This window comes from Lycium barbarum, chromosome 10 (genome assembly GCF_019175385.1).
Source record: "Lycium barbarum isolate Lr01 chromosome 10, ASM1917538v2, whole genome shotgun sequence".
Taxonomy (NCBI): domain Eukaryota; kingdom Viridiplantae; phylum Streptophyta; class Magnoliopsida; order Solanales; family Solanaceae; genus Lycium; species Lycium barbarum.
The window spans coordinates 121,288,113-121,350,255 of NC_083346.1; the positions used below are offsets into that span (position 1 = coordinate 121,288,113).

Below are 62,143 nucleotides of genomic sequence, written 5' to 3' on the forward strand. Positions count from 1 at the left end.
AGATCGCTGATTCAACACAAACAATACGTTTTATGAGCTTGAACTGTGACGGTGTAGGATTTCAACATTGTCAAACTTGACAATTCTCACTGTACAACTTGATAGTGCTAAAGTTATTTATTTATTTATTCATCACTTGATGGTCCTAAGTTGATCTATATATATATATAGTCAGGGATCTTGCACTATCTGCATGGTTGAATCTAAGAATTGTACAACTTGATAGTGCTAAAGTTTTTTATTTATTTATTCATCACTTGATGGTCCTAAGTTGATCCGTCTTCTTTAACCACACCCCGGTTACCATGGCCAACATCGTCCTTTTATCATTTGGACATTAAAACGGCCTTTCAAACACCTAGGAATTTACAGGTTAATCCATCGAGTTCATTAAGAAATTAAGAGAATAACCATATACTAAGAGTAATAGATTCATAACAACAGGTAAGTAATTACTCAAACATAATATTTTAATTCAACATAATATTGAACATAAAATAATTTACATAGTAGGGAGATTAGTACAGAAAACATAGATAAAAACTTACATAAGACAGTTTTCAAGTACAGCTCAATTATATAGACATTATAGAGAACAACAAATATCAGCCATAGGAAATAAAATTACTACCATAAATTTAATAGACCTAGTAGCTGTGAGACAAATAAAAAATACTAGAAGAAGTTTAATGCATATGGGATTAATAGTAGTAGGATTAAAAGGACTAACTAGAAAGAACTTAGGAACTAAAGTTTTAATAGTAATTTATGACGATAGATGGTCAGACATGAAAAAATCAATAATAGGACTAACGGAAGTAGACATGACAAATAATGGAGGAATATTTTATATTAGCCCAGATTTTATAATGAATTTAGCAGAATTTGGAAAGCACATAAAAATAGGAATGGAATCTAGAGGATTTTAATACAAAAAAGATTTTACAGCCAGAATCCCACCTAATGTACACTAATTCTAAGGGAGAGACATCTGTACGTTTTACTAATTATAATTATATGCCACAAAAAGACATAGAAGAAGAAAGTACTCTAGACGAAAATGAAATTACAGACACAACTTTTATGAATATAGAATTAATACAAGACGAGTTTGCGGTAGACGAAGCTATAGAAAAAGCAAAAAGACTTCAAAAAGAAAACAACAATATGCTTTTTAAATGTAAAGGATGTAAGTTAGGAGAATTAACAATAGAAGAAACCATAAGTCACTTTAAATTATGTGAAGCCCGAACTGATAATTGGGGATATAGAGTAGAACAGATAAACCAAAGAAAATCAGACAATTTTGATAAAATATTAGAAGACATGCAAAACAGTGATGACGAACTAGAAATAGACTCTATAATAAGTCAAAAAGAATTAATGGAATCTAGTGCATCTAGTTCTAGTCCATTTCAAAGAACAACAGGAGAACAATATACTATAGATACTAGCACAGGAAATGTACCTAGAAGAAGAGTTTTTAGAACAGGAGGAGAACCTTTAAATAATATTAAACCATCAGGAAAAAGAATGCCTATAGAAGAACCCATTATTCTTCAAGAAGGAGGTAATAAAGGTAAAATATTAAATATAGCAGCACATGACCCGCAAAGATGGAATTCAGTGATAGATCTTTGGAAAGGAATAGTAGTAGCAGACTATATAAAAACATATAGTGAAACAGACGCAGAAACAATGTATAAATATTTAGAAACATTTTTAGGAGAATCAGCCAAAGCTTTATGGGAAGCTTATAAAGAAAACTTTCCAATGGAATTTCAACACCTAGTATCCATGGGAGCAAACCCATATAATTTTACTAATAAAATACATACTTTAATTACAGGGGAAGATCCAAATAGTGGATTATTAGTACTACAAAGAAATGCAGTAATAAAATTAGAACAACTAAGCATAAGTAGTTGGTTTCATATTAAGAAATTTTTAAACGATTATTTTTACTACTGTACTATTAGTGGAAATGCATTTGATCAAGAATTAGGTAAAAAGTTATTTAATAAACTACCAGGAGCCTTAGGAAGAGAAATAGAAGATAGATGGAATAAGAGAGACGGAGTAATGCAGAATCCTAATTTAACGTGGTCCATAGGACATAGAATACAACATATAATGGATATACTACAAGAAAAATGTACTCATATACAAATACAAAAACAGTTAAAAGAAAATGAAATGAACTTTTGTAAAAGCGTAGTTTACACGACACAAAGTTATGATAAAGACAATTATAAAAAGAAAAAGCATAAAAAATACCGAACGCAGTATAATAGAAATTATCCTCAATATAATAGAAAGAAATATTACCTTAGAAAATCATCAGCTAGAAAACCTTATTTAGACAAAAATAGGCATGTAAGAAAATACCGAACAGAAAGAAATTATAGAAATAAATTAGAATGCTTCACTTGTGGAAGTGTAGAACACTTAGCAAATACATGTCCAAAAAGAATAAATAATAAGACAAGAAATTCCCAGCTAATTGAAGATTTTCAAGAAACATTAATAAATGTAGACGAGTATATGTCAGATACAGAAAGCATATATTCTATAGTAAGTGTAGACACTGAAGAAAAAATCAAAACAGACTCATCAGACTCAGAAGCAGACGAATTAATTAATGAAATAGGATTAGAAAATCTAGACTTAGAAGCCATGGATAATTTAGCAAATATAGCCGAAGACTGTAACCATGAGTTTGAACGAAATAAAGGATTGGATAGTAATGCATGTTTCTTTTGTAAATGGTATCCTAGTAGAGACAAAAGAGTTAAATGTAAAAATTGTTACATAGAAGGATGTACAATGTGTATAGAAAAAGAATTTAAAATAAAAATAAATAAAGAAACAACTCATAAGAAAATTGAAGACCCTACTATTAGTCTAAGAATAATAACATTAGAAACAAGAATAAATGAATTAGAAACCAGATTATGTAACCTAGAAAGAGGAAAACAAAGAGAAGTAGATAGTGAAGACGAAGAAATAAGATTATCAAATATACAACCAATAATGAAACCATTAACAATAATACCAGAAGAATCTCAAGCAGAATTAATGAGCATAGAAGACCATGAAGCATTAGTATGTAATGAAGATAAAAAATTAGGAACAATAAAAATACTTGCAAGAATTAAAATAGATGATTATGAGATAGAAACGTTAGCATTAGTAGATTCAGGGTGCACAAAGTGCATAATAAATAAAAGAATAGTTCCACCTAATTTAATAAAAATTCTAGAAAAACCAGTTGCGGCCATGCAAATGGATGGAACCCATAATATATATAGACATTATGTTCATAAAGCCTACATTAGCTTTATAAATACATGTTCAGAGTTTTACAAACCAAGTTATAAAATGGATAAGATATGGGTAAGAGACCTTAATATAAATGTAGACTTTGTCATAGGATTAGACTTCATGTTACATAATAATGGTAGCTGTATGATTACAAGAGATGGAGTAATTTTCTTAAAAAATATTACTCATACACCAGTACAAGTTCTTAAGACTGAAACAAGGATTCGTCATAAAAAGATCCCTACCACAGACCTGCAAAAGAAAAAAGATAGTTGTTGTAAAGAATGTGAAGAAAAGAATACATGTTGTAAAGAAAAACAAGAAATAAAAAATTTAACTTTAGAAGAAAAAGAAATTCTAGAAGAAGAGGAGTTGCTAGAAAAAGATTATACTTTAATAGATATAGAGACAGAGTTATATAATTTTAAAACAGGAATAGAAAAAATAGGAATAATAAAAAATCAAAAGGACCTAGATAATATAATAAAAATTCTAGATGAAATAGAAATTATTGGAGAAAAACCATTAAAACACTGGAAAAATAACAGGATTGTATGTAAATTAGATATAATAAATCCAGACTATATAATTAAAACAGCATCTATTGAAGCAACAAATCAAGATGTAGAAGATTTTAAAGTACAAATAAAAGAACTATTGGACTTAGGAGTAATACGGAGATCTACTTCTAAACATAGATCAGCAGCATTTATGGTAAGAAATCATAGTGAAATAGTAAGAGGAAAAGCAAGAATGGTAATAAATTATAAAAGACTTAATGATAACACTAGAACAGATGGATATAAGTTACCAGACAAAACAGAACTAATAAATAGAATACAAGGAAAGAAAATATTTAGCAAATTTGATTGTAAATCAGGATATTGGCAGGTACGAATGCATGAAGATAGTATAGAATGGACTGCATTCACCTGTCCTGAAGGACATTTCGAATGGTTAGTAATGCCATTTGGATTAAAGACAGCTCCACCAATTTTTCAAAGAAAAATGGATAGTATATTTGGAGAATATAAAAGGTTTGTATTAGTATATGTAGATGATATATTAGTATTTAGTAAAGATATTAAAGAACATTTAGGACACCTACAAACGGTATTTAGATTATTTGTAGAAAATGGGATAATAATTAGTAAAAAGAAAATGGAATTATGTAAAAATTATATAAACTTTTTAGGAGTAGTACTAGGAGAAGGTAAGATAAAATTACAACCTCATATAGCCAAAAAAGCTTTAGAAATGCCAGACAAGTTAGACAATGTTAAAGAATTACAAAATTTTTTAGGAATAGTCAATTATGCTAGAAATTTTATAAAAGATTTAGGAAAAATAGCAGGACCATTATATTCAAAGACTGGATCAAATGGTCAAAAACACTTTAATACTGAAGACATTAAATTAGTACAAAAAATAAAAGAAAAAATAAAAAACATTCCAGATTTAAATATGCCACTAGAAACAGACTATTTAATTATAGAAACAGACGGTAGTTTTGAAGGATGGGGAGCAGTATTAAAAGCAAAACCTAGTAAGTATAGTAATAAAAATGAAGAAAAGATATGTGCTTATCAAAGTGGTAAGTATAAAGAAAAAGGAAATATGAGTAGTATAGATGCAGAAATCTTAGCCGTAATATATGGATTAAATAGTTTCAGACTATATATTTTAAATAAACCAGAAATACTAGTTAGAACAGACTGTGAAGCTATAGTTAAATTCTATCAAAAGATAAATGATAAAAATAGTAGTAGAAGACGATGGCTAAATTTTTTAGATACCATTTCAATTTATAATTTAAAATTTGAACATATAAAAGGAAAAGATAATAATTTAGCAGATCAATTAAGTAGATTAAATATTACTGCTAACTAAATTTTTTATTTGGACAGCATGAGACCTTCCAGTTCTCAGACAGCAGACAAGGGGAAAGGCATAGCCTCAACCCAAGACACATACAGACAGACAGTATTAGGTAACCTTCATTTTAGACCTACATCTTTATTAGAAAGAAATGCTATGGAAGAAAGAATACAATTCGGAGCCAATAATTTAGTAGTCTATCAGCCATCAAATTGGACTTTTAAAGTATTACCAGAATATGTAATAGATAGACAACAAAGATGCTTAGTGGATAATTTATGGATTTCGCGTAATAAAAAAGACGGAGCTAAACATTTTGTAGCCACTATAAATGCACTTTGTCAATATTTTACAGACCGAAATTTAGACAAAAAATTTAAATTTTATGTTGTAGTTCACGGTAAAACTAATGGTATTTTTCAGACTTGGATAGAAGTTGTAGACTCTATTAAAGACATAAGAAAACCTCTTTTTAAGGGATTTAATAATTTTACTGAAGCATTAGATTATGCTAGAGGGACATTGGGTCCAAATTATTATATTTCTCCAGCTCTCAGACAAAACCCAGACAAAATCCCCCAGTACAATGTACAAAAAGACACAGACAAAATAATCTTTTGCGACCATTGTTCTACCATGACTGATGTAGTCAAAAGACTAAACCAGCAAAAAGAGACATTGGTTCAAGAAAAAATGCAACTCTTGGATCAGGTGAAGACATTAGAACAAAGACTACAAGCATTAAAATTCGAATTGATGCAGTCTCAGAGTTCTCCATCTCAGAAAAAAATGGATGAGACGGGTGTGCATTCCCCAATGAATGCAATTAGACCCACTGTATCGGGTAAAGATACAGCTAGTCCGGTTCAAACGGTAGCCGGTAAAGACTTATCAAATCCGTTAATGGCTGTCACTTTGCCAAAAAGTGAAGACGAGGGATGTTCATCTCTCCAAACCAGACGGAGACTACCAAAGACACTTACGCAAGGAGCGGCTTCTACAAGGAAAAGCACACTTGCAAAAAAGAAGAAAAATGAAAAAATAGAAAATATAGTAAAAGAGACACTAGAAAGATTTTTTCAGACAAAAGAAAAAGATAAATATATAGTCAAAGATCCTAGTCCAGAATTATCTCCAAGACAAGAGATGTCACCAGTCCATTCAGATTTTGAAGGAGAAGATATTAATTTTCAAGACTCGCAAGATCCAAATGATGTAGATTCAGGCATGAGTTTTGACTCAATTGCCCTACACAATTTAGACACTTAGATCAGTTAAAAAAAAAAAAAAAAGATTTGAAAAGACATGGTTAGACATGGTTCAGAAAAAGATGAAAGAAAAAGACAAAGGTGAAGTAGAGAAAAAGTCATGAAAGGAAAAGACAAAGTGAAGTAGAAAGAAAGTCATGACTTGGAAGATTTAGTTCGGTGGATCATGAGGACAAAGACATAGAAAAGAGAAATAGGGACATTAAAAAAATGACAAAAGCATCAATAATTAAAGACAAAGGTATGGAAAAGAGAGAGACAAGGACATTAGTCATCTTTTAGAAAAATGAGATGAGACAAGCTCAATAATAGAGGTAGAAGACTTTTGACTTTGGACTTTGTAATTTTTCAAGACACGTTGGAGCAATAATGTTGACAGTTCAGAAAAAAGAAGACCAGATTTTATTAAAGTAGCTGTAATAAAGTAGTAGTTTTATCTAGAAATGGGACAGCTCAGCAAACGGACAAAATTATAAAGTATCTTTTGAAAAGTTTCATGTGACGATGGGGCCCTAAGAGTACCCGGCTGAACTCAAAAGATTCTTCACAAATTTGAAGTCCGCATTTGAAGTCCGTCAGACCCCTATAAATAGCAGTGTTTTGCAGAGAAGGAGGGCATCAGAAAATTAACATCGATCAAGAAGCAAGACACAATCACCAAAAAAGCCTTCAACAAAAAATTCTCTCACCAACCACTCCATATTCCTCTTCCCTTCCAAAAATGCCCCAACTCCTTTTCCGAATAAAATCCTTTATAATATAACTTCCCTGTAAAATAGTTTTAATCTTTCCAGTAATTTTCTTTTAGTGTGAAGTAGTTTTTCGGGTTCCCCGAAAGGGAAACCTCTCTCCATCTTCAGACATGTAAGTTTTTATCTATGTTTTCTGTACTAATCTCCCTACTATGTAAATTATTTTATGTTCAATATTATGTTGAATTAAAATATTATGTTTGAGTAATTACTTACCTGTTGTTATGAATCTATTACTCTTAGTATATGGTTATTCTCTTAATTTCTTAATGAACTCGATGGATTAACCTGTAAATTCCTAGGTGTTTGAAAGGCCGTTTTAATGTCCAAATGATAAAAGGACGATGTTGGCCATGGTAACCGGGGTGTGGTTAAAGAAGACGGATATTAAGAACCAAGATTAAGAGAAAGAGATGAACAGTGTAATAAAGATTCATAACTAAACAGATTTATTTAAAAAAAAAAAAAAAAAAAAAAAAACGAAAAAATGAAAAAACGAAAAATATAAAAATATAAAAATTGGGAGAATAGGCAGAAAATAAGAAAAACACCTACATGATAAGTAGATTCAAGGAGTGAGGAAGTACCGAGTAGGATTGTTTAACATATAAGTAAAAACCACATAATATTGCTATTTTTCTTTCTACAAAAATTAAAACTTATATATTTAGAACTTATATATCTATTGAAACAAAAATATAACCCCCCTATCCCCTTTTGGTATCAAGAAGGAGGTAATAAAGGTAAAATATTAAATATAGCAGCACATGACCCGCAAAGATGAAATTCAGTGATAGATCTTTGGAAAGGAATAGTAGTAGCAGACTATATAAAAACATATAGTGAAACAGACGCAGAAACAATGTATAAATATTTAGAAACATTTTTAGGAGAATCAGCCAAAGCTTTATGGGAAGCTTATAAAGAAAACTTTCCAATGGAATTTCAACACCTAGTATCCATGGGAGCAAACCCATATAATTTTACTAATAAAATACATACTTTAATTACAGGGGAAGATCCAAATAGTGGATTATTAGTACTACAAAGAAATGCAGTAATAAAATTAGAACAACTAAGCATAAGTAGTTGGTTTCATATTAAGAAATTAAAAAGTTAAAGTACTTAGAAAACCACAAAAATGGACCTTCTTTCAACTAGACAAAGAAACGAAGGAAGATCAGAAAGGCAAGAAAGACAAAGAGTAAATTTTTCAGATAATAGAATAAGTAATAATTTCTTATCAAGAAATCTTTCCAGTAATTTTCTTTTAGTGTGAAGTAGTTTTTCGGGTTCCCCGAAAGGGAAACCTCTCTCCATCTTCAGACATGTAAGTTTTTATCTATGTTTTCTGTACTAATCTCCCTACTATGTAAATTATTTTATGTTCAATATTATGTTGAATTAAAATATTATGTTTGAGTAATTACTTACCTGTTGTTATGAATCTATTACTCTTAGTATATGGTTATTCTCTTAATTTCTTAATGAACTCGATGGATTAACCTGTAAATTCCTAGGTGTTTGAAAGGCCGTTTTAATAAATACCGTTTGTAGGTGTCCTAAATGTTCTTTAATACAAAATTTAAAATTAAGGTAGAAGATGTAGTAGAAATAATGGGAAATAAAGGAATAAGACTAATAAAGCCTATAAAAATAAATCCTGAAGAATATGCAGGGATGGAATGGAATCTAGAGGATTTTAATACAAAAAAGATTTTACAGCCAGAATCCCACCTAATGTACACTAATTCTAAGGGAGAGACATCTGTACGTTTTACTAATTATAATTATATGCCACAAAAAGACATAGAAGAAGAAAGTACTCTAGACGAAAATGAAATTACAGACACAACTTTTATGAATATAGAATTAATACAAGACGAGTTTGCGGTAGACGAAGCTATAGAAAAAGCAAAAAGACTTCAAAAAGAAAACAACAATATGCTTTTTAAATGTAAAGGATGTAAGTTAGGAGAATTAACAATAGAAGAAACCATAAGTCACTTTAAATTATGTGAAGCCCGAACTGATAATTGGGGATATAGAGTAGAACAGATAAACCAAAGAAAATCAGACAATTTTGATAAAATATTAGAAGACATGCAAAACAGTGATGACGAACTAGAAATAGACTCTATAATAAGTCAAAAAGAATTAATGGAATCTAGTGCATCTAGTTCTAGTCCATTTCAAAGAACAACAGGAGAACAATATACTATAGATACTAGCACAGGAAATTATTTCCTATGGCTGATATTTGTTGTTCTCTATAATGTCTATATAATTGAGCTGTACTTGAAAACTGTCTTATATTATATAGAGTTTTTGGATTTAACAGTTTCAATTGGTTTTGTTGAAAAATTTGTATATCTCTATCTACGTCTATTACCTCACTTAACTGCTGATTATTTTCTTCTGGGGTTCTTCTATTTAAAATTCTTGATAAGAAATTATTACTTATTCTATTATCTGAAAAATTTACTCTTTGTCTTTCTTGCCTTTCTGATCTTCCTTCGTTTCTTTGTCTAGTTGAAAGAAGGTCCATTTTTGTGAACATTGTCTAACTTGTCTGGCATTTCTAAAGCTTTTTTGGCTATATGAGGTTGTAATTTTATCTTACCTTCTCCTAGTACTACTCCTAAAAAGTTTATATAATTTTTACATAATTCCATTTTCTTTTTACTAATTATTATCCCATTTTCTACAAATAATCTAAATACCGTTTGTAGGTGTCCTAAATGTTCTTTAATATCTTTACTAAATACTAATATATCATCTACATATACTAATACAAACCTTTTATATTCTCCAAATATACTATCCATTTTTCTTTGAAAAATTGGTGGAGCTGTCTTTAATCCAAATGGCATTACTAACCATTCGAAATGTCCTTCAGGACAGGTGAATGCATTCCATTCTATACTATCTTCATGCATTCGTACCTGCCAATATCCTGATTTACAATCAAATTTGCTAAATATTTTCTTTCCTTGTATTCTATTTATTAGTTCTGTTTTGTCTGGTAACTTATATCCATCTGTTCTAGTGTTATCATTAAGTCTTTTATAATTTATTACCATTCTTGCTTTTCCTCTTACTATTTCACTATGATTTCTTACCATAAATGCTGCTGATCTATGTTTAGAAGTAGATCTCCGTATTACTCCTAAGTCCAATAGTTCTTTTATTTGTACTTTAAAATCTTCTACATCTTGATTTGTTGCTTCAATAGATGCTGTTTTAATTATATAGTCTGGATTTATTATATTTATATATATATATATATATATATATACAGTCAGGGATCTTGCACTATCTGCATGGTTGAATCCAAGTGAAATGGCACGAAACTAATTTCTTTATTGGCACTCAAAGACCACTGATCTAGTTTTCTTAATTACACTACTCAATAGTCAAATACATGATTACATTATCTTAATCACTTATACTATCCAGCTAACCTTGAGCCTGTTTGGATGGGCTTATGCCAACAGCTTATAAGCTAAAAAAAATAAGTTGGGGTAGTCTAACTTATTTTTTTTGGCTTATAAGCTGAAATTTTTTTGCTTATAAGCTGTTTTCAGCTTATAAGCTGCTTTAGATAAGCTAAGTCAAATGGACTCAATTATTTTTTTGAGCTTATTTTAAGCACAAAATGACTTTAATCTGGCCAGCCAAACATTCAAAAAAACTGAAACTTATAAGTCAATCCAAACGGGCTCAAGCTTGTTATTAAATGCTGTGACCGTTGATGGCACGTGACTTCGATTGCATTGCTAGTGATCAAACACTGCAATACTGCTGCAGGTTTTTTTGAGATGTTCCATCTTATTCACATTTCCCAATGGTGATGCTTACAGTAGAAATTGATTAATCTGGTTGTCAGTAACGGATTCAACAATGAGTTTACGGGTTCTGTAAAACCCAGTGCTTTAAAGTCAAACTCTGTGTACATATATATATATATAAAAGTTTCAAGACGCCCGACCCCAGATCCAAGATCAAGGTAATAAAGTAATTGCTAATTTTTAATTTTTGTGTCACTGTTTAAATTTCAAGAGTCAAACAGTTTAATTTTGACAGTGAATTCAGACGTAGAATCTTTAATTCTTTGAAAATACATATTTAAAAACTATGTAAAAATTAAAAAGTACTATAAATTTCAATACTTGGCTATTCAAAATATAAAAGATATATGAAAAATAATGATTTTTCTTAATTAAAAATTTTCTTTTCCTTTCAAGAAATGCGTGTGAGGAAATGATATTTCTTTTCTTTTTTCTTTATCTAATAATTTTTTTAAATTTTCGTTATAATAATATTATAAATATGATATAGCCCCAAATACATTAGCATTGGCTAAATTTAAATTATTAAATCATGTCTTGGTGCAACGACGTATATATCTAATAATTTTGTTCCTTCTCATTTTTATTTTCTTTAAGGACTGATTTTGAAATTTATTTTCTATCGACTTATTTTCTATTGTATAATTGTGTTATATCATTAAACCTTCACATGTTCAAAATAATTTTCTTTTTTAATAAAAATTAGATCAAGAGAAATTTAATGACAATTTTAGAATTACTAAGAAAATATGATCAACACTCTGCCAGTACCAAATGAATTCTCCAAAATTATTATTATTACCATTTAGATCCATGCACAACTTTTCAAGTACTTTTAAAGGGCTCAAATTATATGTGCCATATTGGATGTGGCAACCCAAGTAAAAAAAATAAAATAATAATAACATAGGGGCAAAAATAAGACATAGAAAATAATCATGGTACATACCTCACCTCCAAAAGTTAGTCTAAGGGGTCATGTATTACCAAAAAGTTGAATGCATACTTTGATAAATGAAATAATAAATAACAAATATAAGGGCAAATATTTGAAGGAGCAAATTCTTTTTAGTTGGCAAGCTAACTAAATGGTTACAATGTAACTAAGTACTACAAAACTATGTGGATTGTCTCTTATATATAGTAGTAATATGCATGAAAAATAAATATCTATATAGTTAGTGGTGGATGTAACAGTAGTGTTATGGTTGAACACAATGTCGGAGCTAGGAATTTATCCAACTATGAGTTACGAGTTAATTATGTAGAACCCAATGTTTTGAAGTCAAATTTATACTCCCTCCGGTAAAAAAAAGAGTCCACTTAAATTTTTTTTCTTGGATAAAAAAAAGAGTCCACTTAGCAAATCAAGAAAGAATTAACCTTATTTTTCCATATTTGTCCCTATTAAGTGTTAAATGATCAAATCTCAATGCCTATTTAATTAGGGTAGTTTAGTTAAATTACCTATTTTTGTCTAGAAGTTAGTATTTTCTTAAGGGGTGTGCAAATGGCTAAGTGGATTCTTTTTTTATCCGGAGAGAGTATCTGTGAAGAAATATGAATATAGTCAGTAACGAATATAGCTTTAGCATTACGGGTTCAACACAGAGCTAGAAATTTATCTAACAATGGGTTCATGGATTCCAACCAGTGCTTTGAAGTTAAACTCTATATATATGTGCAAACAATGCATACAAATATAGTCAATAGAGGATGTAGCCTTAGTGCGACGGGGTCAACCCATGACGAAGCTAGAAATTTATCCAACTATGGCTCATGGGTACTAATACTAGCAAACCTTAATTAATACTGTCTTTTTTCGTAATTTGACATCAAAAATTACTTTTTGGAACGATTGAGAAAACACAATTTTTTTTTTTCAAATATTAAAAAAATACTTATCAAATGAATGACCAAACATAAACTGCTTTTCTCTAAAATTACTTCTCTGAAAAACTATTTTGACAAACATACTTTTTAAAATAAGCTATTTTTACAAGCTTGGTCAAACATGCTCTTAGTTTGGGACTTTGGCTGACTTGTCTACTCACAATTTCACATACATTTGTCAAATTGAGATGTTATAGGTGTAATATGATAATTAGTTCGAAGTTTGTGGGCCAGTATGTATTTGGCCAAAAATTATACTCCGCCTGTCTCAATTTATGTAATATATATTTTTTTTAATCTGTCTTAAAAAAAATATATTTCTATATTTAGAAATAATTTAACTTAAAACTTACTCTTTTACCCTTAAGAAATGACTTACAGTCACACAAATATGTATGATTTGTTTTAGAACACTCCGTACCTCTAGTGCACTAAGTAGGCGTTACCAAAAATAAATTCACTTTTTTTTTGGAATTTTTGAAGTTGGAGTTGTGTTTGGCCATAATTTTTTAAATTGTAGTTTTTGGTGAAATGTAGTTATAAAAAAGTAAAAAAATTTTGAAAAATAATTTTTTTGAGTTTTTGGTATTTCGGAATACAACTTCAAGTTGTATTTGGAATATTTATGGCCAAAAAGTGAAAAAAAATTCCGGAGAAGATCTTCTTCACAACATTCTATCTCGTCTACCAGCATTATCACGTGCATCAGCAGCATGTGTTAGCCATTCGTGGAATCTTATCATTACTCTTCCTAACCTTTCTTCTGCTCTTTCTCGCAATCCCCAACTTCAGGTTTATAGCTTCTAATAACCGTGATTTTTTGTTTCTATTAAGTTTAATTTTTGTTAAAAGGGGTCTTTACGAAAATAAATAGAGTTATATGACCCTCATATAGTGATGGGCGATTCTGACATAACACATAAGCGATCGTTATATTTTATAGAGGACACATTTTTCCTTTTTAAGGGTGTGTTTGGTATGCCGGAAAATGTTATTTTAGGAAATATGTGTGATTTTTCTACTCATTTTCTTATGTTTGGTATGCAAGTTGGAAAATGTCATTTTAAGAGCATGTGCAAATATTTAAAGCAAAATACTATCAAAGTTTTGAATTCGTAGTGCAACTTCTTGTGGTAGGCTATGGGGGGGGGGGTGGGGGGGGTGGGGTAGGGTGGGTGGATAGAGCGCGGTGGTTTGAGAATGCATTTGTGTGTTTTTATTGATCGGAAAATGTTTTCTCTCAAATTTGTAAGGAAAACATTTTCCGTCATACCAAGCACACCCTTAGTTTGTCTCAAACTTCAGGTATCTCTGAATTTTAAGCATCTAATAATCTCTTCATTGTAATCTTTGTTTCCTTTGGCTTACCCTTTAGTCTACGTAAGTATAAACTCTAATTTATGTGACACATTTTCCTTTTTAGAGCCTGTATGGGTGAGCTTATAACTTAAAATATGCATAATCCATTATATTTCCTAACTTAGGACTTTTGACTTATTTTTGTTATTTTGGCGTAAATGCAAATGCTTAAAAGTACTTTTTTTAATTTTTTTTGGCCGAAACACTACACAAGTGCTTAAAGCTTATTTTGGCTTAAAAGCACCTAAAATAAGCCAAACTAAATAGACTTTTAGTTTGTCTAAAAAAGAATGACAATGGAATTCTTTCCCCAACACGTAATACAAGAAAAAAAGACAACTTTTGAAACTTGTTATCTAAAGCAGACCGTAGATATTTTTGTAGCTATAAATAACCAAATTGGTGCATATGGAGTATTAACTATTATAAAAAAGGTATTATCAAAATATGGAGCATTAGCTTAAGAATTACTCCCACCGCTCCAATGTATATGCCACTGTTTGTCCGTGCACAAAGTTTAAGAAAGAAAGAAAGAAAGACTGTGTAAATTAGTGGTCTAAAGCAAGCAATAGACATGTTCGTGACTATAAAACATCTCAGTAATGGTAAATTGGAAAGTTTAAAGTTAAATGGTTTATAGATATAGGAGGGTGTTTTGGGAAAAATTAAAAGGACAAGTGTGCCACATAAAATGGGAGATAGTATGATTTTGGAGTGCCTTTACAGAATATTTGGATATGTAAGTATTATTTCGGAAAATTGAAGAAATGGGCGTTTGAATACACACAAAATGACCTTTGTACTCCAAACCTGGCCATTCTTTTTGGGACTGAAAGAATGATTTTTGTCTAAGAATTTGAATTTAGATATTAAACACAAGATGAGAAGTGATGAAAAATACATTTAAATGTAACAGAAAAATACTGTAGTTTGTTGAACTTTATGGAACAAAACGGAAGAACTATTTTGGGACAAAGGGAGTATCTTGTTTAGTTTATTACAAGAGTTTATTGAGTTGAAATTGAATTTTTGGTGCAGGATGCCGTTGATGAGGTTGTTGACAAGGTTTGTCCTTTTTTTTTTGCTTGGAGGAAGCTCACTGTCTCGTATGTGATCCTTTTTCACTCTCTATTTGGCATATATGTGTACTAGATATTGGTTTTGTTGTAGTTACTGTTCGTTTTTCCTATTTGACCTGCTTTATTATTGCTTTATTGTGAGCCGAGGGTATAACGGAAACAACCTCTTTACCTCCCAAGGTAGGGGTAAGGTCTGTGTACACTTTACCCTCTTCAGACTCCACTTGTGGGATTACACCGGGTATGTTGTTGTTGTGTACTAGAAATTGTGGCATGGTCAATGAATCTATTTGTTAAATGGTCTAAATCGATATATTTAAAATGAAATTGAATTAACCATCTTACTTTTTATTTTAAGTTGTCTAAAATATGTCTCCTTCTCGAAAAGGAAACGTTTCTTATGATTCTGAATACTTTTTCACTCGGACTTTTAAGATATTAATTTGAGTTTTGTATTATATTGGTGACAATAAGAGAAAATATTACAAGTAATGGCTGAAATATTTGTTTGATAGAAACAAAACTTCACATTGAAGTCTAAATCTGAATATTTAAATGAACTTGAACTCTTAAAAGTTGTGAAAGTTTTATAGAACATCACCAAATTAAAAAGAGTTTGCATACTATTGGCATAAGATGAATTTAAATGGAGTAACGTGGTCACTGAGGATTCATATAGCCAAACATGAGCTTGTTTGGGATTGAGGGATAGTTGTTCTTGTGCCAAATTTAAAAGAGGTGTCATATAAATTGTAATAGAGAGTGTATTATTCTATTATATAAAAGAATAATTTCGGACCTCAGTTTGTTCTAAACAATATTTAAATTGTTCAAATATCAATTTGGATCCACTTTCAATTTAGTATAATAACTTGAAATCTTATCTTAATAGCTGCTTCTGAACCAAATTAGATACCTAATGGGTTGTGTATGAGCTGATGTGCAAGAGACTAGGAGAGTGAAGTGTAGTTAAAAATCAGTTTAGCCCTATAATTATTGAAGTTAGTTGTAGATTTTTTGTTAATTTTTTTGACTTAAGACCTTTAGGAGAGATCAAGTAGTTTCAAAAAAAAAAAAAAAAGTAGTTACATAGTGACTGACACAGTTATTTAAGTTTGTTAGAGTATTGTATTTATAGTAAATAATCTATGAACATTTTACCTAGTTTTTTTAGCATTAGTTATTGAGTGATTCATACACAACATCTTTTTAGGCACAAGCAAGCCTGCGATCGATCAATGTGAACTACTCGATATCTTGAGGCAATCACTATGAAGATTAGAAAGTTAAAATACGAGAAACAATGAGAATGAAAGGCGTCCTTTTTTGTTTTTTCAATTGAAATGTTATACTTTGTTAGAGTTAGATTAGTGATATTATTAAAACCATCCATTCAGAGTATGAGTTATCGCACATTGGAATAAGATATATGTGCTGCTTATGGTGGATATATTGTTCTGCAGATTACTGGTAGATTCGGTTGCCAAATTCCAGTAATCACTTCGACATCCCATGGAATTTTTGGGCAAGATGCTAACACTAATGAGTTTGAAGAGGTGAATCTAGTGGCTATAGACTAGAATCTGCTTGGTGATGGGAATAAAATAGACCCGCAAAAATAATATTCACGGTATTAGTGATAAACGCGGAACACTAACTTATGGTTAAATCAGCAAGAATAAAATGCAGCAATAATGACACCAAGATTTTATGTGGAAACCCTTCTGAATAAGGGAAAAACCACGGCCAAGAGGAGCAGCTGATATCACTATAGAGGAATTTTACACTGTGTAGTAACGAGTACAAATACTCCTAAGACCACTACACCCTCAAAAGAAATAACACTCTTTTGATTTTCTCACCTCACTACAATATCACTCACACTCTATTTTTCTTCACAGACTATTTTCTTACAGTCTATGGAATACCTCACTTTTGCTCTCACTCAGATGTATTGTCTGAGATTTTGGTGTGTATAGCAAATGATCTTGGTGATCTAACAAATGATAGAAAGCTTCCCTATTTATAGGGATGAAATGGAGCTATTGATGTCATCAGTGACATCACTTGAATGTAGAAAGTCAAGATGTTCACTATGAACACATTCAGTAGCCGATTTTCTCATTTCAACAATAGCTGCCAATTGTATATTTTGTCAAAAGGAAGAAAAAACTTTCTTCCTTAAAATAGGGGACTGGACCCCACAAATCTCCCCCTCCAGTCCCATTCACTTGAAGGAGGGTACACTGGCTTTTAGTTTGAGTGCATACCGACAAGTTCTTTGCACAGTTCGAACTTGTCTCTCGATACCACCTTGGTCAGCATATCTGCAGGATTTTCACTCGTGTGAATCTTCTTGACTTGGAACAATTCACTTTCCAATTGCTCACGAATCCAATGATATCTGACATCGATGTGTTTTGTTCTCGCATGGTACATGGAGTTCTTGCTCAAGTCTATTGCACTCTGACTGTCACAATAGACAACATACTCCATTTGCTGCAATCCAAGTTCTTGAAGGAATCTCTTGAGCCATATCATCTCTTTGCCAGCTTCAGTAGCCGCAATATACTCCGCTTCCGTTGTAGATAGTGCAACACACTTCTGCAACTTTGGCTGCCATGATATAGCTCCCCCTGAAAAAGTAAACAAATATCCAGTAGTGGATTTTCTGTTATCAAGGTCACCTGCCATATCAGAATCTGTATAGCCCTTCAAAATTGGATTTGATCCTCCAAAACACAAGCATTCATCTGATCTTCCTCTTAGATACCTGAGTATCCACTTCACAGCTTCCCAATGCTCTTTCCCTGGATTTTCGAGAAATCTGCTAACAACACCGACTGCATGAGCAATATCTGATCGAGTGCATACCATTGCATACATTAAACTTCCGACGGCAGAGGAATAAGGAATCTTGGCCATTCTCTGTTTTTCCTCTGTTGTTGTAGGACACATCTTTTTGCTCAATTTCAGATGACCAGGAAGAGGTGTGCTAACCCACTTAGCACTCTTCATATTGAAGCGCTCTAGTACACGTTCTATGTACTTTTTCTGCGACAAATAAAGCTTCTTTTCATCTCTCGAACGAGTAATTCTCATGCCCAAAATCTGCTTAGCATGACCCAAGTCTTTCATTGCAAAAGACTTACTCAACTGTTTCTTCAACTCGTCAATCCTGGAAGCATTTTTGCCTACAATCAACATATCATCCACATATAGCAGAAGGATGATAAAGTCACCATCAGAAAATCTTTGTACAAACACACAGTGATCTGAAGAAGTCTTCTTGTAGCCTTGCTCCCCCATAACAGACTCAAACTTCTTGTACCACTGTCTGGGAGCTTGCTTCAATCCATAGAGACTCTTCTTGAGTTTGCATACAAGATTTTCTTTACCTTTTTCCTTGAAGCCTTCAGGTTGTTCCATATAAATCTCCTCTTCTAAGTCACCGTGAAGAAAAGCAGTCTTCACATCCATCTGCTCAATCTCCAAATCAAGACTAGCAGTCAAACCAAGAACTGTCCGAATGGAGGACATTTTCACGACAGGAGAAAATATTTCGTCAAAGTCAATACCTTTCCTTTGACCAAATCCCTTAACAACCAATCTAGCTTTGTATTTGGGCTTCAAGCTGTGTTCTTCGGCTTTAACTTTGAACACCCACTTGTTCTTCAAAGCTCTCATGCCCTTAGGCAAGTTCACCAACTCATAAGTATGGTTCTCACGCAGAGATTTCATCTCATCTTGCATGGCTTCAATCCATTGATCCTTGTGCTCATCTTCCATGGCCTCCTCATAACATTCAGGTTCTCCCCCATCAGTGAGTAATACATACTCATTAGGTGAATAACGGGAAGAAGGAACATGCTGTCTAGTAGACCTTCTAAGTGGAATATCTGACTCATCCACGACTTCATGAGTAGGAGCATCTACTTCATCAATAGCAGCATCGTTATCATCATCAACATGCTGATCTGGAACATGATTCTGGGCATCACCATCGTCATCGAGCCCACCAACTTCATCAGCATTTGTATGAGGAACTTGATCAAGATTAACTAAACCTTCAGAACTTGAAGATTTTATCTTCTTCGCTTTGTTAATATCTTCAATGGTTTGATCCTCCATGAAGATAACATCACGGCTTCTCACAACCTTCTTCTCAATTGGATCATATAGCCTGTAACCAAACTCATCAAGGCCATAACCAATGAAGATGCACTGCCTTGTCTTGGCAGTTAATTTCGACCTTTCATCTTTAGGCACATGTACAAAAGCTTTACAACCAAACACTTTCAAGTGGTCATAGGAAACATCCTTGCCATACCAGACTCTGTTTGGAACATCACTTTGCAAAGCAACCGCAGGGGATAGATTAATAACATGTGCGGCGGTCAACAATGCCTCACCCCAAAAGGAATTCGACAACTTTGCTTCAGAAAGCAAACATCTGACTCTTTCCATCAAGGTCCTGTTCATCCTCTCTGCTAAACCATTAAGCTGAGGAGTCTTAGGAGGAGTCTTCTGGTGTCTGATACCCTGTTGCTTGCAGTATTCGTCAAACGGTCCACAATATTCACCACCGTTATCAGTACGAATACACTTCAGCTTCTTTCCAGTTTCTCTTTCAACTGAGGCCTGAAACTGCTTAAAGACACCCAACACTTGGTCTTTAGTCTTTAAGACGTAGACCCAAAGTTTCCTTGAGCAATCATCAATAAAGGTAGCAAAATAAAGTGCACCACCCAAAGTCCTTGTCTTCATTGGACCACATAAATCTGAATGCACCAACTCAAGCAACTCTGTCTTTCTTGAAGGAGGATGAGACTTGAAAGAAACTCTATTTTGTTTTCCAGCCAAGCAGTGCTCACACTTTTCTAATTTAGCACTTTCGAAATTTGACAATAATTTCTTTTTGGCCAGAACATTTAGTCCTTTCTCGCTAATGTGGCTAAGCCTCTTATGCCATAACGTTGAAGAGCTATTGCTCTCAACTGCATTCACCATATCAACACAGGTAGAGGCCGTAGTCCAGTATAGACCACGACGCTTTTCGCCACGAGCCACAATCATGGAACCTTTAGTAAGCTTCCACTTTCCAGCACCATTGGTACTGACATATCCCTCATCATCCAAAACACCAACAGAGATCAAGTGCAAACGAACATCAGGTGCATGCTTTACATTGTTTAAAACTAGTTTAGTTCCAATACTAGTTTTCAAACAAATCGTTCCAACACCAGCCACCCTGGATACAGTCTCATTACCCATACTCAAAGTTCCAAAGTCACCCGGAGTATAGGATGAGAAAAATTCCTTCCTTGATGTCACATGAGATGCGGCACCACTGTCCACAACCCAGCTTGACTCATCACAAGCAATATTTATCAGATCCGTATCAAGGACAGTAACAAGATCTTCTGTAGTGACAGCGGCAACACGATTGCCATCTTCTTTCTTTTCCTCCTTTTCTCTATTCTCTTTTTTCAAAATCCGGCAGAACTTCTTTGTGTGCCCTTTTTTCCCGCAATGATAGCAGTCAATATCTTTAAGTCTGCTTCTGGATTTGCTTCTATGATGTTCTCTATTTTGAGAACCACGATTCTTGCCTCTCCCCCTAGTGTCAGTCACCAAGACATCTGATGAGGAGGAACCTTGAGATTTTCTTCTCATCTCTTCATTTAAAAGACTGCTCTTGGCAAGATCCATAGAGATCACACCATCCGGAGCAGAATTTGATAATGAAGTTCTAATAATTTCCCAAGAATCTGGTAGGGAACCAAGTAGAAATAAGCCTTGAATTTCTTCATCAAAATTAATACCCATAGCAGATAACTGGTTCATGATCCCCTGAAAAATATTCAGATGATCTGTCATTGCGGAACCATCGTGGTATTTTAAACCCAGCATTTGCTTTATCAGAAACATCTTGTTATTACCAGTTTTTCGAGCATACAAACTTTCAAGATGCTCCCATAGGGTCCGAGCATGTGTCTCTCCAGAAATATGGTTCAACACATTATCGTCAACCCACTGTCTAATAAAGCCGCAAACCTGCCGATGCAACAAATTCCACTCTTCATCTGATTTATTATCAGGCTTTTTATTTCCAAAGACAGGTTGATGAAAATTCTTGACATAGAGCAAATCTTCCATTTTGCCCTTCCAAATGGCATAATTTACGCCACTCAAAGTAACCATTCTACTAGTGTTGGCTTCCATCGTTTATCACAAATACAAATCTTATTTTATTCGAAGACCAAAGTAATTCTTTTCTGATGTGGAAGTTCAGACTGTGCTGCAACCACAGAGCATACTCAGACAGAACCTTGGCTCTGATACCACTTGATGGGAATAAAATAGACCCGCAAAAATAATATTCACGGTATTAGTGATAAACGCGGAACACTAACTTATGGTTAAATCAGCAAGAATAAAATGCAGCAATAATGACACCAAGATTTTATGTGGAAACCCTTCTGAATAAGGGAAAAACCACGGCCAAGAGGAGCAGCTGATATCACTATAGAGGAATTTTACACTGTGTAGTAACGAGTACAAATACTCCTAAGACCACTACACCCTCAAAAGAAATAACACTCTTTTGATTTTCTCACCTCACTACAATATCACTCACACTCTATTTTTCTTCACAGACTATTTTCTTACAGTCTATGGAATACCTCACTTTTGCTCTCACTCAGATGTATTGTCTGAGATTTTGGTGTGTATAGCAAATGATCTTGGTGATCTAACAAATGATAGAAAGCTTCCCTATTTATAGGGATGAAATGGAGCTATTGATGTCATCAGTGACATCACTTGAATGTAGAAAGTCAAGATGTTCACTATGAACACATTCAGTAGCCGATTTTCTCATTTCAACAATAGCTGCCAATTGTATATTTTGTCAAAAGGAAGAAAAAACTTTCTTCCTTAAAATAGGGGACTGGACCCCACACTTGGGATTGTATTCTGACTTAACAAGAATCTAAGTGGAGAAAATGATGTTTTTCCAGGTTCAGTGGGACACCTTTGAAGATAACGACGCTCATGCCGATCTTGTTGATGAGGACCAGGGTGTTTTAATAACTGTTGGTTTCTTACCAGGATTAACAGTTGATTTAATCCCATTAAAAAAATCTCGGGTAATTCTGTACTCCAGTACAATCCTAACATGTTTACAAGTATGTCTGCCTTGTTGAGAGAAATTTGAACTTCCACCTTTTTAGCTCAGTTCTCATTTCGAATTCATGAAGTTCCTACTTGGAATTTTGAAGGGGTTGAATAGTTTATATCTAGTAGAAAATTTGTGCTAACCTGATTTAAATTGGGCTACACTAACTTGGGGAGAACAAACTTCAGGGACCCATGACTAAGGATTTCATGCGCAGTATCAGGGAACACTAGTTCTCTCGTTCTGGGTCACCACCAATGGGGATTTTGTTATTTTCGGTAAGTCTTAAGTCTCTTGAGGCCAATCATTTTGTTATTTCTAGCACCCTGTGGCAAAGCAGTTTATTCCCTGCTTTTCAAAGTGATGATGCCTTATATTCCTTAAATTGTGGATGAAGGGGATAAAATCAATCCTCATGCAATTCAGATTCTGTATGAGTGCAGGGACTAATCAATTTAGATTTCGAGTGAGACAGATTAAAAAGCTGTGTTGAAGTGTGTGGCCAACTCATCACTAAAAGCTTAAGTTGTTAGAGAAAATACACTTTTATTTATTTATTTTGTCTTCAACACGGCCCTTCCCATGCAGGCCAGATTCTTTTTGATAGGCCAAACGCGTGGATATTCTTTTTGATAATGGGTGGCAGTGAGACTCGAACCTAGGACCTATGCCCGGGGCGGAGTTAGGTAGCGAAAAATTACACCGTATATACAAGGTTAAAATTATTTTTTATGTAATATATAGTAGATGTTGAACCCCCTTGGCTTCTTCGTGTATTTACTTCTTCATATATTTGAACCCCCTAGATGAAAATCCTGGCTCTCCCACTGCCTATGCCTGCTCTAATACCATATTGAAGTGTGCGACCAATTCATCTAAAAGCTTAAGCTGTTAGAGAGAACACACTTTTATTTATTTAATTCTGTCTTCGAAAAGCTGAATGAACTTTGAAGTACACTTGAAGTTTTTTTTGTTCCAGGAATAACCTTCTTTTTTCTTACTTTAAATATAATAAAAATCATTTGAATGTTGTTCTAGGATGAGGACATTGACATCAAACCGGTCCTTGCAAAGTTGGGTGAGTGAGCTTCATAGTTCTCATTTGTGGAAAACTTCATTTGTTCCCATTTACTTTTGTGGTTGCAGATTTCTCTTCTTACTTGATTCTGTGAGAAAGAACTTATATTTTCAGTGGCACATTTCGTGTTTGTAGATTATGCTTTTTCCAGTGAGACTGCCATTGTGGGTAACGGAGGTTCTAAGTTTTTCTACCGAGGTGTAACAGCAATTAACCGATCTAATAACAAAGAGTCCAGTTCAGCTGCTGTTGCTCTTTCATTTTCAAGGGATATAGGCAAGCCTCCTGGTACGCATTGCTTCTTGACGGAAACTTTTTGATTTCAAATTGTGATCCTGTTTGTTCAATAAAAAGCACTGTTTTATAAGGCATTCGGGTCGGAGAGAACCTTGCCACCAATGCTGGTCTGATTTAGTAGGGTTTGATTCCACAATATTTGGCGCACATCTTTAATATCAACTAAGTTGTGAAGTTGTCAAAACTCTCCCAAATTTTGGCTCATTTTCACGGCTACAAAAGGTTAACCGTTAAAAGGCCTCGATAATTCTGCCCGAAAGCATTTTTTCCTTCTGACCACACATTCTAAGTTTATCGACATAAGTGAATAATGAACTGCTTCTCCTACAGAATCCTTAAAAGAATTAGTCCCTATGTCCCAATTTATGTGATACTCTTTCCTTTTAGTTAGTCCCAAAAAAAATGATGCCTTTCTATATTTAAGTTACAATTTAATTTTAAACTTCCCATTTTACCCTTAATTGATGATTTATAGCCACAAAATTCCTATGACTTGTTTTAGCCCACAAGTTTCAGAAGTCTCTCTTTTATTCTTAAACTCCATGCCTAGTCAAACACCGTCACATAAATTGGGACAAAGTGTATACTTTCCCAAGCAATAGTGTGTTTAAGAGAGACATTGGGCTTGTTTATTATTTGGTTTCTCTGCTGTCTTAATAGGCACTTGAGCCAAACAAGGACCCGTGGCATGCATAGCGGGAGCTTAGGAGTTTCCCTTTTGACTGGGATATAGATAGAGGGAGGTCTGGATAAGAAGAGATTTTCTTGGTTAACTAATACGCCTCAGGAACACATTAGGGGCAGTGGTGTAGAAACTAAGTAAACTGCGGATGACAAGTTCAAAAATGGTTTGAAAGGTTATAAATGTTGGATATTTTCCGAAATTTGGGGACCTCTTATGTATGTGTGTGTGTGTGAGCGAGAGAAAGCGAGAGAGAGAGAATTGGGCGTCTATTATTTGGTTTCTCTTGTATTAGTAGAACTATTTATTTAGTCATCAAATGATGAGTATACAAGCTTAACTGACTCGAGTTGTTTAGTTAGCTTGTATGGAATTATATGGTTATATATAGCTTGAGCGCTATGTAGTTCATTTGACCTGTATTTGTCTGAATAACTTCAGCACATCTGATGTGCTTTCCCAAATGAAATTTCATTCTCTGTAAACTTTGTAGTTATGCATGATCTTTTAGATGCATATCCTTAGCATTTTTTAAAATTGTCAGTATTGTTAAAGTTATGCCGCTGCTTCTTTTGCAGTTATATCAGTAAATAGTTAAAAGTATTAGAATCCTTGTCTTCTACTTAATATTTTCGTATCTTTAGGTAATTTATTATATTATATTATATTTCCAGGGAGTTTATTGAGGCAATCATTTTCTGGGACCCTGTAAACAGGTGTTGGGAAAACTCAGTTTCATGTAATGTTATCCACTGGCATTTCACCGATTGGGCCTACATACAAAGCTGTTTATGTTAAGGCGATGATGCCTTATGAATATTCTACTCAGCTCATGGGAACAACAGAAGATATTGACATGAATCTGGATGGTGACACTGTTTTAGATCAGATTTATGATGAGGTAAGATTGTACATCTTGTGAAGTAAATTGGTTTTAATGTTTCAGCACCAAAGCTTAAGTGGCTAGTTTCTGAAGGAAGTAATTTAGAGCTGGTTTGTTTAGAAAGGCAACTACCAAATACTTACAAGATTTTGTGATGTAACTAGTCTCGTTTCTTTTTCCTTTGATTCCTTCCACCATAGTGAAGCCTTTTTAGTTCAGAAATGTGGGGTTCTTCAAATGTCAGAACTCTGTTGCTCTTGCCTCACTTTAGCAGGGAAGAGCATGCAATGGGTTTAGCGAGATGCATTATGGCAGATTGGACATATTTGGATGATTAGAAGATATCATGCTGTCTGACTGATTTTCAAATTCTATTGGTAACTCCAAAAAAGTCTCACCATTACAAATTAAGGTTGTAAAAGACTTTACAGAATAATATTCTTGATTGATATTTTGTCACATGCACAGTTACCTACGGTATGTTATAATAAGAAATGGTAATAAAATCACCTTTGTTAAACTGGTATTTTTATCCTTAGTAATCTGCTATAAAGGATAATATGAAAGTGAAGGTTTCCTGTGAGTTGGAGATGTTTTTTACTTAATCATATACTTATTTAGAACTTAGAAGCTGTCAGATGAATTTTTGTTTTCAATCATGCGTGTGTGTGAAACACATGAACATAATTCACACTTTTCTCTCTGACTTGACATGTTTCTTTTCTATGATTTGATTTCACCAGCTGGGAGATCATACTCATTCTCAAGCTCTCTATGTTGGATTTACTACGAGAAGGAAATGCACTTCTCAGCGTGACCACCCAAGCTGGATAACTATGCATGAATTCCATGTCGTTTTAAAGTGATTAATGCACCATTGAGCTTGATAATCCTAATGGTCTTCACTTATGATGTTTGAATGTTCTACGGTGTCACATTCTGCTCTCCAGTTTACTACCTTTTTTGTGTCCGAAGGTGTTTGATGTGCAAAAGTATGCAGGTAGAGGGTTTATTCTCTGTGAAGTTTCCATGGTTCATGGAGAGAATAGGGAGTCCTCCTCACTGAGTTTGCTTCTGCAAACGTGGGAAGACATTTAAATTGTATTACTACTGGTGTTTCTTTTACTCAGGTTATTGTTACTATTTTTACTGTCAGCACTTTTCTTTTTACAGTATTTTGTCCATAGTTTTTACTTTAGTATTTGTCAAATCTGTTTTTGAAAATGCTTTTCTTGAGCAGAGGGTCTATTGGAAACAACCTCTATACCTCACACAAGGTAGGTGTAAGGTCAACCCTCAGGGGTTGGCCTGGTGGTAATTGGCTTGAGCCTTGGGGTTTGCTCCCTTTCAAGGTTTCAAGTTCGAAACCCACTAGGTGCAAACAATTTCTGAGGGTCATCGGACTGGGGTAAAACCTTGAATTACCCGTGGTGCACTTGCGGGAAACTCCTTGCCGAGGGCCTGTGCACCCCCGGGATTAGTCGGGGCTCAAAGAGACCCGGACACCCGGTGCTTAAAAAAAAAAAAAAAAAAAAGGTAGGTGTAAGGTCTGCGTAACCCCACTTGTGGGATCACTTAACATGTTGTAGTTGAAACTGCTATCTTACAACCTGTTATGCCTTTCCTCTTCCTCTCTTCACTTCTGTAACTAATTATAAGAATTTGCAGAGGTGAGTACGAGGATCTTTCTGTCCATGGTGATGGTATCAGAAGTTACGACTCCTTCCGGTTTTACCATTGAAATTCTGATTTGGCACGTGCTTCTTGCAACAATGTTTCGAACAACTTGAGAAGTCTGAAGCAGGATCTAAACCACCTAACTCATGATCATACTAATAGCAATGACATAGATATGCATAAGAAGTCTGTTTTTGGTGGTATGATGTTCGCTGACTATGGTCGTGGCAAGTTATTATTCGGTGAACCTAATGTAGATGCCTCGCCTTTTTTGGAGAACTTCCCCGGGGTTACCTTCTCAGGAACCTATTGCAACGGAGAAATTGCACATGGAGATTTAAGCTCGTATGAAGAGGGGTCTAAAGAACACAGCTCTGTACGTTGCAGTTTTCAAGAAAATAGCACCGTCTACCTGGTTATGTCATATACTCTTGCATTGCCACAACATTAGAGATATAGCTGGTGCCGCCTTCGATAATATGCTGGGTATTGACAAAAGATTTTTATGGTTTGAATAGGATATTGCTCTGTACTTTTTGGTGCTGGAATTTGGTGGAATCTGGCTAATATTGTAGCTTAGCAGAGGGCAAATGTCTGCTGTAGATATTTCAAAAGCCATTTTGGACTATTTTTATTACTATCTTGTTGCTGTTTTTCAGTATTAGCATGTTTGTGCTGCATGCCTGCAAGAATTGTACTATTCTTTGTATCTTTAAATTCGGAAAAGGGTAAAATGCTCTTTAACGTTTGTGCTTCGTCTCATATTTGCCCTTTGTTAACTTATCGGCTCATAAATGCTCTAAACGTCATCTTTTTGTCTCAAATATACTTCTGAACAATTGAAAAAGTTCAAATATGCCCCTTGCATTAACAATGGAAGCCAGGAGAGCATATTGAATCTTTTTAATTGTTTAAGGGTATATTTGAACTTTTTAAATTATTCAGCCCAATGGAGCTGAAAGTTTATCCGACTATGGGTTTTGTAGAACCTAGTATTTTGAAGTCAAATTCTATTTCTATATATATGCTCGAAAAATAAGTGTGGATATAGTCATATGATGGGTAGGAATTTATATAAGGAGATAAAAAAAAATAGAATGTCGCACACTAGATTTGAATACGTGATTTGAGGTAATTTTTGTTATCCATTATCACTTCGCTAGACCTTCTATTTGTAAAACAGAATACTGAACATGTAAAACATGCACTATTTTTTCCCTCTATTTGTATAGTATAATTTTCAACAAAACAATTGAATCCCCTTTCCTTCACTTAGCTTTGGGACTAGTTCAACCGATCTCGGTATGTTTAACGCGGAAAAATAATACTGAATCTCCCTTGGAATATAAATATACATTTCAAAATTCTTCTCACAAATCGCAATTATTTATATTCAAATCCGCCACTGCTTACTATACATTGTGACAAGGTAGATAAGTTTGCATTTCGAGGACCAAACAGTCAAACACCATACAATTTAGGATCTGTTTGGCTATAAAAATTATTTCTTCTTTTCGGAATAAATTTTCACTTTGTGACAAGAGGGGTTACTCAATGGTAAGCGTTCTCCACTTTCAATCCGAATGTTGCGAGTTCGAGTCATCAAGGGAATAAATGGGGGAGCTCCTAGGGGAGGGGTAAAAAAAAAATCACTTTGTTTGAAAATTGGTATTTGGCCATGAAAATTCTAAATCCAACTTGAAGATATATTTCAAATTTGAAAAACAACTTATAACTTATTTTTTTAACTCATGTTCAAAGTACATTCAAACATGAACACCATTCCAAATATTCTTTGCAAAAAGTATAAACACACACATATCCATAAATTTCAAATAAAGTGAAAAATATTTGAAATCTATGGCCAAACGCCTACTTAATTAGTTAAAGGACTAGAATTAGATTTACTAATAAATAAAAAGACGAAAATGCTAAAACCCAAAAGAACAAAGGAAAAAAAGAAGAGGAAACAAACATGGAAATACACTAAAACCAGTACGTGGGGGCTTTTTCAGCTGAGAAAATGGAGAAACAAAGGCAGAAACCGGCAGTAGCATATATGCTCAAGACTATGAACATATATTTGCTCTGTCTTAAAATATTTGTCACGTTTAGCTTATTGAGAGTCAGACCCCACGTTGTGGGATTTCACTGGATTGTTGTTGTTGTTGTTGTTGTTGTAGCACTTTTCGTATAGTTTATGAATACTTAAATTTTTAGTTTTGTATATTAGATTATCTAATTCAATTTAGTTTCGACGATTAATCAAATTGACTTTTGAGAAGCGAAACGTGACAAGTATTTTGGGACGGAAGGAGTAACATTTTTCATACCAAGAGGACCCAAAAGACACATAAATTTTATTAATTACAGATTAAATATACTTAAGATAATATAATATAAGGACCAGAATTACAATTTACTAATTACTAAGGGACAAAAAAAATGATATATCCCAAAAGAAAAAAAGAAGCAGCAAACACAAATAGAATGTGAAGGTATCTCAAAAGTTAAGTAAATTTTTTTGTTTCCCTTGGGTAACAGTTTTGTAGACCTAAGTAGAAAATTTGTTACTTCAATTGGGGTGGTGTGTTTGGTACGATGGAACTTTTTTTTTTCCTTTAGAAAATAAGTAATTTTTCTACTCATTTTAGATAAGTAAGTTGAAAAATGTCATATTAAAGAGGTGGAAAACTTTTGCATTTAAAAAAGGTTAGAAAAATAGACTCATATACAAGTTTGCAATTAAAATTTAGCTTTAGGCCTCTAATTAAATTTTAGCTTTAGGCCTCTAATTATGTCAAGCCGCTATGTCCGGAGGACCAAAAAACATATAAATCTAGTTAACGGTTAATATGTTAAACTATACTAGGACTAGAATTAAATTTATGAATAATTAAAGGACAAAAATGCTAAAACCCAAAAGAAAAGAAAGAAAGAAACACACAAAACCAATTACCAGCATTATCATGTGCATAATTAAATATAAATTCTGACTTCTGTCCTTTTGATATCTGGTTAAGCATATTTAAACTTTAATTACGTAAGTGATACATGTTACTCCCTCCCTCTCAATTTGAATAAAGCACTGTAAACATCTTAGTTTTAAAGTTCTCCCTTTTAATGTATGTAGCCATACAAATGTGCGAGGTTTGTTTATTAGAAAAATGGTATTTTCTTACCCAATCGAGTAACAATAGGCACATTTTTAGACCAATTATAACTTAAAGGACATTTTTGATTCTTTTTCTATAATAATTAAAGAGCCCGTTTAGATTGACTTATAAGTTGCTTATAAGCTATTTTCAGTCTTTTTGAGTATTTGATTGATCAGTTTAAAGTCATTTTATGCTTAAAATAAGCTCAAAAAATAATTGAGCTCATTTAATTTAACTTATCTAAAGCAGCTTGTATGCTGAAAATAGCTTATAAATCAAAAAAATAAGTTAAACTACTCCAACTTATTTTTTTTAACTTATAAGCTGTTTGCAGGTTATGTATGTGAGTCATCCAAACAGGCTCAAAGAACATAAGTGGTAAAACCCAAACACTGAAACACACACAAAAAAGGAGAACACAGATACAACATGGAGAAACAAAGGCAGAAAACTTCTCCTATTGATATGATAGGAGAAGATCTATTATACAACATATTCAGTAAATTACCAGCATTATCATGTGCATCTGCCTCATGTGTTAGCCGTTCTTGGAACCTTATAATTACTCGTCTCCTTTCTCTACCAAACCTCTCTTCTTCTCTTTCCAAAAACCCTAATCTCAAGGTACACTTCTAATTCCCCAATTTAAGCATATAGTTCTTTTGGGTTACTGTTTTGTAGAGCTAAGTAGAAAAATGTTACTCCCTTTATCTGAAAAGAATGGTTTCTATTAGTGGCTGGGTGAGGTGGGGGTAGGGTGGTGTTGGTGGGTGGGTGAGGTTGGGGTAGGGTGGTGTTGGTGGGTTTTGAGGCAGGGGGTGGGTGGGATGAGGTGGGGCGGATATTTTTCAAAAAATGTTTTCCACCAACCAATCGAACCTGAGAAAATAAATACTGCCTCCGTTTCAAAAAGATTGTCCTCCTTTGACTTGACATAAAATTTAAGAAATAAAAAAAGATTTTTCAAAATGCATGGTCCAAAATAAGCCTTAAATATTTGTGTGGCTGTAAATCATGTTATAAAGTTAAAATTACTTCTAAATATAGAAAGTGGATAATTTTTTTGGGATAGACTAAAAAGGAAAGTAGAACAATCTTTTTGGACGGAGGGTTAAGAAAAAGAACAAACAAACACTGATGTGCACTACAAAAAATGCTACTCCATATGTCTCAATTTATGTGATATCTTCTCTTTTATTCTGTCCGAAAAAAAAATATCAATCTTTTTATAATTAGAAATAACTTAATTTTAAAATTTCTCTTTTACCCTTAATGAAAGGATATATAGTCACACAAATGTGCGAGGTTTGTTTATTAGGAAAAAGACATTTTTTACCCAATTAAGTAACAATAGGGACATTCTTAGACCAAAATATTAACGGTAGGGGTATTTTTGGACCAAATGATTAACGGAGGCATTTTTGTTCAATTTCGCATAGTTTAAGGATATTTTGACCCTTTTCCAATAATTCAAGGAAAAAAAAATGCACCCAAACACTGAAGCACACAAAATTCAATAGGTGGGGCTTTTCTGCTGAGAAAATGGAGAAACAAAGGCAGAAATCGGCGGCATAGCGGCGGAGTTACTGGCGGTGACGATTGACATGATCGGAGAAGATCTTTTATACAACATATTCTGTAAATTAGCAGCATTATCATGTGCATCTCCTGCATGTGTTAGACATTATTGAACCTCATCATCACTAGGCTTCTCACTCAATTTATGCGTATGCCCTCTAAATATTTTAAATTATTAATTATTGTGACTTATATTAATTTTTATGTAGTTTCTAAATACGTAAGTTATTTTTCAAAAAATATAAAGATTGTATGTCCGATTTCACTTGCAAAATAAATAAGTTTGACTCTCGATATCCGAAATGTGTCATATAAATTGAGACGGAGGGAGTGTATTTAAAAAGTGAAGAAATAGGTGTCTGAATACACACAAATAGTAGTACAAATTGTCCATTGTACTCCAAACCCCGCCCCTTTTCTGGGGGAGAGGGGAGTAATTTATGTTTAAGAATTTGAATTTAGATATCAAAACACTAAATAAGAAATTACCATTTTCCAAAAAAAAAAAAATAAGCTCAAAAAATAATTGAGCCCATTTAATTTAATTTATCTAAAGCTGCTTGTATGCTGAAAATAGCTTATAAACTAAAAAATTAAGTTAAAGTACTCTAACTTATTTTTTTAACTTATAAACTGTTTGCAGGTTACAGACGTGAGTCGAACCAAACAGGCTCAAAGAACATAAGTGGTAAAACCCAAACACTGAAACACACACAAAAAAGGAGAACACAGATACAACATGGAGAAACAAAGGCAGAAAACTTGTCCTGTTGATATGATAGGAGAAGACCTATTATACAACATATTCAGTAAATTACCAGCATTATCATGTGCATCTGCCTCATGTGTTAGCCGTTCTTGGAACCTTATAATTACTCGTCTCCTTTCTCTACCAAACCTCTCCTCATCTCTTTCCAGAAACCCTAATCTCAAGGTACACTTCTAATTCCCCAATTTAAGCATATAGTTCTTTTGGGTTACTGTTTTGTAGACCTAAGTAGAAAAATGTTACACCCTTTATCTGAAAAGAATGGTTTCTATTAGTGGCTGGGTGAGGTGGGGGTAGCGTGGTGTTGGTGGGTGGGTGAGGTTGGGGTAGGGTGGTGTTGGTGGGTTGTGAGGCAGGGGGTGGGTGGGGATGATGTGGGGTGGATATTTTTCAACCAACCAATGGAACTTGAGAAAATAAGTACTCCCCGTTTCAAAAAGATTGTCCTCCTTTGACTTGACACAAAGTTTAAAAAATAAAGGAAGAAATAGGTGTCTGAATACACACAAATTGTCCATTGTACTCCAAACCCCGCCCTTTTTCTGGGAGAGAGGGGATTAATTTATGTTTAAGAATTTGAATTTAGATATCAAAACACTAGATAAGAAATTACCATTTTCCAAAAAAAAAAAAAAAGAAAAAAAGAAGAAGAAGAAGAAGATAAGATAAGAAGTGATATAAATCCTAGGGGAGGCAAAACATTAGGTGTTTCTTCCCCTTCTGTCCAAGCCTTGGTGGACCTTTACCTGGTACTTGTGCTGGTGGGAGGTAGAAGGTACTTCATGGAATTAGTCGAGGTGCGGGCAAACTGGCTTGGACACCACGGGTATTTAAAAAAAAAGAGAAGTGATTAAAAAATAGTTAAAATTTGATTACAAAATCAGTTTGCTGGACTTCAGAGAACCAAATGGGAGAACTATTTTGGAACAAAGACAGTTCTTGTTTAATTTATTACATGAACTTATTGGGCCGGAATTCAATTTTTTCATGTAGGTTGCTGTGAATGATGTTGTTGAAAAGGTTTTAGCTAGTCCGATTCGGCCCCAGTTTGTCATTGCTTCCATTGGTCCTGCTTTTGACTTGGACGAAGCTCACCGGCTGGTAGACGCTCTTCTCTCTCAATTTGGCATTTATGTGCACTATATCTTGACGCAGTCGATGAATGTGTTTGCTAAACTGTCTAAATCGAAAAGGAAACATTTTTCTTATGATTCTGAAAATCTGAATACTTCTTTACTCGGAGATTAAGGTATTAATTTGACTTTCATACTCTCTCCGTTTCACTTTATATGGCTTAGGCCTTAGTTTGACTAGGCATATATTTTTAAAATCTACTTATAAGAAGAGGATTTCTTATGAAAAAAATATATTTATATAATCTAACCTTACCTATCGAAATAGAACTCTTAGAAGTTGTGAAAATTGTATAGAATAATTCCATTAATAGAATGGTCGCACACATTTTGGTACATCACCAAGTTAAAAGTGTCACATAAATTGGGACTAAGAGAGTATTATTCTATTGTATAACATAATAGTTTATGACCTTTTTGAAGAGGTTTAAAATGAAATAGAACAACTGAAAAGGATAAGATAATGTGCAAAAGATTAGGAGAGTGATGGGTAGTAAAAGATGGTAAAGAAAATTTTAGTAAAAGACCAGTTTAACTCCATAATTGTTGAAGTTAGTTGTAGGATTGTTAGGGAAGTTTTTTGGCTTAAGACTTATAGGAGAGATCTACTAGTTCTTGATCAGAAAAAAAGGAGAGATCAACTGGTTACATAGTGACTGATATAGTTCATGTTAGGGTATCTAGATCAACTGGTTACACAGTGACTGATATAGTTCGTGTTAGGGTATCTATAATAACCTACGAATGCTTTACCTAATTTTTAACATATTTATGGGCCCCTTTTTTGTTGTCTCAATTGAAATATTGTATTTTGTTACAGTAGTGACCTTAATAACATCATTGCCACTCAAAATATGAATTATTTCTGCAGATTACTGGTAGATTTGGCTCCCAAATTCCAGTAATTACTTCGATATCCCAAGGAATTTTTGGGCAAGATGCTACCACTAATGAGTTTGAAGAGGTGAATCTGGTGGCTATAGACTAGAATCTATTTGTGACTACATTCTGACTGCTTTTTAACAAGAATTTAAGTCGGAAAAAATGGTGTTTTTCCAGGTTCAGTGGGAATTTGAGGATGATGAGGCTCATGATGATCTTGGTAATGAGAACCAGGGTGCTTTACTAACTGTGGGTTTCTTGCCAGGATTGACAGTTGATTTAATTCCATTATCAAAAACTCGGGTAATTCCTTACTCCTGTACAATCCTAGTAACATATCTAAAAAAATATGAATGTCTTCCTTGTTGAGAGAAAGTTGAAAGTCCACTTTATAGCTTGATTTTCATTTCAAATTTATGAAGTTCCTACTTGGAATTTCGAAGGGGATGACTAGTTTATATCTACTAAAAAAGTTATGCTAACTTGATTTAAAGTGGACTGCGCTAACTTGGGGAGAACAAATTTCAGGGAAATCAACTCATGATTGATGATCTCGTGCTCAGTATCAGGGATCGCTCATCCTCTCATTCTGGATCAGCATCACCGATGGGGATTTTGCTATTTTCTGTAAGTCCTAAGTCTCTTAAGACCTATCATTTTGTTATTTCTTGCTCCATGGCGACACAGTTTAGTCCCTACTTGTCAAAGTGATGATGCCTAAATATTCATTAAATTGTGGATGAAGGGGATAGAGTTAATCCTCATGCAACAGGTTCTGTTTGAGTGCCCGGACTAATCAATTTAGACTTTGAGTGAGTCGGATTAAAAAGCTGGAATGAGCTTTGAGGGGCACTTGCAGTTTTTGTTTTTTCAATATGTGTCAACCTTTTTTCTTTTTAACTTAAATGTAATAAAAATCATTTGAATGTTGTTCTAGGACGAGGGCACTGACATCAAACCTGTCCTTGAAAAGTTGGGTGAGTAAGCTTCATAATTTTCATCACACAAAACTTTCTTTGTTCATATATACTTTTATGGATGCAGATTTGTCTTTTTATTTGATTCTGTGAGAAACAAGTTATATTTTTAGTGCCCCTTTTCGTGTTCGTAGATTATGCCTTTTCCACTGAGACAGTCATTGTGGGTGATGGGGGTTCTCAGTTTTTATACCGAGGTGAAACTGTAATTAACCCTTCTAATAACAAAGCTTCGAGTACCGCTGCTGTTGCTCTTTTATTTTCAAGGGATAGAGGCAAACCTCCTGGTACGTGTTGCCTCATTAACTGAAATTTTACGGTTTCATCTCAAGAGAGTTTATTGTTGCAATCATTTTCTGGGACCCTGTGAATAGGTGTTGGCGAAACTCAGTTTCATGTAATGTTATCCACTGGCATTTCACGGATTGGGCCTACATACAAAGCTGTTTCTGTTAAGGAGAGACCCAAAGACTATTCCACTTGGCTCACTGCGAAAAGAGATGCAGTTCGTGAGAATCTTGATGGTCAGACTATTTTAGATCAGATTTATGATGAGGTAAGTTAGTACATCTTGTGAAGTACATTGGAGTTAATGTTTCAGCACCAAAGTTTAACTAGCTAGTTTCTGAAGGAAGTAATTTACAACTGGTTTGTTCAGAAAGGAGACTATCAAATGTGCACAAGATTTTGTAGTGTAACTAGTCTCGTTTCTTCTTCCTTTGATCCCTTCCAACATAGTGTAGCCTTTTACGTCCCGGGGGTTGGGGGGGGGGGGGGGGGGGGACATTTGGATGATTAGAGTCTATCATTCTGTCTTTGCTTATTTTCAAATTCCATTGTTAAATCTCAAAAATTCTGATCATTACAAATCAAGGCTATAAAATACTTTACAGAAGTATGTGTACTAACCTTTTTCAAAGAAAGACTTTACAGAATATGTTAATGATTGATCTATTGGCGCATGCACAATTACAAAAGGTATATCATAAGATAAGAATAATAAAACTTCTGAGAAAAACTATTCTTATAAAGAAATAATAATACTAAAATTGTTTTTGTTAATCAGGTTCCTTAGTGGTTTAGTAATCTGCTATAAAGCCTAATCTGAAAGTGAAGGTTTCCTGTGGTTGGAGATTCTTTTTTTTACTGGCCATGCTTATTTAGAACTTAGAAGTTGTAAGTGATGAATTTTTTTGCTCTCCTAGCGTACATCTTCCGTCATGTGTGTGTGTCAACCCATAAACATTGTTGAGTTTCCACATCGGTGTGGGGATGGGAATTTGGTCTCTTTATATGCTCATTGGGTAATGCTTGCCCAATGAGCTAGCTTTTAGGGTTGAGTTAGGCCAAGGTCTTCTTTACATAGTATTAGAGCCAGGCTTATCCCAATTCATGATTTACTCTATGTTGGGCCCCTATCTTATATTGTTCACGCTCCTGATATCTTGTCTTGGGCTTGTGATGAGGTGTTGAGTTTCCACATCTATGTGGGGATGGGAAATTGGTCTCTTTATATGTTCTTGGACAATCCTCACCCCATGAGCTAGCTTTTGGGTTTGAGTTAGGCCCAATGTCCATTTCTTTACAAACATAATTCACACTCTTCTCTGACTTGAGATGTTTCTTTTCTGTGATTTGATTTCACCAGCTGGGAGGTCCTAACCATTGTCCAGCTCTCTATGTCGGAGTTACGAAGAGGAGGAAATGCTCTATTGGGCTGGAAAAACCAAGCTGGATAAGCATGCATGAATTCCATGAGGTTCTAAGGTAATTTACTGCACCTTTGCGCTTGATTTTCTGATCTTCACTTATGATGTTTGAATGTTCTCCTCTCCGTTATTACCACCTTTTTGTGTCCTAAGGTGATTGTTTGCACATGCTGATAGGGAGCCCTCTTCATCTAAGTTCGTTTCTGCTGACGCGGAAAAGCATGTTAATGTTTAGTTGAAATCACTATGCTGATAGTCTTGTATGCTTTTCGCTGTCCTCTTTACTTCTGTAACTAATTATAAGAATTTTCAGAGGTGATGAGGAGTATCTGTATGTCCATGGTGTTGGTATCAGAAGTGGAGACTCCTTCCGGTTTTACCATGCAAATTCTGAGTTGGCACGTGCTTCTTGCAACACTACTGCAAACAGCTTCAGACATTTGAAGCAAGATCTTAACTATCAAGGTGATCATCATACAAATAGCAATGGTGTGGATATGAATAAGAAGTCTGTATTTGGTGGTATAATGTTTGCTTGCTGTGGTCGTGGCAAGTTATTTTTCGGTGAACCTAATGTAGATGGCTCCCCTTTCTTGGAGAACTTCCCTGGGGTTACTTTCTCAGGAACCTATTGTGCCGGAGAAATTGCACGTGCAGATTTAAGCTCATACAAACAGGATTCTCAGGAACACATTGATGCACGCTGCTGTTTGCACGTATTTAGCACTGTCTATCTGGTTATGTCATATACCCCTGCATTGCCACAGCATTAGAGACAGCTGGTTTTGCCATTGGCGATCTGGTGGGTAATGGCAAGATTTTTTTAGTTCTTTGAATAGGGTACTGCTCTGTACCAACGGCAAGAGCTAATAGCTTAGCAAAAGGATTATGCCTCTTGTAGATATTTCAAAAGCCATTCTGGAAGTTTTACTACTAATTTAGTAGCTTTTTTGTGTTTGTAAATACATTTCTGCAAGAATTGTACTGCTTTTTATATCCCTAAATTTAGCTCCATCTTCTGGTTCAGGAACTAGTTATGCAGGGTTTTATAATGCATTATATTGCATGTATCGGTTATACGGTGAATAACAATGCATGGATAAATTGGTATTATGCGTTGAATAATAATGTAGGGATTGCTGTGAGGCGAGCTTTTTGTTCTCTTTAGTTACTCTTCTGTGTATTGCAACTGCACATATTTTTAGGTCACATTCTATTTCTCTTAAAATCACACACATTTTTGTAGTTATGCAGGTATTAGAAATGACCGGTCTATTAAGTTATATGGCTATTATTTTTTCTTCTACGACCAACCAGACACAGTATTACTTATGTAGAATTTTATGTGGGAATTATTTTTGTGGCTGCAGCAAAGCAAGTGACAACTGACCACTAAGAGCATTTTAAGAATGATGTTCCGTTCTTTAAAAATAAAAAAAAATAAAAAAAATCTGAACCCCTGGTAAATATGGAGCATAAATTTCAAGGGTTAAAACTACAAGAAATACAAAGGCTGAATACATTTACTGCTACTCGAACTTGCCCAATTTGTTTATTTAGACGCTTGAACTAAGGGTTGTACATATTGAACAATTGAACTCGAGTCGAACTATATCTATTAAACACACGTTGACATGAAAATCAACCTTCTAAAATTTTGAACTTTTATTAAGCTAAGACTATTACTTTCAGAACTTATGCGCTTTTATCCCAATCGAACAAAGTAAAAATGATTTATAGTATAAAGTTTGTGTTTTACGTTTATTAGTCTTCTGAAAAAACCTAAAGAAATAGGCGGACAAATATGGAGAATAGGTAGAAAAAATATTAAGTAATTGCCAAGGTTATAGTCTTTGTCTTGTGTGTACAAAGTTGATCTAAGTTTTTAAATTTGAAGAAAATTACAGGTGATACTGATGAATTCAAGAAGAGATAGCTGTATATTAGTCATCCAAAGAATGAACATATGTACCTTTTTGTTAAAGGTAACTAATCTTTTTCTTATATTTGCATTTAGGTTGTTTGAAAAGTTGAGCATTTTAGACATGCTTTGTTGCAGTTTCTGTCTCTTCTAAATTTTGCTTTTCGCCACAAGCCAATGTAGACTCAGATGGTCATGGGAACTTACTAAGGGAAGAAGTTGTGTACTTGTATACAACATCTATAGAAGTTATTGATGAAAAGAACTTTCATTCAAATGTCATGTTTTTGGTTGGTCTACAACAATGTGACGTTGTTTCCTTTTGGTCCCTCAGTGCCTATTTTCTGCCTCAGTAATTTGTACAAAAATATCGATGTCAACAGCCTAACTACATCTAAACTTGCAGCGAGTATCTGCAGCATAAACGTGTCATCGATGTCTGTCCTAACTCGATGTCAAGTAGTCAGTATTCAGTATGCCAAAGCCAAAGCACTACTTGTTGATGTTAACTACTTAGAGTTCCTTATAGCCACCTCTTCGTTAACTTGGCTGAAGCGCCAGGAGTTTTGGAATTTCTACTTTCATTTGCACCTGTAAAACGAACAACGATTCTGTAAAGGCTACCTTTAGGGTCAGTATTTTTTTTTTAAAGTGAAACTTAACATTCATTTTGCTTACTAGAATCAGGCAAGCTCCCTCCTCCAAGTGAAGATCTCCTCGAAATGGTTGGTGGAATGCCAGTTAGGGATTGTCTTCTTAGTGTCTTTGCATTAGATGCCATTGGTGACTTCTCCTCATTTTGGCATTTAAAAGGCGATAGCGGGGCTGCTTCGGCCCTTTTCTGTTGGTTCCTGTAAGTTTTTCACAAGTAAATAAAACACAATTCCGCGTCCATGAAATAGACAAGAAGCTAACAGTGTTATATCAGGCAAAAATATAACACTGTAGAACTTCCAAAAAGCTATAGCTTTGATATGGTTAAATGGATTGAGTATATAGAGCAAATGACAAAAATGGTTCCTTAATTTTACCAAACGTTAGAACTTTTAGTCTCCGTCAAATATAATTAATGATTTATGTCCGTCAGATTTGACGGAAACCGTGGAAAAAAGAAGTGTTAACTTTTGGCAAACTTAAAGGACCAAAATTGTTTGGTGCAACCTTGAAAGATAATTTTGAACCTACCCTCAAATATAAGGGACCATTTTTGTCATTTTCTCTGATTATATACATAGAAACCAACTTAAAATCGATCAGGCAATGGAACACTTACTTTCTTTCGGAACCATTAATCAGTTTCCCAATTGTCCGAAGTGATCTTCGTATTTGAGATCCCTTTCCATGAGTACTGCTAACCAAAGTAGGCGTCTGGATTTCGGATGAAACTGTACGCTCACTTTGCATTCCTCCCTTGTTCTCATTTATAGACATTATCATCGGTGGCTCCGGTGTTTTGGGTAGTTGAAGAGAAGGAATCCTTGTTCTGTTGTCTGTTGTTTTCACCCCCCGGCTTTTAATGGCAGCACTTGTTGGACTCCTAGGTGCATTGCAGCTCTTAAAAGCAGAAGTTGGACTTCGAGGTGCTTGGATTTTAATGGCAGCACTTGTTGGACTCTTAGGTGCATTACAACTCTTAAAAGCAGAAGTTGGACTCCGAGGTGCCTGCTGACTTTTAAAAGCAGAAGTTGGACTCCGAGGAGGCTGCTGACTTTTATAGGGAGAAATTGGACTCCGAGGAGGCTGCTGGCTATTAAAAGCAGAAGTTGGACTCCGAGGAGGCTGTTGGCTTTTAAAACCAGAAGTTGGACTCCGAGGAGCGTGCTGGTCCTTAAAAGAAAAAGTTGGACTCTGAGGAGCCTTCAGGCAACTATTATTATCAGCTCGATCATATAATTTTGTGACATCACCTCCCTCCTGAAGCTCAGTAGATTGTTGTAAGCATACAACTTCTGGCTGATCGTTCTTGCTTGTGGCTTCCAATGATTTAATATGTTCAAGATTCTTGCTGGCTAATAATCTTGGCCCTTCTAAACTTAATCTTCTCGAGCGAGTTTTCACAGCTGGAGTTTTGGATCCCTTTTCATCATCGAGGTTGGCCTTTTCTGTCCTCACGGTAGTGCAATTCTCGATGCTTAATCTTCGAGCTCGTGGAGTGGCATTGGTGCAATTCTCGATGCTTAATCTTCGAGCTCGTGGAGTGGGTCTCTCAACTATTGCTTTAGGCTTCTGTAAAGGTGTCCTAGCTGCTTCCTTTGGTTTGTTAATTTGAGGAGTTAGTGTTTCCTTGTTAGCCAAGGCCTTTTTGAGGGTCTCAATCTACAATGATTTGAGCAGTTGACAGGTAATGAGATGAGAATCCAACATTGTAAGCCTAAGAAAGTATTCTTTATATTGTCTTAGTAGGCGTTTGGCCATAGATTTCAAATATTTTGCACTTTATTTGGAATTTATGAAGTTGGGGTTGTGTTTGGTTAACTTTTTGCAAAGGAGAGACGAGAGCATTTTTTTTGGAATTTATGAAGATGGAGTTCGAAAACAGGTTTGGAGCACTTCTCCAATTTAGGAATCCAACTTCAAATCTGATTTTGAAATAAAGTGAAAAATTATTCCAGAAAAAAGTGAATAATTCTCAAGTACTTTTAAGCAACTGTATACTTATAACCATATATCATAAAATGAATTGTATTTTACCTCCGCTTTGAGCTCTAAAACTTCAGTGCTCTCTTTATTTAAACGAGCTGCACCAAGTTCCACACTTGAAACCCTCTGTGCAAACTTCAGAGTACTAATTGTTTCTCCAAAGGAATCCCCTTCAGGACTGACATGAGCAAACATCAAAGTTTTTGCATGTCCACCTGAAATACACCATAAAACGGATTAGTAAACTATAAACGGTTTTAACTGCAGATAAACACTTGTGTTAAAAAAATTCTTCCAATATGTTTCAAAGCCTAAGTTTCTATTTGGCCAAATAATCATTTAGATCAGTCATATAAGTTCATATATCTGGAGGAACGAACCTAAGGAGTTCTGCAAGAGTAATGTGAGTTTGCTGTTTCTGTAAGGGATGTGGGAATTCTTCTGTGCCAATGCTGTGATCACATCGCCCAAGCAAGATAGGGATTTATTAATATGTTGAGCCTCTTTGAGGCCGTCTCCAGTAACTTCTGACTTGTCAATTCGTTCACTACCAGCAAGATCCACCAAATGGAGGCAACTATTGATTATGTTTCCAGATGTATCTTCACCATGCACATGTACAGTCAGCACACTGCACGTATTTTATGTGAACATAAGTACACTTGACAAATTTGAGAAAATTCGTCCCTTATGTTTGAAGGTATGTAACTTGAAAACTGTCTAGCCTCACCTGTGTGAACGGCTACTGCGGTTGTTCATGGCAGTACAGCCAACAGCACGGTTCAAGTCACCAAGTTTCATCAGGTTTATAACGTCTGTAGCACAATTTACTGAATGCATGCTAGCATCAGGCAGAGGTAGACCATTGCCACTCATGCAGCTTCGAATCTCTAACGTATGAACAGTTAAGGGTGCAAATTATTTCACTTTCACGGTTGCTGCATCTTCAATTAACTCATGAAATCTGGAATAAACTAAGGAATAATCACAATGAAAGGATATTTGGTAAGTGAAGCATCGTCTGCAAGAAGATCATGAATTTGTTCATTGTATATCTCGACCATTTGAGCGTGGATCTTATAATTCATGATGTCCTTTCTTTCATCAGACAGTAGGAATAGATCATTCAGAGCCAATTGATTGATTCCGAATTCCTTTGTTGTTCCACCTCCAGGGCCAGACTGCAAAGAGAGAAATATCAGATATGAAACTTTTGCATGCATCTAGCGCAAATTGAATGAAGGAAAATATACTAGCTAACAGCAATGCAATTTACAGGAATATAAAGATTTTATTTATCTTGCATGCCTCATAAAGTTCTTACCATAGTATACGTTTTCCCTGATCCGGTTTGACCATAAGCAAAAATGCATACATTGTAACCGTCCATCACTGATCTTACAAGCGGTTTAGTGTCTCGAAATACATCTTCTGTATAATTAAGCAGCGTTCGCGTTATACAATAAAGCTTTTTAAAAAAAAATTGGATGCATCTTCAACTGTACTATGTAACAGTATCCTTACCCTGTGTGGCACTTGGACCAAAAACACGGTTGAACTGGAAAATTTTCTTCCCATCTTTCCAAGATTTTAGTGGGTCAATAACAACCAATGTACCATCTTCTCCGATGAAATCTATTGCAGTTTTCGCTTCTGCATTGAAGGCAGGCCTTATTCTGCAGTAAACTCTAATATTCCCTGAAGAATAAATTAACACAGCAGGCTTAGACTTTAGAGACCTTTAGTGGAACAAAACTTGATTCCAGCAGGGGTAGCAACTCAGCCTTTTACTTTCAGTTGGACTTTTTAGACTCTTTTTTTGTTTCATCATCTTTTATTCTGCATGTGTTCGTTTCCAATTTTCCTTTGTTCAGCTGGTCAAAATGTCTTGGAAAACGGTTTTCTTAAAAATGAGGAAAATGACTTCCGTAATGGAAGTAGGGGAAACAAGTTCCATAAGTGACATTCCAAGTTCATTGTCTCCTCCTCACCCACCCAAAGCCCCCAACGGCCACCCCTTGATCATCTCATCCCCTCACCACCCCCGAACCCCACTCCCTACCCCATCCCATCCCTATAGTATTTTGTTAGATTACATATAAATGTTCTTGGGATAATGTTTTCTTGCTTGCTTACGTACCACTCGGAAATAAGTAACAAACCAACTTGCTTTCCAAGAAACATTTTCCTTCGTACCAATCGCACCCTCTGTGATTTATCATTTTCTGTTGCCTCCGTCCCAAAACAGTGGAAAGGGAGAGCTAAAAAGAGCTTAAGCCATTTATCTTGGTTTTTGTTATTTTGGAACCTATTTTGACACCATAAATTCATCAAGGTCTTTCATAATGTTACGTTTTGTCAATGAAATTGTTGTCGAAATACCTTTTAGATCCTGAACCATGTTATGCAATGTTCTGTTTTCTTTCATAACCTTATGATATCCAAGAGCCGCATTAGACATTTCCAGTACTTGATTTCCTGAAAGCATGTTAAATCAAATTCCAATTTAGCTTTCAAATATAGGAATGATAAATGATATTAATATGTGAATGTGACCTTGAAAGTAAAAGGAATCTAGGTTTGTTTACAGAAAGCCTACCAAGTTGTTTGAGATCGCTTTGTAGCTGAGACTGCAGATCTTCAAACTCTCTCTTTGTACTTGATAATAGGTCCTTAAGATTCTGCCAGCTTAAAGTATTAGTCATCCATGAAAGTGATCTTTAGTAAATCAGGAAGATATTTTAGCAAATAAGCCGTGTGTTGAACTGGAAAGCATCTTATGCAAATCAAAGCATTACAACTAATTTGCTCGCAGACCACTCATGATTAACAGTCACTAAAACTCAAAAACAGGAACAGATTCAAAAGTTCACTGCACTTCACTTATATAGGATAAAAGCTCTTAGATGGCTGATGCACTGACAGATTCAAAAACTTTATGGTTCATTATCATCTACTGCAGTTAGATTTGGGGGACCATCAAAATATGCTCGAAGCGAACCATCAAGATTCAAGTGCATAAGAGGCCTTCAATTGATGCTAGTCTTTGTTCATCTCTTATAACCATCCGCCACTTTTTGTTTGTCAAGAAATAAGTTATTCACAAGGACAGGATATACCTGCCATGTTTTTCTGAAACTAGTGGGAAGAGGGGGATAAAACTATAAATCATCTATGTTAATTCAATATCTTACAAGATCAACTCTTCTTCTTATGCTGATCAGAGAGAACATGTGTGGTAGGTAGTATATACTTGAGGACGAAATTTACCCAATTGACAGATCTTTTTAACATTCTCACTAGGATAAGTTACTGATAGAGAGCCCTAACATAAAGTAAATAGTAAATTTTAATCTAGTTCAAAGAATACTTACCGTAAGTTCCTTTTCTTGCACCATGACTAGAGTCCAGTGGTTGCATTTGCCCTTCTTTATGCAAGCCCTGCAACACTGAAAACCAAAATTTACCTGTCACCATGAAGTTCAAGTACAATGCTATCTAATGGCGAGGTCCTACTCATTTGACCTTTTCCAACTACACTGAAACTGAAGATACTAACACTAAATTCAGATTAGCTTTTGTTCTGTCCAAATAGTTTCCAGATACTACAATACTGAAATCTATTGACAAAATCCTTGTATCAAGAAAAGTAAAAACATGTATAATAATTTTATAATAGAAATATCGACAAAATCCTTTCCATATAGTTTCCATGACTTGATTGCAGTTCGTCTCATCAACTCAGAAGTAAAAGACTCAGATTCTTAACAAGTACTTTCATAATAGCAAGATCGACAAACAGGGAAAAATGCTTAAAAGGTGAACTAAGCTTACCTTGCGGTTTCTAAGATTATATAAATTTTGTAGGGGTATGCATGTGGAGTTGTCCTCTGAGCAGCTAATCTCTTTTAATGGATCTGATTTCAACTGCACGTGGAGAATATACAAGCTATATGAATCATATAAAAAAGGACAGCCGGAAAACAATATCCAGAATTGACATTAGTTTACTGATAATATAGAAGCATATCAATAACAACTTAAAATTATTCCACGTAATATCTCACTTAGGTTTCATGCATCTTTTGACTAAGCTTCACTATAAAGCAGCCCTTTTCTTAAACATTTACTTTCAAATTATGAAGTTGCGTAGTCTGCCGAGCCAATGATGCAGGAAGGAGGGATTCTCATGGAAAATACGAGGGAATTGTTTCAAGCTAATACATGAGTTACTAACATACGTTTGTATGCAATAGTCAAATAAAACTAAGACTAATAGATCAATTCATCAAAATCACGATGTCCTTTTTTCTTCTTTTCTTTCCATCCTCTTCATCTCTAAAGACCAAAAGACTGAAAGAGAATGCCATGCATATTTTGGGAAGAGAAGCAATGAAAAAAAGGCAAATTTTCATGCAAAGTAGTAATCCAATTACCTTCGGGGACTTGTTTTGAAGTTGTTCCTTGACGCAACTAGAGAAAATCCTGCTGAATAATTCAACTTGGTTCTGTTTTGGAGAAAAAAATCTTAAGATATACCAGCGACCATTGACTCTACGTGCTACAAATAGTCAAGACTATGCATACCGTGTTCCCGTTCCGGAAAGAAGCAAAAAAGTTATTGCCCATGTTTTCCTTCATGTCCACCATTCTTTCAGCTAGAGACTTGACAATTATGCCTAAAAAAACCAGTTAAAGAAACCAGAATAAACATGAATTTCAAGATGGGCAAAGGGTCAACAGGAAGTGGAACTAACTACAAAATAAGATTAAAAGACACGTTTGTTCATGTTTTTACATTTCAAGATGGTGGAAGGGCCAAATTTGCCCTTGCCGTTACTGTAATGGTTATATTTGTCCTTTTTTCAACTCCGCAAGCTTAACACCCAATGATGCCACATGTCCCGGAATTAAGGATAATTCAAGGGCATATTTGACCCTTCTCCTTAATCTTCCGTTTTTTAAAAAAAACAGAGGGCAGTTCTGTTTCATTTGCACAGTGTAGGGGCAAATTTGACCCTTTCCATTTCAAGATTAATAGCTCAACAAAAGTGAATTGCACATCTAATTCAAGATCCTCTCTCTAGATTACTAGTTTTCTCAGCAACTCAAAATTAAACCTTATGATATTTACTATACTCTCAACAAAGTTGCAACTTTGTTTCAACTATTAAATACACAGTACTTTCCTTAGCACGAGAATGTTCGCTCAATTGCATGCATACATAAAAGAATGAAAAGAAGCTAAAGACCTTCAAGTTTCTGAATTTCATCATCTCCCGGTGATTGTTTTGAAAAGCTACTAGACATTTCCAATCGCCTGCAACTATCAGAATTGATTGTCGCATGTGTTCGTCCTTGAATCCTTCCCCTCGAAGGGGTCAAAAGAGGAGACCTTATAGGCTTATAAAATCCAACGCCTCCGGTCATTTGCTTCCACTCATGGTATGCTTTAAGTTCCAAAATGCAATCCACAACCTTGGTTGATGAACCTGCCTCTATATTATCCTAAGAAAGCACAGAATGAATTGTGAAGTTAGTATCTCTTTCCAGCCTACCTCCATAGATTATAAAACTTAAAACAAGTCAAAATTAGCTATATATAATTTTACCCTTTCAAAAACAGATGCCTCAAAAGCTGGCAACTTTAAATCTTCCACAGCTACCAAAAAGTTCCGAATGTTCTCGAAATATTGATATGCTGGCAATGGCTGAGAATCCCACATGATTGACTGTGAAGGTATGTGGATTTCTACAACCTAAATAACATAAAAACAACAACGAATGAAAAATGCATGTTGTATAAAGAGCGGCTTTTTACATACTAGAGAGCGATATATCTACCTTTGGAACTGATCCTGGTTGAACTTTGTTAATTAAATTGCAAAGTACCAAACCACTTCTCAAACAAGAAACAAACTCTCTTTCAGAAGGCTGGCTCGATATGCCTAATGGTCCGACGAAACATTCCAACCAGTGGGTTGCTTGATATCGCCTCAAAGCTACAAACACAATTAAAACCCCACATGAATCTCACTAATCCCAAAAAGGGGAATATAATACAACAACAACAACATGCCCAGTGTGGTCCCACAAGTGGGGTGTGGGGAGGGTGAGATCTACGCAGACCTTACCCCTAGGCTGTTTCCGGTAGACCCTCGGCTCAAAAGAAAAGACCGTGATGTGACAACAAATATCAAGGTAAAAAACATGGTATCAAGACAAATATGGTAACAAAAATAGCACGATAAAAGGTAAATGAGGTAACAGATAGTAATACGCAGCGAAAAGGGAATATAATACACAAAACAAAAAACTAACACCACCGGATTGGTCACACTCTGGGTTTGTGTTTAAAAATCCACTTAATATGTGTAAGTCATTTATAAATAACCTAGTAAGCCGCATTTTCTAGAATCCAGAACACTTAAATTCAAAATTTCTAGCTCCACATCAGTATACTACTGCAATCAAACAGTTAACAAATAATAATAAAAATAACTCAAACCTGCTTCTTCAGCTTTCCTCCAAGCTAAGTTGTATTCATGTCCCCTTCCTCTTGTTTGATTCTCCATTTAAAATCTAATCTTTTAACTCTATCATCAACAGAAAAAGGAAAAAAAAAAGTTAAAATAGAGAAATATCATTCAAACCCCTTAAAAATAAAACACTCTCTGAGTGTAAAGCAATTGATTGTAAATCTACCACATTTCAAGAAACCATTTTTTCAAGAAATCAATCATAAAACCTCTTAAACCCCAAATGAATATAATCCAAGAATCCACTCTAGAAACAATTTAACCAAAAAAAAAAAAAAAAAGCTTCAACACTACATAAAGAAATTCAAGAAAACATTTACATAAAGAAATGTATCCTAAAACCCTTAAATCACAAATTAACCAATCAATCAGTAAGTCAAAAAAAAAAAAAAAATTAAGAAAATTCAAGCCCAAAAAAAAAAGGAAAAAAGATTATGTTTTTCATTTGCAACACAGATATGAATCAATCATAACACTCTCTTAGTTCACAAATACTCAACTCATAGTTCAAAAAAAAAAAAATTACACCTTTAACATTTTTCAAGAAAAAAAAAATTATGTCAATCAAGAAAATTTTACCCAAATGAACATAACCTCAAGAATCTTTCAAATTTTTTTTAAATTACTAGAAAAAAATCATTAGTATACATTAGCTGGACAAATTACACTTACTTTCAAGAATGGCAAAAAGAAATGAACCCCACAAATTTTTCACAATCTATTTATGGAGAGATAAAAGAGAGCATTTACATAAATGGGACTTTTAAAAAAAAAATACTAGAAAAAATTCAATATATACAGTAGCTTCATCAACATTTATATAGCTGAACAATTATACTTACTTTCAAGAATAGTTAACAAAAAACAAAAAAAAATGAACCCCATAATTTTTTTTTCACAATTTATTTATGGAGAGATAAAAGAGAGCATTTACATAAAATGGGAATTTTTTTAAAACAAATTACTAGGAAAAATTCAATATGTAAAAATTTATATAGCTGAACAATTATACTTACTTTCAAGAATGGTAAAAAGAAATGAACCCCACAAAAATTTTAACAATTTATGGAGAGATAAAAGATAGCATTTATATAAAATGAGATTTTTTTTTTTTTTTTTTTTTTGGAAATCAAAGTTAGAATTTATTTATTTTAGTTGAAAGAAATGAGAGTGAATGTCATAGATTTTTTTTAACTCTATAGTTTAGGTTTGAATCCGAACCTAAAGGCTCCGCAACGGTAACGTTACGCTCAATTTGAATTCAAATAGGTGGGGTCTTGGATCTAAGCCGTTAATTGTTGACACGTGGACTGATCAGACACGTTAGATTGGAGTTCATTGAAAAAGTGACTTTTTTGGACTAAGATATTGGTATCTTCTTTTTACATATTTAAATAATGTAACTTTTAAAAGTTACATCAATCAAAAGTGAAAAGGGATCTTTACCATTTTTAGCATAGATTTGTGTTTGTAACATGTTTTTTCTTTCCAAAAATATTAATGACCATGTACAAAACTAGACGGCTTATGCGCACGGGCCCAACACTTTACATTATAGTGCATCTATGTGTATGTAGTTGTCTTTGAATAGTAATTTTATATATAACAACAACAACAACAACAACCCAGTGAGTGAGAGAGAGAGTATACGTTATGTTTAAAATATGATTAATATAACATTATATTTTGTGCTCCGTATCTAAATTTTATTATATTAATGTTTGCTACGAATACAAAATCGACAAATTTATTAATATTTTTTAAAAGAGAAGACTTGTTGTAGAAATTGATTTTCTATCTAAACGAAGAAATACTATTTTTTAATTTTTTAGTAAATATTCTCGGTTTAGCTCATTTTACTTGTCATGTTGTCTTTTGTATTAATTCTATCTAATTTTAAAATATAAATATTTTAACTATATTTAGTGAACATAACAACTTGATTTTGTCAATATGGGATACTATGTTCAAAACACGATTAATATAACATTTTAGTTTGTACTCCGTATTTAAAACTTTATTATATTAGTGTTTGCTACGAATACGCATGGTGTTTAATATGGGGCCCACATTTTTTTTAACTTTGTTTGTTTTTTAAATATGGGATTCACTTTTTTTTTTTCAATATTGCTTGATTTTGTTAATATGGGGTTCACTTTTTTTTCCCGTGAGTTTGGATGTGGTGGGTTCCACTTTTTTTTTTAATACTGGATGGTGTTTAATATGGGGCCCACAATGTGGGATTCATTTTTTTATATATATATATATTGCTTGATTTTGTCAATTTGGGATACTATGTTCAAAACGCGATTAATATAACATTGTAATTTGTGATCTGTATTTAAAACTTTATTATATTAGTGTTTGCTACGAATACGCACGGTGTTTAATATGGGGCCCACATTTTTTTTTTAATATTGCTTAATTTTGTTAATATAGGGTTCACTTTTTTTTTCCCGTGAGTTTGGATGTGGTGGATTCCACCTTTTTTTTTAATACTGAATGGTGTTTAATATGGGGCCCACATTTTTTTTAATATTAGTTGTTGTTTAATATATACAGGGCCGACAATTTTTTTTTACAATTTTTTTTTAATGGGCCTGTTTAATATGGGGCCCAATTTTTATTTTTTTTATTTTTATATATACCATGTTCAAAACACGATTGATATAACATTATAATTTGTACTCCGTATCTAAAACTTTATTATATTAGTGTTTGCTAAGAATACAAAGTCTGCACTTTTTTTTTTGACATTGTTTATTTTTTTAATATGGGATTCATTTTTTTTATATATATTGCTTGATTTTGTCAATATGGGATACTATGTTCAAAACACGATTAATATAACATTGTAATTTGTGCTCCGTATTTAAAACTTTATTATATTAGTGTTTGCTACTAATACGCACGGTATTTAATATGGGGCCCACAATTTATTTTTAACATTGTTTGTTTTTTAAATATGGGATTCACTTTTTTTTTTAATATTACTTGATTTTGTTAATATGAGATTCACTTTTTTTTTCCCCGTGAGTTTGGATGTGGTGGGTTTCACCTTTTTTTTTAATACTGGATGGTGTTTAATATAGGGCCTACTTTTTTTTTAATATTAGTTGTTATTTAATATATATGGGGCCCACAATTTTTTTTTTTACAATTTTTTTACGGGCCTGTTTAATATGGGGCCCAAAAATAACATTGTTTGTTTTTTTAATATGGGATTCACTTTTTTTTTTTTAATATTACTTAATTTTGTTAATTTGGGATTCACTTTTTTTTCCCTTGAGTTTGGATGTGGTGGGTTCCACCTTTTTTTTTTAATACTGAATGGTGTTTAATATGGGACCTACATTTTTTTTAATATTAGTTGTTGTTTAATATATATGGGGCCCATAATTTTTTTTTTTTACAATTTTGTTTTTTTTATGGGCCTGTTTAATATGGGGCCCAAATTTTATTTTATTTTTATATGTACTATGTTCAAAACATGATTGATATAACATTGTAATTTATGCTCCGTATCTAAAACTTTATTATATTAGTGTTTGCTAAGAATACAAAGTCTTCACCTTTTTTTTTTTTTTTTATATATATGTTGCTTGGTTTTGTCAATATAGGATACTATGTTTGTATTTATATGTACTATGTTCAAAACACGATTGACATAATATTGTAATTTGTGCTATGTATCTAAAACTTTATTATATTAGTGTTTGCTAAGAATACAAAGTCTGCACCCTTTTTTTTTATATATGTTGCTTGATTTTGTCAATATGGGATACTATGTTCAAAATACGACTAATATAACATTGTAGTTTATGCTCCATATTTAAAACTTTATTATATTAGTGTTTGCTACGAATACGCATGGTGTTTAATATGGGCCCCACTTTTTTTTTTTTAAATATTAGTTGTTGTTTAATATATATGGGATCCACAATTTTTTAGTTTATGTTCCTGTAACACCTCGTAACTTCGGACGAAAGTTTGACTCATAAGATGATAATATAATGGAACCAATATGAGGATTATAGGAAGTGTTTTGAAAACCAATTAAGTCATAAGAAATGTCTTTGGGCAAAGCAAAGTTGAAAACCACTCTACGGAGCATGTTTGCAAGAGAGTTTATAGAAGGTCATACTTCCAACGATTATAACCCCATTATTAATTTGGAATTTGGGAAAACATCCTTGATTAAAGTTGTAGCCCTTTGAAATAGCTTTCCAACGGTATATTATGGAGGTCAAACGGACATCTTTGCAAAGAGTTATGCCCATTTTACTGAAGCCTGTCTTCGCTGGAAAATGGGTGACTTCGACGGGAAGATCGACGTTTCGTCGATCTGATCAACGGTTCGTCGATCTGATCGACGGTTCGTCCTTTGAACCGTCGATTGTGCATTGTTCACTGGAAATTTGACCAATTCGACGGAGCAGATCGACGCTCCGTCGATCTGATCGACGGTTCGTCGTTTGAACCGTCGTTTGGTCCGTTAAGTACGTTTCGGGTCACCTGACTTCGGGAGGCCATAACCCTATCATAACTTGGGAATTTGGGAAAACTCAAAGAACGAAAGTTGTAGATAATTGAAAAACCTTTCCAACCATAGGTTGTGGGTTCACAGGAGACGTCGGGATAAGGAGATATGGATGTTTTAAGACAGCAAGGTCCCAACCCGTTTTCAAGTTGGGTCAACCCATTTTCCCCTTGGTATATAAAGAAAATATTACCCTAACAGCCCATTTTTCCTCCAAAACTCAGATTTTAGAGAGAGGAAGTGAGAGAGAAGGGAAATTAGAGAGAGAAAGTAGAAAATCAACCAAGTTTAAGGCCCCGAATCCCAAAGCTCGTGAAGGAAAATGTGTAGTACAAGTCGTTGTCGTCATTTTAAGCCCAAGATCGGACTTGGGGGTGTTGATTTCGTGATGACTACCCAAAAGGTAATATTTCTACTCCCCAATCATTTATAGTTATGAATTGATGAATTCTTGGGAGTATAATAATTGGGTTTGTTGAAGATGATTATATGAACTATGTTAGAATTGTTGGATTGATGATTTGGGATTGTTGTATTCATATGGATTATGAAGAATGATGTTAATTGCATCTAATTGAGACTGTAGAAATTGTTAGAAGTAAAAGAATGGGGATTTGGTGAAGAAAACACCATTAATGGGGGTTATAGAGCTTCATGCCCACTAAGTGTTTGATAAAATGCTTAGATGAACAAAACATGGATATTGTTGCTAATATAGAATCACTATGACTTGTATGCTATAGATTGAAGTTGAAGGGGGTGAAGGACATTGTGATACGCCCAAAAGCGGAAGGTTAAGGTATGTAGAACTTCCATCCACGTGTGGGAACTTCTATGTTCTTCCCCATGATCCGTTTAGTAAATTCTATGAAGTTCAACTCCTAGGGCATTAAACCCAATGTATTGGTAGCCCGTAATTATGTATGTATGTATGTACATGAATTCCGTATATATATGTTCGTTATTGTGTTCCTAAACCTCCATTTCGGACATTAGGAATCCTAGCTTAATCCATGAATCATGAATTCTTCCTCATGTGTTCTCATGATGTTTATATGAAATTGTAAAATGTTATTTTACAAATTACAAGCATGTTTTCAAGTCAGCTACAAACGTATGATTATGCATTATGGTATTTCTCATGATCAAGTTTACAAGTTATTTCATGAAAATATGTTTACAAGTCCTTTCGTGAAATCATGATTTCAAGACAAGTACAAGTTAATTCACGAAAGTCATGGGCTTCTTAGCCAACTATATTATTTTCATGTTCGGGAGTTGTAATAATACCGAGAAGGCTCAGATAGCCTGAAACTACGTATGCCAACGTAGGATAAGAATCGCTCCGCCCAGTAGGACGATTCCTTTATATGTTCCCCATTGAGGGATTTGGATCCATTCATGTTATGTTCATGTCTCGTGCCCCGGCAAGGTACGAGATGGCTTAGCTGATCGGGCAGAGATCAGACTCCACGCTCCTCCCCGTGGTGGTTTATGTCGGTATTACAGATTATTACAGATTACTGCAGACTATCTCATGCTTCCAGTACTCAGTTTCAGTTTTAAATTTCATGATTTTGTACTCATGCTCATGCTCATGTTCATGTCCAAGTTTTCAGTTTCAGTTCTTACTATGTTATTCCATGTTCCATGTTGTTTCTTCCGGTTGATTTACATACCAGTACATTCAATGTGCTGACGTCCCCTTTTTATTGCCCGGGGGCCTGCATTTCACGATGCAGGTACTGATATACAGGACGACACATCTGCTCAGTAGGACAGCATTCGTATCAGCTTATTTGTGAGCCCCATCTCATTCGGGGTTTAGTCAACTTTTATCTTATGATTAGTTATGCATCTAAAGGTATGCTGGGGGCCTTGTCCCAGTAAGTATGTTTTTCAGTCAGACTCATGATAGAGGTTTCATAGACTAGAACAGACAGTTATGTCATGTCAGATAATCGAAGTCGCATAGCCATTTTGGCTCACTCATGTTTAAACAAGTACTTTATTAAGTATTATGACTTATTATGTTTTATAAAGGCTCATCATGCATTCACGTTATATTCCGCTTATGTTATGCATCATGATGATTCAGCAAGTCATGTGGTTCGCTCGGTCACATGTAGTCAGGCACCGAGTGCCGTGTTACGTCCAGGCCATGGTTCGGGGCGTGACAGTTCCGTATTTAAAACTTTATTATATTAATGTTTGCTACGAATATGCATGGTGTTTAATATGGGACCCACTTTTTTTAAAAAATATTAGTTGTTTAATATATATGGGATCCACAATTTTTTTTTTATGCCCTGTTTAATATAGGGCCCAAAAGTTTTTTAGTTTATGCTCTGTATTTAAAACTTTATTATATTAGTGTTTGCTACGAATACGCATGGTGTTTAATATGGGGCCCACTTTTTAAAAAAAAATATTAGTTGTTTAATATATATGGGATCCACAATTTTTTTTTTACAATTTTTTTATTTTTTATGGCCTGTTTAATATAGGGCCCAAACGTTTTTTTTATGGGGCCCATCAACTACCACGAAGAGGGACGACCAAACTCCCTCTTCTAAGTAGTAATATTAATCATAAAAACGTTAATTACTCACTTTGTCTCAAAATAAATATCGGTTTAGCAAAAAATAAGTGTTTTAAGAATTCAAGGCAAAAGATAGTAATTGTTTTCAACTATACCCTTATTAAGATGCTTCTTAATAGTGCTTAATTTAAAAAAAAATCTAATAAATAGGGGTAAGTTAGTAAATTATATCTCATATATTTTTATTTTTTAATGAGCATAAAATGAGCTAACGCGATACTTATTTTGTTTTTCTGCTTTCAACTTTGTTATTCCAATAATGCATGTTATAATTGTGGAAGATAAAGATAATTTATGTAATTGAACATATCTTCAATCTACCTATTACTATAATCTATATTTAATCCATGTTTGACCATGAAGTGATAAAATCCACATTTTACTGGATGGTGATTTGGTGTATGACTTTGGAAGCACCCCATATATGAAAATGGTATTAAAACATTAAATCAAGTTTATCTTATCACAAAAGGAAAAAAGAATATCAATTGTAGCCAATGTTCTGGTCTTTTTTATGTATTCGGTATTCAAAATACAGTTGTTCGACTAATTTGATATCACGCCAAATAAGCTCACTTGTCCAGCTAATTCTTTTCTTTCTAAAAAAAAAAAAAGACTTATCTCAATTTATCTCTTATGTCTTTTCGAAAAATACTACTTCCTCCGTCTCAATTTATGTGGTACTTTTTATTTTTCGAGAGTCAATTTGACTAAACTTTAAGCTAAATTGGATTAGATTAACTTAATATTTTAAGATTAAAATTTATATATTTGAAAATTACATGAAAATTATAATAATTTGCAACTTTTCTCATATCAATTTGGTAAAAGAATACATCTTAAAATGCTGGTCAAAATTCGTACAATTTGAATCTCGGAAAACGAAAAATGCCACATAAATTGAGACAGAAGGAGTATATAGTTAAAGTCTCAATCTCAGCTATGGTAAATGACCTTACTAATAGTGTACAATGTGGTTACATTATATTTGAATTCTTCTACTTAGTTCGATTGGCTCATTTGAGTTATCAAACCGAACAAACTTGGAGTTCGATAAAATTACCTTAAATTAGTTGGAATATATGTCGTTTGGTAACTAGTTGGAACATATGTCGTTTATATACTTCACATGTTTTGATTGGCCTTTAGTTTGGCTAGACACGTCGCATTAACAAACCATGTAGCATGGTCTAATTACTTTGGATTCGGCTCGGCACATTACGTCACTTTAAACATAATATTTTTAGGTCTGAAATAGCGACGTTAAAATAAATCTCGGGCTTAGAGGATTAATATCATTTTTGGTCCTTCAATTATTAGTAACTTATAATTTTAATCTTTTTGATATCATACTAAGTACATTTAACCTTCAATTAATTGAAATGTGCGCTTTTGATAGCTTTTGCTTGTGGATATTCACAAATTTACCATAATTATTAGTCGTTCAATCACTTAATTACCATGTATTATGTTAAGCTTAACAAAATGACCTTAGATATGAGGTTATGGAGGTAGTTGAGGGTTGTCTAACTTATCCTTCCATACTAGTGGTCGTAGTATTACTCTTGTAGTTTTTTGTTCTTCGATTTCTGTTACTATTTATTGATTCTTGCACTTCGATTATCGTATTACTTTGTTGTAGTTATTGTTCAATTTTCAAAATACTTTTTCAAGCTTTCTTAGTATTTTGTCATGACTTCTTCACTCCTATTATTTTTTTTTTCTGGATTGCTTTGAAATGCTTTTCCTTGAGCCGAGGGTCTATCGGAATCCGCATCTCTACCTCCAAGGTATGAGTAAGGTCTGTGTATACACTACCCTCCTCAGACACCACTTATGAATTACACTGAGTATCTTTTTTGTTTTTGTTTTTGTTGTTTATGTTAAGCGTATACTGTTACTCCATATTTGACAGCAATATAGTTCTAAAAGTAGTTCAAAATTTAACATAATTCTTTTATAAAAGGACTAAATACACACATTTCAATTAATTAAATATTAAATGTACTTCGTCAGATATCAGAAGGATAAAAATCAAAATATACCTATAATTTGGGGACCAAAAATGTTATTAAAGTGGGAACCCTAAAATTTAAAAATTAAACTACCTAAATACCCTTTTAAATAAACCTAGATATCATTCTTTAATAAAACCTAATATTCAAACCTCATAAGTGACTCTTCATTTACATATTCAATAATTGCCGTCTATCTTGATATGCATCAACGAGAAAGAAACCAATCTAACTCAAATCAATATTGTTTAGTCGTATTTGATAGATTCAAGAGTATCAAATGGTACGTTTCTATATTTATGCATTATTTTGTTGTTTATTCATGTTTTAATATATGTGCCTTAATTATTCTGTCTTGCTTAATGTTGAGTCTAAACATCATATGCCACTCAAATTTTGTAGATCGACATAGTCCTGTTACATTTTATGATTCACAATATTTTTTTCAAAGTTCACATTTGTACTCTATCATAATTTATTTTGTGTGCTTTTATTCTTTCTTTCATAAAATTTTGGTCCAATTAACATACAAAAACAACATACCAAGTGCAATTCACAAAGTGGAGTTTGGGAGGTTAGATTGTTTGCAGACCTTACCCCAAGATATAGAGGTTGTTTCCGATAGACCATCGGCTCGAGTAATTGAGTCGATAGAGTTCTATTTTACTTTTAATTAAGTGAGTCAAATAGTTATTTATTGATTATTATTTTTCTAGTTTCTTTAAATATTAACGTTATAATACATCTTTATGTAGTTTAAATAGGAGTGATTTTTTAAATACATGTATCAATAACTAATTAGTAAAATTAATTTATTCCTTTTTCTCTTTCACAACTAAATTGCATTCAGTTAACTGATGTTCCAATTGCTGCAACTCTTTGAAGTTCATTGGAGAAGAGAGTTCTTCAGTTGTTATTGATCCACTAAGATCCTCAGAAGATGAGGAGAAAATTTTCCAGTTCAACAGTATTTTCTGTCCAAGTGCCACTCAAGATAAGAGTTGCAGCAGCTGGAGCTTCAGTTAACTGAAGGCATTTAGCTATGAAGGAGAAACATATTAAGATATTAATTTTACTAATTAGTTATTAGTACATGTTTTTAAGAATCACCCTTATTTAAAATTTAGAAAGAAACAAGGAAGCACTTTCTTGATCTTTTTTAAATATTTTTTCATATTTCCCTTCCAAATGAGGTAATACTTTCCATCTCAATACCCTTCAACAAGTGATGAATCCTTCCTCCTCCATTACCAATCACCCCTTTTTAGAGATAAAGAAAGTGAGAGGAAAAGAAAAGAAAATAAAGGAAGGAAAAATGGAGAGAGGAAAACTTGAGATCAAAGAATGGATAAGGTTTCTCTTTATTGCACCAGAATTACTAAATTATTTTTTTGCAATGTAAAGTCAGTCAAATTTACCCAAATATCAAGAAAGTCACTAAATATTTTTTGGCAACCTATGTTGCTAGGATTTTCTAAAAATGGTGTCGCATTCATATCGGATCCTCAAAAATTGAACTACTTTTGAAGGATTCGACATGTAGCTAATGATATTTTTGAGAATTCCGAGCTGTAAAAAAGATGGGCTTACATTATTAAGGATATTTTATTTATATTAAACGTTCTGGTTTGACGAAATTGCATAAACGTGAGGCTAATTATAAGTGTGATAATTGGTTATTGGGTTGTACATTGGGGTTGTACATTTTATGTGTTTGGTGGGTCTAGTGTGGCGGTTTGCTCAACAGTCAACCCGATGAGGCTCATAATGAGACAACCCATTAGGTCTTCATTGATTAAGCAACTAGGTCCCCTCTATTGTCCTTGTATAAACACTCTATTTAGGTTATTTCACATCATCTGTGTGATAGTTGTTTCATTGATGTCGGCATCTTGTGAAATGGTAATAGAGAGGAAAAACCTAGTCCTTCATCACATCTTAATAAAATAAAATAAAGAGCAGCAAAAGCACTTGAAAATAACTCATTTTTAGCTAGGGAAAACATTATAACTAAAGAGAACAGCATTCAAACACACTCATTGGCAGGAAAAAAGAACAAGGAAGGAAAAAACTGAAACTAAAAATAACTCTGGCAAACATAAAAACATATCCACACAAAAATAAAAGGGGAAGTGATTTGTTCTTCAAAGTAAATCCAATACACAACTGTCTCTGGAAAATGAGGAAATGAACCCCAATTTCTAGGGTTTGAACAAATAGGTTGTGTTTGAGGTTGCTAGGGTTTCGTTTGGTTGTTGCGTGAGGAAAAAAATTCAGGGGTAGAATTTAGTATTTTGGGAAATTAAAGAGGAGTGGGCTGGAGCGGGTTTTTTCTATTGGGCTGAGTTATGGTTTCGTTTGGTTTTTTATGCTAGTGGAGAAATGAGGAACTGATTGGGTTGAGAGACCAAATAAGGAAAAATGACCTAATAATACTCGTTAAGATCCTATATTACAAAACATAAGAATGCTTTTTCTTATTTATGAAACATAACAAGTTTACAAAATACAAGATTTGGGTTATGCATAGATCCGCGATTTTGTGCTAAAATTTAGGGATCCGATTTTGGGTTGAACTCTGGGCAGTAGTTACCCATTTAATTCCATCACTTCAAAATATTTCTCTTTCTACAGAAATATTCTTAGTGTGATTTTGATTACTATTTTTTGAATTAAATGTGTATAAAAATGGGTTGTACCACCTTTTGAGATGTGTATGGTTACTGATTGTATGAAATATATATAGATTTTGTATAGAAATTGGTGTGCATCAGAATAAAAATGTGTTTTGTCTATGTTTGTATGAAATATGTACAATCTGTTACTTACTATTTATTCAGGAAAGAAATAAACAGGCTCAACTAGTGACGTGGATGTTATCGATGAAATTAAGGCGCGTCTTAAGTTCATGAATTTCACTGTTTTATTATTTCTTGATTGAAGGTTCAGACATAGCTCATCCGCAACTTGAATGGGTCGATATTTTCATCGTTAAGTTGAATGAGAAAAAGCTTTATTTTGGTATTAGAGAATTTGTCATTGTGACACAGTTTGAAAGGCGGCATAGACAACGATTTCGTCACAAACTCCGAGGCATGGCATCGATGAATTTTCACTTTTTTGATCAAGCCAAAGTACCAAAAAAGCAGTTGGTTAGGATCTTTCAAGATAAATCTTAGATTGAGGATGTCGCGACCCAACCGAAAAGTGCAAAAATAGTTATTAGAGTAACTAGCTGGTTTGTGTTTGATGTAAAAAGATGGTTTGTTGGTGACTTCTTATGTTTTCTTTGGACCCATCTTAGTTTTTTGCTTGTTTTGTTATGCAAATATTGTAATTCATTTTGCTATAAATATATCTAAATATAATATTATGTTCTTACCATTTTGAGATTCTACTTTATTACTTCACTACTGATACATTTTACATACAATTTGGTATCACAGATTCATTTAGATATTCCGCATGTATTTATTTCAAGCATGTTTAACAGATTTTTTTTAATTTTAAATATGTGTATAAAAGCAATGCAGTAGTGGTGTATAGTATGTATAACATATGTATGAAATATGCATGTTAATACTTAAAATATGCATGGGTCTGTTACATATGGATACAATATTCATACATTAAACATACAAAATCCATACAAAAAGCAGATTCTATTATATCTAGCCGAAACCAAACACATATCGTTGATAACCAAATTCATACTGATATCAAGAATATCAAATTGTAAGTTTATTTGTATTAAATTGTACTCAAGTAACATGTTTTCACTCTCACTAAAGAAAAAAAAAATCTCAAAAAAAGCTAGCATCACGAAATTTTATTTTTCTGTGGAACATTGCTACAAGTCATCTTGTTGTGCCTCACTATACCACATCCGATGCATGTCACCTTTGACCTCTTCAATTTCACATCATGAAATTATTTCATTCTCTTACTTTTTTGCCTTTCTGTAGTCTTTCAAAATCTGGGGCAACACAATTTTCCAAACATATGCAATGATATATACCATGTACTTACACATGAAAGAGGTTCAACCGGTATTGCATACGTATCGATTTTTTTTATTATTATTGATATAGTAGGCAAGGTAGTAGTCCTCTACATGTTGGTGTTGGCACTCGATAGTAACCAAAGAATGAAGTACTCTTTCTAGTTCGAAGGCACACTATGAACCTCTTAACACCATCAGTCACTATATATATGAATTCAGAGGAAGTTATTAACTGCAATCAACAACACATTTGATCAGTAATTCAGAAATTATACACATAACATACAACAAATATACATATATTATACCGTTTTTATACAATTTACAGAAAATCACAATATGTATAATTTATATACATATTTTATACATAATTCATACATGTGTTTACAGAAACCTATTTTCTGAACCAAATACACATAACATTTTCCTACAACTATATACACATATGTTATACATAAATCATACATGTTTTATAC

At 33.8% G+C, this 62,143-nt stretch overlaps 3 protein-coding genes and 1 long non-coding RNA gene across 6 annotated transcripts; 3 read left to right on the forward strand and 1 right to left on the reverse strand.

Annotated features, from left to right (window-relative positions):
* The first annotated feature begins 15,016 nt into the window (after nt 1–15,016).
* LOC132613423 (F-box/LRR-repeat protein At5g63520-like) lies at nt 15,017–27,951 on the forward strand. The gene is made up of 8 exons (XM_060327445.1): nt 15,017–15,064; nt 15,364–15,390; nt 16,868–16,960; nt 22,427–22,555; nt 23,623–23,662; nt 23,798–23,950; nt 25,358–25,542; nt 26,268–27,951. The coding sequence occupies exons 1-8, from the start codon at nt 15,017–15,019 to the stop codon at nt 26,388–26,390; spliced, it is 798 nt and encodes a 265-aa protein (XP_060183428.1). The 3' UTR covers nt 26,391–27,951.
* Nucleotides 27,952–30,756: 2,805 nt separating this feature from the next.
* On the forward strand, nt 30,757–38,552 carry LOC132614512 (F-box/LRR-repeat protein At5g63520-like). Of its 2 annotated transcripts, XM_060328978.1 has the most exons (11): nt 30,845–30,983; nt 32,581–32,871; nt 33,700–33,807; nt 34,711–34,803; nt 34,899–35,024; nt 35,250–35,348; nt 35,659–35,698; nt 35,833–35,985; nt 36,073–36,254; nt 37,347–37,465; nt 37,721–38,552. In XM_060328978.1, the coding sequence occupies exons 2-11, from the start codon at nt 32,677–32,679 to the stop codon at nt 38,178–38,180; spliced, it is 1,575 nt and encodes a 524-aa protein (XP_060184961.1). In that variant the 5' UTR covers nt 30,845–30,983; nt 32,581–32,676; the 3' UTR covers nt 38,181–38,552. The 2 variants fall into 2 exon arrangements, with proteins under 2 accessions (XP_060184960.1, XP_060184961.1); XM_060328977.1 differs by lacking the exon at nt 32,581–32,871 and having other exon boundaries at nt 30,757–30,983.
* A 983-nt stretch (nt 38,553–39,535) lies between these two features.
* LOC132615663 (kinesin-like protein KIN-14L) lies at nt 39,536–49,671 on the reverse strand. 2 transcript variants are annotated; one of them, XM_060330274.1, is made up of 20 exons: nt 49,524–49,671; nt 48,477–48,564; nt 47,813–47,970; nt 47,581–47,727; nt 47,221–47,476; nt 46,556–46,647; nt 46,405–46,476; nt 45,803–45,895; nt 45,343–45,417; nt 44,568–44,649; nt 44,351–44,446; nt 43,493–43,666; nt 43,293–43,399; nt 42,971–43,149; nt 42,699–42,863; nt 42,349–42,599; nt 42,020–42,183; nt 40,602–41,644; nt 40,007–40,179; nt 39,536–39,919 (listed from the first exon to the last, which is right to left on the reverse strand). In XM_060330274.1, the coding sequence occupies exons 2-20, from the start codon at nt 48,541–48,543 to the stop codon at nt 39,852–39,854; spliced, it is 3,462 nt and encodes a 1,153-aa protein (XP_060186257.1). In that variant the 5' UTR covers nt 48,544–48,564; nt 49,524–49,671; the 3' UTR covers nt 39,536–39,851. The 2 variants fall into 2 exon arrangements, with proteins under 2 accessions (XP_060186257.1, XP_060186258.1); XM_060330275.1 differs by lacking the exon at nt 49,524–49,671 and adding an exon at nt 49,180–49,389.
* Nucleotides 49,672–52,815: 3,144 nt separating this feature from the next.
* On the forward strand, nt 52,816–55,093 carry LOC132615582 (uncharacterized). The gene is made up of 3 exons (XR_009572752.1): nt 52,816–53,450; nt 53,791–53,846; nt 54,790–55,093. It is a non-coding gene; the product is annotated as an uncharacterized LOC132615582 (long non-coding RNA).
* Nucleotides 55,094–62,143: the final 7,050 nt, after the last annotated feature.

Bases quoted from the DNA above. Each gene is read 5' to 3' on its own strand.
- LOC132613423 (XM_060327445.1), top strand. From the start codon at position 15,017: ATGGGAGATAGTATGATTTTGGAGTGCCTTTACAGAATATTTGGATAT. The intron at 16,961-22,426 runs GTGAATCTAGTG...ATGTTTTTCCAG, and splicing joins ACACTAATGAGTTTGAAGAG to GTTCAGTGGGACACCTTTGA. The intron at 22,556-23,622 runs GTAATTCTGTAC...ATGTTGTTCTAG, and splicing joins TCCCATTAAAAAAATCTCGG to GATGAGGACATTGACATCAA.
- LOC132614512 (XM_060328977.1), top strand. From the start codon at position 30,789: ATGGAGAAACAAAGGCAGAAAACTTCTCCTATTGATATGATAGGAGAA. The intron at 30,984-33,699 runs GTACACTTCTAA...TTTTTCATGTAG, and splicing joins CCAAAAACCCTAATCTCAAG to GTTGCTGTGAATGATGTTGT. The intron at 36,255-37,346 runs GTAAGTTAGTAC...TGATTTCACCAG, and splicing joins TAGATCAGATTTATGATGAG to CTGGGAGGTCCTAACCATTG.
- LOC132615663 (XM_060330274.1), bottom strand. From the start codon at position 48,543: ATGGAGAATCAAACAAGAGGAAGGGGACATGAATACAACTTAGCTTGG. The intron at 45,896-46,404 runs GTAATTGGATTA...CTCCACGTGCAG, and splicing joins TTCAAAACAAGTCCCCGAAG to TTGAAATCAGATCCATTAAA. The intron at 43,667-44,350 runs GTATTTCGACAA...TTTATTCTTCAG, and splicing joins CATGGTTCAGGATCTAAAAG to GGAATATTAGAGTTTACTGC.